Source organism: Ambystoma mexicanum, chromosome 9 (genome assembly GCF_040938575.1).
Source record: "Ambystoma mexicanum isolate Mex_15411 chromosome 9, UKY_AmexF1_1, whole genome shotgun sequence".
Classification (NCBI taxonomy): Eukaryota; Metazoa; Chordata; class Amphibia; order Caudata; family Ambystomatidae; genus Ambystoma; species Ambystoma mexicanum.
In genome coordinates this window covers 1,274,923,641-1,274,995,729 of record NC_090931.1, presented here as the reverse complement: position 1 = coordinate 1,274,995,729, position 72,089 = coordinate 1,274,923,641, and the positions used below count along the sequence as shown (strand labels likewise).

Below are 72,089 nucleotides of genomic sequence, written 5' to 3'. Positions count from 1 at the left end.
GGGTGGGACCAGGCCAGGAAGACTGGGAAAACCCCTTGTTTAACTTTCCCTGTAATCCCACACTTGTTTTGGCTGTTTGCAAAACAGTAGAAGTTAAAAGAACTAACCTTGTTCGGGACTACAAGTCTGATAATCCCATTATTACTGGGATGAGGAAAAGGACTGAAGGGGCATGCTGGCAGTAGTCAGGCAATTAAGCCTAACAGCCCACACCTGAAGGAACCTGGGAGGTATTAAAGGCCCCCTCTGGTGCAGGAAATTAGAATGAGATGGATCTGTGACTGGAGTGTGTGCAGTAGTAGCAGAGGTGGAAAGTAGAAGGCACTGAGCTGGCAAATGAAGCAGAGGTGGGAGAACCAAAGGGACAATGGAATGTGGGTGCAGTAGATTTTACCTGCTTGTTCTGACAGGGTCCTGTTCCCCTAAACTCTGAAGTGCAGAGGCTGTGCAGTGGAAGATGTGCAAAGGGGCTGTCTTTCTCCATGTGATGGGCTCCTTGATCGAGTGGCCGGACCGGAGACAACTTCAGAGAGGAGGGGTATGCGTCCATGTGAAGCCAGAAGCAGTAGAAGTTGTGTCCAAAGTCGTGGAAGTCTAGCAACCCCAAAACAAGGATCACAGAAGCCAGTGAGTCAAACCTGCTATTCTGATTCCTTACGTGAGCACTACTGGCAATAGTATCTAGTCCAATCTTCACTCTAGTAGAAGCACAAGTGAGCTGAATTTGTTTGTTGTATTTCTAACAAGGGAACAATTGGAAGTAGCACGGGTTTGTGATTGGAAATTTTCCTTTTACTCATGTGAAAGCAAATGCTACTGAAAGTCATTGTTAAGCCCTTAAACCCAGAGGAAAAGTGTTTGTGTGTCTCTAATTAAGCAGAACAAACATTTTGGAAACAATTGCTAAACACTTAAAGTTTCCAAAACTATATGAAGACGTGGTCGCGTGTGCTTAATTTCATTTTACAAGTGAAGATCGATCTTTACATCGTTATTGAACCAAATAATAATTGTTCATAAAGGAAGTAAAGTGTTTATATACGGTATCTGCAGTTGGAGAGAGTGCAAGCATTACCCAATCCAAGAGTATTCCCTTATTGAGATTGAAAGCAACCTTTCTCAAAACTAAAAAACTGTCTGTCACTATAAGCCCAATAGAAGTTCAGCCTTGCCTATTGTCGGGGGGAAATTCTGCCGGGGTCGGCCGGGCCGTCCGCAGACCTCCGGGCAGGGAGGCCCCAACTCCTCCCGTATATCCCAGACGAGATAGAGTATGAGACACACACAAGGAGCAAGGTGACTCTGCTGTTTATTTAGACAAAACGGCAGGGATGGGTCAAGGAGCGTACGCGTTCGTCCTGACACACACACAATCGTGGGGCTCGCAGGCCCTTTTTACTGCATTATGACGCGCTACTTGCGTCACTTCAGAAAGTTAACAAAAAACCTATCGCCACTCTTAATTGGTTGCTCGAGTGGTAGGGTTAGTATAGTACACATATAGAGAATGATATTAGTGGACAAGGTGTAGTCAGGTGGTATATCTGGGTTGTCCCTACAATTAGATACATAAGAATTGTTACATGAAGACTCCTGAGGATTGGCTAGTATTACTGACGTCTGAGATAAGAGCCCCATGTTCTGATTGGTGCATCCGTGAGCTTCCCAACCTGGGACCACCGTTGTTCCCAGCTCTCGGTGTACCTGTGTTTGCAACAATGTTTCAATATGGGTACGTGCAGACAATGTGAGGATTTATTCATAGGTGGAAGGCTGACCGCTCCCACTGTAGCAGATGTCCATTGAGCCTTTCAAGTGTATCGGCCTGTGTCTCGTAGTGAGGGACCCAGACGCCTTTTCTCTCCTGGGTTTTGGCATCTCGTCAGGTTCGGCTTGGTCACGTGGGGAGGGGCCGTGAAAGAGGCAGAATTCTGCACAATTAATATTGTTTTTTCTACTGCGCGTCTGGTTTAATTTGTCGGCGTGCCTTTATCGTTGAGGCGCGGAGTGCGAGGTTGCAACATCGTGCCTTTGATGATTTGTTCTTGGATGTGGGTTTGCAACATTGCGACCTTGGCTGGTTGCTCCACCGGGTTCTTTCTGCAGGATCAGCAACCTGACTCTTGCTTTGTTAATGTCCACGGGAGCTCTTGTTTGAGGCCTACTCGGGCCTAGTGCTTAAGTAGTCTGTTTGGTGCATAGGTGCTTTTGGGTTATAATGGCATATATTTCCATGACCAGTATCGTGTTTCCATTATACCTCTCATGGTGGTAACGGGTTTCAAGAGAAGCGTGAGCAAGCGTTATAGATGAGTTCATGATGCGTCTTGCGTTTCTGCGTTCTGAAAGCCTATGTAAAAATAATAAAGATGCACGTCCGTGAATATGCCTGTCGCCTACGTCAGAGCACTGAGTATGTTCTTCGTGTAGATTGGTGTGGAAATGTTAAGTGTGTATATTTGTACAGATGTGCTTCCCGTTGTCTAGGTCGTCATGGCATCTCTAACGACGTGTGGTTTTTAGTCTAGCTGATCCGAGCCGCAGGTGTCGGCATGGCCAGTGCGGGCTGCTGGGCAGGCAGGTGGACACATCCGTATGTTCCTGTACCAGGGTACCTGGTCGTCTGGTAAATGGACAAACTCTTCTCGCGGCGGGTGTCTGGGCCGTGACCCTCTAGGCCAAGCGCGAGAGGTGAAGGACGGGAGCCTGGTCTTCCATTCTCCCACTTCAGTCCCCCCTCTGGTCGACTTGTCGACCACAAACATATCCTTCTCGTTATCTCCTCTTACCCTCCATATCTTAGTTATCCCTCCGAGATGTCCATAATGGTTTACATGATCTTCAAATGACCAATACATATATTCACATGTTCCTCCAGGAGTACAGTATACCCATCTTCCTATGTAGCTCCTGGGGTTCCTTGGGTTCTCGATCTTCACTGATGGTGGGTCTAGATGATTGGTGATGATTTGGGTGCGCAACTTCTCCCTTTCTTGTATTATCACACCTGTATGCTGGCCGTCATCTGCTGGCATTAAGGGGTGCATTCCCACCATTTCCAGCAACTCGTCAGTCGTGCGTGCCTTCCGGGCCTTCCAAAATCTAATTATGATCAGAGTAGCTCCAGCCAAAATAGTACACCCCACTATTATTTTCAGTCCATCTGACAGCCAAGATGGCATCCATGACCATAATAGTGAAAACCAGCTCTTATCCTTGTCTACACCGTTACTTTCATCCATCATTTTGGAGTGCATCTGGGCCAATTGTGAAACTGCTTCTGTCAGTGTACCATTGTCAGCATCGTTGGCAGGTATGAACGTGCAGCAAGATTGTCCTATCTTTGCACAAACTCCTCCTTCCATTGCTGTGAGAAGGTCCAATACATATCTGTTCTGGAGTGCTACCATCCTTACAGCTCGCAGTTCCTCTTTAATTGCGTTGAACCCATTTACTGTTGAATTGATGGTCATCATTAGTTCCCATCTGGTTATTTGGAGCCATTTTGCGTTTGCGTATGCCTGCAGTCCCGGATGTATTATTGAGGAGAAGAACATTGCTGCTCTGCTGAATAGTCTGTGTTCTGGCGGTATTGATGTTAGTTCCGTTTCCGACCTTCCCCACAGGTAATTTCCTGTCAGTGGCTCTCCTTGTCTTTTTCTCCTATTTAGGACAGTATCATTGCTGTTGGTCCTGTTCTCTTGCTCCTTCTGAAGTGGTGCAGATCTCTTTCTTCTCCTATCCCCTTCATCCATTTTAGGAAATTTCGCCACATCGACATTCTTCTTAGGTACCACTAGTGATGGTACATTGACGTGTACCATTGTGCACACACCATTCCACAGGGGAGGCAGTGTATGATATGCCTTTTCTCCGCAGGCCCAATAATGGTCCATTATTACTGCTGTTCCCGCTCCCCCCTCAGGTAACTCCATCACGCTTGCACAATTGGTGTTATATCCTACGTCCACCTCTCCTTTATGCTGGTAGCATACTTTGGGCGCAGTCAATGGTAGTATAGTTATTGGGTCTTCATCTTCTTCTACCCACGTGAGCATTGGTACATACTTGATCCACGTCGTCCAACATCGATGATTGTGTGTCTCGATAGTTGAGATAGTTTCTTTTGTTACCATGTTGCTGCCAATCACTCCTATCTCCCAGCTGTTGCCCAGATACACCTTTCCTGTTAACGTCAGTAGTGGCCTCTCCCAGCATCCTTGTTTACCCGGAACTTCAGTGGCGTACCAATCACATGGTAGATACTGCAGTGTTACCTTCTTTGTTTCTCCTTTTGCAGGGCCACTTGTTATGTACCTGAATGCTTCAGCATGTAAACTGGTCTTGTGATAACTCAGATAGGTCTTGAGGAAGTTGTTTTCATATGGGTATGAGTCTCGTGTTTTCCATGTCATGTGCACTACTGTTCCTTGAAATCTTCCTTTCGTTTGGAACAGGGCCAAATATATTATGCACTGTGCTGTTTTTTCATCTATTTCTGTGGCAACAAATGTTCGTGAAGCGCTCATGGCGTATGGTATTAATGAGCAAACGTAACAGCTATCCTCGGTTGTCTGCTTACCAATGCGGGTCATGTGCTGGTACCATATGTTGTTTGCGACGTGTGCTGAATCTTGTACATAATTATCAATACCTTTATTGTCTGAGTATGTGCTGCGTTTAACTCTATTTTGCTTGGGTGCAAAATTACTATTACCACCTGACGTAACACCTGTTGCAGCAGGGAACGGGGGTATATTAGGTTTGGGTGCAGCAATAAAATCGATAGCATAGCTGTACTGCCAGACAGAGGCAGCCAAGAACCCGGTGATCATAAAAATCCCTATTAATTTTTATTACATATGCTAATCTCACCGGCATTTTGCTCTTACCTTGCTGCAGTCCTGGCAGCGTATTCTTGCGACGTTAAAGTTGCCCGCCTAAAAATTCTCAAAAGTGCTCGTTATTAAATGTTAGTTTTGTTTCCTTTAAGCTCTCCCTATCAAGTAGTCATTCAGTGCCCAGGCGAAGAGCTGCTCCCACGCTACTCTAAGTGATCGGTCTCTTAGGACCGGCAAGTATGGGCGGAGGTGGGGCATGTAATATTCTATGGCCAGGAGGAAGGCTGTGTAGTAGACACGTACCCTTCTTCTTTTTAGGTATGTTGGCCTTTTTATTTCGTATACAAATTGGTGTGACAATTCTTCTGGGTAGTTATCGTCTGGCAGCACCATCTACGCCTGTACACTGAACTTGTTAATTAGCTTTTTCTTAACAATACAATATTACGCAGTTCCTGTATGTGCGAGAGAAAAAAGGAGAACATTCACGTGTTTACATGTGTATTGGTGCAAGCAATGTCCTTCAGTTTTAGTTACAACTGTACTTAGCAGTCAATGGGGGGGGGTTTGCGCTCAGATGGCGGAAGTATTTTTACTCTTTGAGCGTGTGACCCTGGGGTGGGCAGTATGGGGATCACCCCCTTCTTCGTCAGTTATCGTCTCCGAGGGAACAATTGGGTCGTTGTCTGTGGTGGAACTTTCTTCCGCTGTCGGGGATGTTGTTGCTGTTCTTCCAATGGACCTGTCGTTGGCGCTGGGGCGGGTCTGCAGTTTGTAGATCTTTACGTCATGTAGGTGGTTCCAGGCACGCTTATCCTTTAGTTTTACTGCTCTTGTTGATACGTCCTCTACCAGATGGGGGCCAGTGAACCTCTTCTCGTTCCACTTTCTATTGAAATTGCGAAGTAGCACGTGGTCACCTTTGGCAAGTTTGCACAAGTTCTCCTTTCCCAATTCTGTACTTGCGCCTTTTTCTTGATTGCTGGTAGACCCGCCCCGTGTGCGCTCGAGCTGTTGAGACACAAACACGACACTAGTAATCAAAGAAGACACATATTGATACATTTCATCACCTAACACACTCGCTGAACTTTCGTGGTCGGTGAATGCCCTTGACGTTGGGGTTAGGGGAAGGCGCATTTGACGTCCAGTAACCACTTCGTGAGGGGTGAGGTGGTGGTCGGACCCTGGCCTATTTCTAAGTTCAAATAAAGCTAACGGAAGGCAATACAACCAACTTTTCTTTGTTGTTTGTTGTATTTTTGCAATTGCCTCCTTCAATAAGCCATTCAGGCGTTCACATACGCCATTAGCCTGTGGGTGGTATGCACATGCAAATTTGTGTTTAATGTTCAGCAGGGATGTGATATGTTGGAACATTTCGTTTGCGAAATGTGGGCCGTTGTCTGATCTTAACACCTCGCACACTCCCCACCTGGGGAAGACCTCCCTTACTATGAATTTGGCTGCTCTAAACGCATCAGGGTGTGAACAGGGCCCTGCTTCAATCCACCTAGAAAATGGGCATACTACTACAATCATATACCTATTACCTTGACATATGTTGATCATATCAACATAGTCAATGTGAAGGTGCCGAAAAGGTCCTTCTGGCCGGGGTATGGTACCTCTTATCACTTTTAGAGTATGACCGGCCGTAAACTGTTGACATGTGAGGCAATTGCTGATAAAATTTGACACATGAGAGTTTAACTCAGGACAAAACCAATCTTCTCTAATTCGTGCTGCGATTATTTCCTTGCCTGTATGGGCAGGGTGATGTAATTGGCTCAGGGCGGTATTTAACAGTGCCAACGGTATTACAACTTTCCCCGTGCCACCCTGGCGCCATAGTGCGTCGGTTGGGGACATTGTAAATCCTCTTTTTACCCATACTTCTTTTTCGGCCATTGGTGCAGCCGCTTGTAGTTCCATAATCTGTGTGGCTGGGAGATGGGTGTACCCTTCTTTTATTAATATCTCCCTAGCTATTCACCTCCCTCTCCCTCTCTGTGAGTCTGTGGGGTTCCATATCTCACCAAAGTATGCAGAATATTTCGCATGTGCGTCTGCTGCTGCATTCCCTTTTGATACGTAGTCTTCTCCATTGGTGTGTGCGGTGCACTTGACTAGGGCTAGTTCTTGGGGGTCGTTTATTACTTCAATTAGTTCAGCCAACAATAGGGCATGTTGTACTGGAGTGCCATCAGCTCTCCTAAACCCTCTTCTTCTCCATTTTGATAACCCTGAGTGGACAGTGGATGTAACATATGCACTGTCGGAATATATGGTTACTCTTTTTTTAAAACTTTCCTTTAATGCCAATATTAGTGCAACCAGTTCCGCGGCTTGAGCAGAGTAGTGCTGTGGTAATTGTACACACTTCATAGCCACACACACCGGCGCCTCCATCATTTTTACTACTGCTGCCCCAGTCCTTCGTATCCCATCTCCTTGATCAATAGTTGATGACCCATCAATAAACAAAAGCTCACCTCCCTCTAGTGCGTTTTCTTCAACTTTTCTAGTACATGAGTACATTTTAGTTATTTGGGTGCAGTCGTGGGCGTAATCTCCCTCTTCAATTACTTCTGCTAGGAACCTTGCAGGGTTAACCGTGCTACATCTAACAATTGCTAGTTCAGCCTTAGACAAAATAATCTCATAACCTGATGCCCTCTGTGTCGTTAGTGTGGACTTAGGTTTGTTCAATATCGCAAATAGTGCATGTTCCACAAACAGTGTAGTTGGACACCCCATAGTTATTGCTGATGCTTTTTCTACTGCAAAGGCAGCTGCAGCGAGACCTTGTTCACAAGGGAAGTGGCCTAACATCACAGGGTCTAAGTGTCCGCTGTAAAATGCTACTGGTTTATATCCCATGCTCGTTTTTTGTGCCAATACTGCCTTCATCACTGCTGAGTCGCAATGTGAAAATATAAAAAAGCGTCGCTCATAGTCTGGGGATGCCAGTACTGGAGCAGTTGATATCGCGTCTTTCAATTCGTCAAATGCCTCCCTCATTTCCATAGTCCATCCCAACTTTTTCTCCCCTTTATTTGCTTCCTTCAAACCCTCAAGCAGGGGTCCTATGTATGAGCTGTAATCAAATACCCATGCTCTACAGTAGTTGCACAGCCCCAGAAATTGCTGCAGTTCTCTCACAGTCTGTGGCACGGGAGTGCTTGAGATGGCCTGTGCTCTTTGTGGTGCAATCCTTCTTCCATGTTGGGATATCAGTTGGCCAATGTAAAGTACCTGTTCCTGACAGTATTGTATCTTTTCCATGTCTACCTTGTACCCCTTTTCAGCCAATATTGTCAACATCTTTAAGGAGTCCTCTCTACATTTACTTTCGTTTGTACTGCAAATTATTATGTCATCCACATACTGTAACACTGTGCTTTCCACCTCAACGTTACCCAAATCCATCTGTATTACTCTATTGAAAATTGAGGGTGATTCACAATACCCCTGTGGTAATCTGGTATGTTTCCACTTTGTATTTCGGTAAGTGAAGCTTGTCAAATCTTGTGAGTCTGGGTGTAATGGTATTGAGAAAAAAGCATTTTTAAGGTCAATCACTGTAAATCGTGATGCTTCTGCTGGAATGCCACACAATATTGTGGCCGGGTTTGCTGTTACTGGATACTCTGCTTCTACTATGTTGTTTAAGGGTCTGAGGTCCTGTATGAAGCGCCAAGACCCCCCTTTAGCCTTGCGCACCGGGTACACAGCTGTGTTACATGGTGATTCTGAGGGGACCAATATGCCATTGTTTATAAGGGCCGTTATGGTTTCATATATGCCTTCATCTGCCTCTTTTGACAATGGGTACTGTTTCACTCTTGGTAGTATGGCACCTTTTTTCAATTTTATCCTTACACCCCCTATGCTTTTTATGCATCCCACGTCATAAGGGCTAATAGTCCATAATTATTTGGGCACCTTTGACATATCCTCCTTAAAAAATGGGACTGGGGTGCCTGCGGGTGCCTCAAGTGCCATTGCAATTTTCTGTGCTACTTGTTTGTGAGCCACTCTTAGCCATATTTCTACACTCATCATGAACACCATTTCATCTTCTTCCTTTTCTTCTGAGAACAGCTCTTCATCTGACACCTGGGTCAGCCTACATCCTTCTGCTAGTGCTATCACCGCCCTCCATGCTCTCCCTTCTTTATCTTGGGCGTGCACAGCAACATAATCAGCTGTTGCAATAATGCTCTCAATGTCCATTACAAACACCTTCCCTTCCAGTTCATTAACTGGTGTTTCTGGTCGGAACAGATAGGCTGCTGGCCTCCTCCATATTTTCCCTTCTATCCCTGGCATCCATGCAAATGCCATGTCTGTGCCATACTGGAATAGCTCGCCATCTACTGGCTCCGCCCTAATCGCTGTCTGTCCACAGTATGCTTGCAAAATCTGTCGTGCTGCGAGCATGTTAATCCCTGGAGTAGAGCAAATTATGCCATCCTCTGTAAAGGAGATCGTCATATTCAACCTGTTCATTATGTCTCTCCCCAGTATATTTACTGGTGAGGCACTATAATACAAAAGTGGGACTGACAGATCATAATCTCCAATAGATAATGGAACGTTATCAGTAAATGGAACCAACCCCTTAGCCCCAGAAAATCCTTGGGTGTTCATGGCTTCGCCTGACATTTTAAATTTACCTTCCCTTATGCAAGACCGGGTTGCCCCGGTGTCAACAAGAAATGATAATTTTTTGTCACCTATCGTTACCTCTATGCGTGGTTCCTCCGCACTATTAGGTGTTACTGACAGGATGGGACACACCAAGGCCGTCTGTGGGCTGGCCTATTGGGGGTACAATGATTGGCCATTCCCTGTGTAAGGGTTGTGTCCCAACACCGTCACCCTACCCAATTGCGTTTGTTGAGTTTGGGGTGGTGGTTGTATTAACGCTACTTGTTGTTGTGGCGGTGGCAGTTGCTGTGTTATTTGTTGTTGTGGCAGTGAATAGGTTTGTGGCTGTTGTGTTGTTTGTTGTTGTGGGTCACTCCCTTTTTGTGACATCTGCTGTTGTTGTATGCCCTGCTGTTCTTGTGAGGTCCTAGGTTGTGCTTGTTCATTCCATGCTGGTGTTCCTGGCCTGACCCTACATGTACGTGACATGTGTCCTAATAGTCCGCAGCTCCAACACACGGGTGGTTCCCTGCTTTGCCATGGGAAGCTCCCTGTGTTGTCCTGGTATACGGGTTGCCCTGTGGGGTAGTAATTTCTAAGTCCCCCAGCCTGTTGTTGGGTATTATATCCGTATCCTCTCCCCCTCATAAACCCTCCTCTGCCTCTGTTATAACTATAATACCCAGTTCCTTGCATGGGGTACCCTCCTCCCATGTTTGGTGCGTGTAATTGCAGAGGCGGCACTTGCTGTATTACACCTTGTGGAGGCGCTATTTGGGCGGGATCTTGTGCAGCCACTACTTGCGTTGGGCTTTGGGCCATTGGTGTGGGCGTAGTTATTAGTGCCCCTTCCATTGTGTATTTAGTAAGTTTTTTCTGTACTAGTTTGGCCTCTTCTGTTTTCCTATCCTCTTCCTTTTGTTTCATTTTTCCTTGCCATGTCCTGCAGTGATGTACTATAGTCAGTTGTATTTCTGGCCATGGTTTTGCTTCCATCCCCACTACTTTCTTTAGTTGTTTCTGAACCCCTTCTGGGAGCCCTTGTACTAGTATATGATAAAATATGGCTGGTGTTCTGTCCCATTGTTCTCTAGTTTCCATGCGCCACTTCTCTTGAATATCCTGGATATAATCAACAGGGTCCTCATTTTCACCCATCTTACGGGAAGTAATGGCTCCTATGTCTGATGTGTCTGGGTACTGCACTCTCAGTGCCTGCCATAGCGCATGTCTACAGTTTGCAAATGGTGCCCCATCATGCGATGTGTTCGTTATTGTTACCCCATGGAATCCCGCTCTTTTCCAAATGTCATCCGCTCTATCCCCTAATATTGATATTAACAGGCCCTTCACATCTCCTACTGCTAGTTTCTGTCCTGCGGTGTGTTTTTCCATTTCATATATCCACTTACCCGCACCTCCACTTAGTGATGGGAGCCTACATTTTATATTTTCTTTATCCGTATGTTTCCAAGGTACATACTGTGGTCTAACCCCTCCTCTCTCCAACAGTGGCATTAAATTCTGTCTTGTGTCACCCTTTACGCTCCATAATATTGAGTCTTCACACCCCCTCCTCTTCCCCCGTTTCCTTTACTACTTCAAATTCTTCCTTACTACCTCTGCTCCTACCTCCCTCTTCTTCCTTTCCCCTTTTTTCGTCATTTCCTGTGTTCAATATGGGTATGTCTATTTGTCTGTCTTGCCTGCGACTAGGGAGGTCCCTAAGCCGACATGCATAAGGTGTAAGTTCGTTCATGAAGGGCGCGAGCTTTATTCTGTGCAGTGAGCGTGCGGTGGTTGAACATGTATGGTGTGACGTGGGAGGGCGTGATGGAGATGTTGGTGGCGTGGTTTCATGGGTTTGTGTTTCCCCTATTCTTTTCACTCCCTCCTTACTTCTCTCCAGCTCCTCCCATCTTCTACTCATCCAGGGCGAATCTATGTTTGTTCTAGTGAGGTATAGCTTATCTAAGCTTTCCCTTTCACTCTTTCTTCCATCCTTCTCCACTCCTTCTTCCTCCTCACTGCAAAAGTCATTCATAAATGGCACCCCCCACTCTGCCTTTTTTCCTTTTATTGTTACTGTTTTTAAGTCTATTAAGTCTCTTTCTCCCCTTTCGTTGTTACCAACTGTTCCCCCTAGTACTGATGTTGTTGCTACCTCTCTACTTTTATATACATCTCCCCATCTTTCACTCTCCCTACTCCTCCCTTCTCTTCCCCCTTCACTTCTCTCCTCCATTTCCCTACTATTTTCCTCCCTTTTTCTTTTCAATTCATCCATTACTTCGTTGCTCATCTGTTCCAATATTCTTTCATCCTCTTTCTTCCTTTCCCATTTCACCCTTTCTCTTTCTACTATACTCTTTATTACCTTCCCCTCTTCATATTTCTTAGCTGTCTCTGATAGTACCCTCCTCCTCCATATTTCCATTTCCTTTTCCTTTTCTTCTTCTTCCTTCTTCTTCTCCCTCAGCACTACTCTTGATACCCTATCTGCTGCTGCTTTTACCCTTTCAGCTTCTCTCTTTTGCTCCTCATTTCGTTCCCTTAATTTTTCCAATTCGTTCTTACCTTCTTTCCTTTTCCTCACTCTCTCAAGTTGTTTGATCAATTCATTCTGCTCATCCCTTAGTTTTGCTAATTTTTCCTCCAAAATCTCTTCCTTCTGCCATAGTAGCTCCTCTCCCCTCATTTCACTCTCTCTGGCACTATCCTCGTCTGTTCTCCTTACCGCCTCCCTTTCTTCTCCAGTTAGTGAGCCTCGTAATTTCAATAATATCTGTGCAGCTACCCACTCATCGTTTCCTATCTCTACAGTCTGCTCTTCTCCAATCCTTTCTTCCCCCATTGGTATCTTCCTATGAGCCACATATGGTGGAGGGCTGTATGCCGGGTTCGAGTATCCTTCAGCCGCCCTGAACTGTCCTTCTATTTCTCCTAATTCTCTTAAAGGGTACAACCCTCCTCCCTCTGTTTTCACTCCCGGTGTTATGGGTGTCTCATTGTTCCGTTCCTTTTTTATGTCGTTTGATTTATCAATCTTTTCTCCTCCCTGTCCTCCGTTCCCCGTATTCTTTGTGCTTTCGCACCCCTTTTCCCCATCCGTTCCTTCTTTCTTAATCTCCTTTTCTTCCGGTGTTTCCCCCATAGTGAACATTCCATTTGGTCCTGGTCGGGACCCCTGGAACATCCTCCATAAGTTAAACACCTCCACATGGTTTGCCAACTTCTTCCCCTTGTATGTATTGTGCAGATGGTTTAGTAGTGAATGTTGGGCATATGGATCGAAACTACCATTAGGCGGCCATGGTGTTAACATTTTGTTGTCCGTCCCCTGGGTCCACTCTATGCTGTACTTAATTAATTTCTCCCTATGTGGTGGCAGTGTGGTGCATATGTGTTGTAATGGGGTAGTGAGGGTGTTCCCCCACCCTCCTGACCCTCTCCCGTATGACATAGTGGCCCTCCCCTTGTTACCCTTCTCTTTACCAGCAGTTTACAATATACAACCTCGTATTGCTTACCTTGCCCCGCAAGTGTGGGGACTTACGACAATCCCTTGACAGATTATGCAATAATAATAAATATGATGTTATATTATATTCCTTCCCCTACGGCCCCCTGCGGCCGAAGCGCACGCAGCCCCCTGCGGCTGCGTACCCCTTACGACGATCTTATACAGTCGTCCTGTTTCTCCGTTCTCCTCCCCCTTTTACACTTGCCGTGGCCGGCGTTCTCTGTGCGCAGCCACGCCCCTTTCCCCTTCTCCTCTTTCAATCCACTCGTTTATCGTTTATCTCCGTATCCGCTCCTTTATCATTTTTCTCTTCCCCACCACTCTCAACCCAAAGTTTCTTGTGCTCGCGATATCTTATTAAATCCCTACTGGTGACGTCACCGATTTCTTCGAGCTACTGGTATATTCTTGTTATGTTCTTTAAGTTCAAAATACACTTGCAATCTACCCCGCTAACCCTACAGCTGTCTTCCTGTCTCTCCTGGAACAAGGTAATCTCATCAATAATATAACCGGACTGCGCACGCTGCGTCGCCTCGCGTGTGATACGCCCCTCAACAGGAGGGCTTAACCAGCCAATTATCTTCCGTTTTGGGCAACTATGTAACTAGCTACCGCCCACAGGGAAACGTCATCTACCTATCGAGTTTCTTGCTCGAACAATAGGAAACCTCATCTACTCATTGATCAATAAATGTCAAGTCGTAGGAAACCACACACACCCACCCTCACACGTAGTCGCAATTTAGGCCATCAGTGTCTTACGAGCGGCTGCACGTGATGTTTTCGTGCCCCGCCCCCCTCTTTCGCGTAACGTTAGCCGACTGTTCTCGCACTCGTTTCGCTACCATTCATTCCATTGGCAACACTCAGTTAAACCTTCGCCGCACATCTGTACAATACCTCCCTCCTCCCTTATTTACTTCCTCCCCCTCCCTCACAATTTCGCATTGCTTGTTGTGCGTGTCATGCTCACCAAGTTCTCTCGATGCAGGGCCGCTCGACTGCGTGCACCCCTCCAAGCGGCTCGCCACCTCCCCTCGTCTGGACCACGTCTGGACACTCGCCGACCGCGGGCGGGATACTTCTCAACCGGCTCCCGAGGGCCAATATCCAGATTGCGCTGTCCGGTCTTCTCGCAGCTCCGCGATGGTCCTGTAGTCCTCAGAAGGGGGCAACGGCAGAGGGGGCCGCGCCGCCGGGCCTCCTCGCAACGGGAGTGCCTGGAAAAACTAAAAATAAAAGTTGATCTTAAACAGATCTCAGCAGTGCCTCCAACTTGTCGGGGGGAAATTCTGCCGGGGTCGGCCGGGCCGTCCGCAGACCTCCGGGCAGGGAGGCCCCAACTCCTCCCGTATATCCCAGACGAGATAGAGTATGAGACACACACAAGGAGCAAGGTGACTCTGCTGTTTATTTAGACAAAACGGCAGGGATGGGTCAAGGAGCGTACGCGTTCGTCCTGACACACACACAATCGTGGGGCTCGCAGGCCCTTTTTACTGCATTATGACGCGCTACTTGCGTCACTTCAGAAAGTTAACAAAAAACCTATCGCCACTCTTAATTGGTTGCTCGAGTGGTAGGGTTAGTATAGTACACATATAGAGAATGATATTAGTGGACAAGGTGTAGTCAGGTGGTATATCTGGGTTGTCCCTACAATTAGATACATAAGAATTGTTACATGAAGACTCCTGAGGATTGGCTAGTATTACTGACGTCTGAGATAAGAGCCCCATGTTCTGATTGGTGCATCCGTGAGCTTCCCAGCCTGGGACCACCGTTGTTCCCAGCTCTCGGTGTACCTGTGTTTGCAACAATGTTTCAATATGGGTACGTGCAGACAATGTGAGGATTTATTCATAGGTGGAAGGCTGACCGCTCCCACTGTAGCAGATGTCCATTGAGCCTTTCAAGTGTATCGGCCTGTGTCTCGTAGTGAGGGACCCAGACGCCTTTTCTCTCCTGGGTTTTGGCATCTCGTCAGGTTCGGCTTGGTCACGTGGGGAGGGACCGTGAAAGAGGCAGAATTCTGCACAATTAATATTGTTTTTTCTACTGCGCGTCTGGTTTAATTTGTCGGCGTGCCTTTATCGTTGAGGCGCGGAGTGCGAGGTTGCAACATCGTGCCTTTGATGATTTGTTCTTGGATGTGGGTTTGCAACATTGCGACCTTGGCTGGTTGCTCCACCGGGTTCTTTCTGCAGGATCAGCAACCTGACTCTTGCTTTGTTAATGTCCACGGGAGCTCTTGTTTGAGGCCTACTCGGGCCTGGTGCTTAAGTAGTCTGTTTGGTGCATAGGTGCTTTTGGGTTATAATGGCATATATTTCCATGACCAGTATCGTGTTTCCATTATACCTCTCATGGTGGTAACGGGTTTCAAGAGAAGCGTGAGCAAGCGTTATAGATGAGTTCATGATGCGTCTTGCGTTTCTGCGTTCTGAAAGCCTATGTAAAAATAATAAAGATGCACGTCCGTGAATATGCCTGTCGCCTACGTCAGAGCACTGAGTATGTTCTTCGTGTAGATTGGTGTGGAAATGTTAAGTGTGTATATTTGTACAGATGTGCTTCCCGTTGTCTAGGTCGTCATGGCATCTCTAACGACGTGTGGTTTTTAGTCTAGCTGATCCGAGCCGCAGGTGTCGGCATGGCCAGTGCGGGCTGCTGGGCAGGCAGGTGGACACATCCGTATGTTCCTGTACCAGGGTACCTGGTCGTCTGGTAAATGGACAAACTCTTCTCGCGGCGGGTGTCTGGGCCGTGACCCTCTAGGCCAAGCGCGAGAGGTGAAGGACGGGAGCCTGGTCTTCCATTCTCCCACTTCACTATGATACAGGTGTGCAAGCATTATCCGAGGCAAAGAGAGTGGAACCAAGGCTTCTGGATAATCCAATGGCTAACAGTTGACAAAGTGGTAAAGGCCAAGCTGGGGAAGGAAAACCCTGTTGCTTATGAATGATATTGGAAGTGACTCAATCTATATTGGGCTGGTGTAAAAAGAATAAGCTGGGTTCAAAAGGCAACCTTGGGTTGTTATTATGCTGTGCAGACACACAAGAGAGACAAAGAGGCTGCCTCTTTTAATGAGAGATATTCAGAGGAAGTGTGTCTTGCCTATTTGAAGGTGTTGCAGTACCTTAAGTGAATCTTGTGAAAAAGCTGTCTTTCAAAATACTAGGTACTGAAGCTTTGGTGGTATATCTGGTTGTCAGTAGATGCAAGACATTAGTAGTTCAAATGAAGTGGAATTCTATGAGACCAAGGAGAATGTCCTCATGGTAAACAGTGGTAGAAATGGAGAAGTTGAAGTAGAAGCAACAGAACTGTGAAGTCATCCTGACAAATATACCTACTGTGAATTCTAACCTGAATGGACAAATCATTATTGTTAACCAAAACATTTGTTCCATTAACATTCTAAAAGTTGCTTTATTTTTGACTATATCAAGTCTTCTTGGATAACTGGTAGCACGCAAAAGGGCTTTGTGCTTGAGAATATCATTGATGCCATTCTGAAGAAGTGGAAAGTCTTTTTTGCATCGGAAGAACTTTTGTTGTTGTTGGAACTGTGGTTAACAGATCTTTACATAATACTGACTTTTCAAGAACTGAACTGAGACTTTGTTACTTTTGTGGATTTCCTTATAGTCTTTTGATAAACATTGAAGTTGAATACACCTTGAATCATGGGTAGCAGAGTTCACCCAGGTTGCTAAAATGTTATCAAGACATTGAGAATGAAATTGTGGATGCTCCTCTTGAAATGCCATATATTTTCTTTTCTATTTGATCTTTAGTGTGAGGGACAGAACTCCTGTTTTAGAGTGTTTCCCTTTAGTGTTGTTAGGTAGAGAAAGCCACAGCAGAGTAGGGAAAGTGAGGCATTTTGACATACGTTCTACCTTAGTAAAGTAGCATGTTTTGAACAATCATCAAACAGTTGTCTACCTCGCATTGCTGACCCGCCACAGCTGCTTCATGACCTGGAATGTAGATGAGCACATAAGACATGCAGATAACCTGAGAGGGTCGACTAAAATATGGACACCCAAGGTATCTTACGTGGTGAAGTGCCAGAATAAAGGTGTGGTCAAGGACTCGACCAAAGGGGGGAATGTCGAGAGGCAGATGAATATGTCATTAATGTCAATTGCCCTTGCCTGCCCCAATATCATAAAGGAGAGAAATGTTATGCACTAAGGCGACCATACCAGCCTTTTCCTTAATCAATAAAGGAAGAGATGGACCTGATGTAACAGAAGAGGGCAAGAGAAAGCAAACCTGCTGTTCGATTGGCATACATGCATGGAATAGACATGAAGCAAATATGCCTCACCATGAAGAAACACCGACATTAGGTCAAAAGTGCATTTAGATACGAAGAATATCGCTTGCACCATAAAGACACAAAGAAAAGAACACAAGCAATGTATAAGCTGAAATGCAACACAAACAAACTATGTAGATAGTTTATTAATGTAGGAACACAATAGTAAAAGGCCGGCAACTTTGTATAAATCAAAGTCGTAACATGCATTGAAATGAATAGAGGCCTCGAAACTTTATGAAAACTGCTGAATCCAGTGAAGGACTGATTCGTGCAGGGTGCATGCAGTCGCTGCGTGGCCCCTCTTCAAGGTTATGGAAGAATTAAAGGAGGGCTTGAACGGTCCAGAAGAGAACAGGAGGGAAGGATTCCCAAGGCACAAGACATATTTCTCTTAGAGTAATTGAAGAACTACTAGCCTTTGAATACAAGGTGCTGACTAATTATAAGTTAATTATAAATTAAAACCCCATAAGGGATGGATCGGCCAGGTCCCTACTGGTTGTAAAGGTAATAAAACTCACGTTTGTACTCGTAAAAATCTAAATAAATATAGGACAGAATAATTCAGAACATGGTTTCCTCACATGTGAACCATAATTCAAGAACAGTGTCTATTCATTTGGGCCAGACACGACTCAGAACCTGCATCTCACTCTCCACATGTTCTCAGAATCAAGGTGCCTATAACCAATGGAAGGACTAACCCCTCTATTTCTATATGTACATGATTCCCTTAGCCAATCCCTGTACCTGTAGGTTTTTGTAACCAAGATTGTAATGAGACGTCAATAGTGACATATTTTCTGTGTTTAAACCATTGTCATGCTTGAGAAGAATGAGAGTTCACAACTATTTTGTTTGCATGCTGTCCCTGCTTTATGTGGATTGTTAATAAAGCAGTGCATTGTTATTTACTTTGACTACTTCCGTTATTGTGTAATATTTGACTCTGATGAAATTTACATTGATTTAATCTTCTGTAAGACCATTAAACACTTGAATCTGAGAATTATATTTTTTTTTAAACCCAAATCAATGTGGAAATAATAAGTGTAACTTTGCTCAGCATAAACTATACAAAAGCGCAATTTACTGCAGCTTTACTTCAAACAAACACGTGGTCCTCCATCTCTCAACTGATTTAAATATAAAATGTTCCTTGCTTGTGAATAGACATAATTTGATTTCATCTTCTACAAGCCAGAGGTTGTTGGATCCACAGGGCCCTCGGGGGTAGTTGGATTAAGAACTTGATTTTTCCTTATTAGAGATAACATTTTCCGTTTGGGCAGCATTGCAAGCCCAAATCCCAGGCCAAGCCCAGGTCCAAATACAGTGAGGGAAGGGGAAGAGGAAAGAGTTAGAGAATCCACAGGTTAATTCCTGGGAAATAGGTGCTGTCATGGTAGATGTGGGTGGAACGCAGGGAAAAAGCCCAAAGCCTGATACCCAAAAATAGAGATAAGCGTGCTGCGCAGTGTAAAAAATACCTCAAAGCTGGAAAGTTTTTAATATTTCTGTTGTATCCAATATAATAGAACTGTTACAAAACAGTGATGGATCCCACATTAAGCGTTACCTTCCTTATTGGTCCGTTTTAATCCCGAGCTGAGGGCAAAGCACATTAACCGACGTGGGCACAGCCTTCATTCTTCAATGCTGGCATGTAAGGGTGGCAGCTGGATGCACTCCCCACGGCACGCAAACATCCTGCGGGATGCTAACACCTCCACTCTTGACCCCCGCTGGCGGGTGGGCTGGTGGGATTTGAGCAGGCAGCAGGTGGGCGGAGCCAGCAACAGCAAAGGAGGAGTCCATGAAGTGCTGCGGGACGCTAACACCCACACCTTGACCCCAGCAGGCTTCACCCTGGCAGAGGGAGGGGGGGGGGGAGAGCAGGATTTTCGTAGGCAGCAGATGGGAGGAGCAAGCAACCAGGTGCCAGCAACAGCAAAGGAAGAGTCCAGTGCCGCAGGATGCTAACACTCACACCCTTGACCTCCACGGGCTTCATTCTGGTGGGGGAAGGCAGGATTTGACAGGCAGTAGGTGGGAGGATCAAGCAACCAGGAGTCAGCAACAGCAAAGGAGGAGTTCAGGAAGTCCTGCAGGATGCTAACACTCACACCCTTGACCCCTGCTGACTTCACCCTGCTGTGGGGCTGGCGGGATTTGAGCAGGTGGGAGGAGCAAGAAACAAGGAGCCAGTAACAGCAAAGAAGTCCAGGAAGTGCTGTGGGATGCTAACACCCACACCCTTGACCCCAGCGGGCTTCACACTGGCAGGGGGCCAGCAGGTTCTCCTGTGCAGGCAGCAGTTGGGAGGAGCGAGCAACCAGGAGTCCAGCCTTGACCCCAAGGGCTTCATTCTGGTGGGGGGAAGGCAGGATTTGAGCAGGCAGCAGGTGGGAGTTGCTAGCAACCAGGAGCCAGAAACATCAAAGGAGGAGTTCAGGACATTCTGCGGGACGCTAACACCCATACCCTTGACCCCTGCATCGTCGATTTGAGCAGGGAGCAGGTGGGAGGATCGAGCAACCAGGAGCCAGCAAAGGCGTAATCCAGGAAGTGCTGTGGGACTCTAACATCCGCACCCCTTCACCCCTGCGGGCTTCACCCTGGCGGATGGGCTAGCAAGATTTGAGCAGGCAGCAGGCAGGTGGAGGGAGCAACCAGGAGCCAGCAACAGAAAAGGAGGAGTCCAGGAAATGCTGCAGGATGCTGACTCTCACAGCCTTGACCCCAAGGGCTTCATTCTGGTGGGGGGGAGGCAGGATTTGAGCAGGCAGTAGGTGGGAGGATCAAGCAACCAGGAGTCAGCAACAGCAAAGGAGGAGTTCTGGAAGTGCTGTGGGACGCTAACACCCGCACCCTTGACCCCCACAGGCTTCACCCTGGTGGGGAGCTGCAGGATTCAAGCAGTGAGCAGGTGGGATTGCCAGCAACCAGGAGCCAGCAACTTCAAAGGAGAAGCTCGGGACATTCCGCGGGATGCTAACACCCAGACCCTTAACCCCTGCGGCCTTCACCCTGCTGCGGGGCAGCAGGGTTTGCGTAGGCAGCAGGTGGGAGGAGCAACCAGGTGGCAGCAATAGCAAAGGAAGAGTCCAGGAAGTGCTGCAGAAAGCTAACCCTCACACCCTTTACCCCCCACGGGCTTCACCCTGGTGGGGGGAAGGCAGGATTTGAGCAGGCAGCAAGAGGGAGGGTCAAGCAACCAGGAGCCAGCAACAGCAAAGGAGGAGTTCAGGAAGTGCTGTGGGATGCTAACAACCACACCCTTGACCCCTGCTGGCGTCACCCTGCTGGGGGGCCAGTGGGATTTGAGCAGGTGGGAGGAGCAAGCAACCAGGAGCCAGCAACAGCAAAGGAGAAGTCCAGGAAGTGCTGTGGGATGCTAACACCCACACCCTTGACCCCAGTCGGCTTCACCCTGACGGGGGGCCAGCGGGATCTGCGCAGGCAGCAGTTGGAAGGAGCGACCAACCAGCAGCCAGCCACAACAAAGGAGGAGTCCAGGAAATGCTGCAAGATGCTGACACTCACAGCCTTGACCCCAAGGGCTTCACTCTGGTGGGGGCAAGGCGGGATTTGAGCAGGCAGCAGGTGGGAGGATCAGGCAACCAGGAGTCAGCAACAGCAAAGGAGAGGAGTTCTGGAAGTGCTGCAGAATGTTAACACCTGCACCTTTGACCCCCGCGGGCTTCACCCTGGTGGGGGTGGGAGGGCAGGATTTCAGCAAGCAGCAGGTGGAAGTTGCCAGCAACCAGGAGCCAGCAACATCAAAGAAGGAGTTCAGGACATTATGCGGGATGCTAACACCCAGACCCTTGACCCCTGCGTCCTTCACCCTGCCGGGGGGGTAGTGGGATTTGAGCAGGGAGCAGGTGGGAGGAGCGAGCAGCCAGGAGCCAGAAAAGGTAGAATCCAGGAAGTGCTGTGGGACTCTAACACCCGCACCCTTCACCCCTGCGGGCTTCACCCTGTCGGATGGACCAGCAAGATGTGTGCAGGCAGCAGGCAGGAGGAGTGAGCAACCAGGAGCCAGCAACAGAAAAGTAGTAGTCAGGAAGTGCTACAGGATGCTAACACCCGCACCCTTGACCCCTGCGAGGTTCACCCTGGCAGGGTTGGCGGTAGGACTTGAGCAGGCATCAGATGGGAGAAGCGAGCAACTAGGAGCCAGCAACAGCAAAGGAGGAGTCCAGGAAGTGCTGCGGGATGCTAACACCCACACGCTTGACACCTGTGGGCGTCATTGTCTTCTCTTCTTGGTGACTCCACTTAAATTGAGGTTTATCCAGAAAGAACAGAAGTAGAAAGAGGTTCTTTCAAGAGAGAGCTCCATTGTTTTTCAGGAGGGAATAATGTTTGCACACTGTGCTCTTTGCGTTTCAACACCCAAAATATTTCCCTCTTAGAAAAGCATAGCACTTGGCAGGCGAATGGTTAAATAAATGGCCCATGACACATAAAAAAGTGTTTTTTCAGTTCTTTTACCACACTATTTGTAAACATTGAAGATCACAGGGGTAACATTAAGGGACTGATTCATAGAATTCAACGCAGAAAAGACGCAAGCGCTGTGCGCCGAGAAGGAGCGTGCGGCAGTCGTGGTCCAAAGAAACAATTGCGCAGCACACGTATTCATGGATTTCCTGAGGCATCACTAGCCGTGGCGTAAAGAACATCAGGCAGCACCAGTAACGCCCCAACAGACCCTGACACGCAGTAAAAAGCAAGCAAAATGACAAACATGGTGCAAGCCCCCACGCCATCCCTGAACCAGCTCACAGCGCCCCCCAGCCAAATCACATGAAAACTGTGGACCGGGTAAGCGCTGAGTTTCCATGCGATTTGGCTGGGGTGCTGATGAGGTACGTGCTGACTTCCCATGCGATTTCCTGGGGTCTCAGACGGGGTACGTGCTGAGTTTCCACACGATTTGGCTGGGGTGCGGATGGGGTACCTGCTGATTTCCCACACGATTTTATGGGGTGCAGACGGGTTACACGCAGACTTTCCCACAGCAAACACAAGAGAAAAACAGAATTGACTTTTCAGCTGTCAGACTGGCTTTCAAAACTGTCTTTAGAATGGACTGGGCAAAAACACAAAATATGGTCAAAAATACTGAAATTGTTATAACTTCTTATGGGAGCCACTTTGAATAGTTGCCAACAATCACAAGCAATGATTTAATTAGCAGAAAACATTTGAAATATTAAAGTCGGAAACAGTTCAAAGTTATTTTACACGTGTAAACCTTTCAGATTTTTAAAATCGTGCCAAACTTCTAATTGCGTGATATTCACGATACCAGGAGAATCGGGTTCTATGGATATCTATGGATGTTGGGTACAAGTAGGAGTTGAAATTTCATTTCTATCACAAAAACTGAGGGAGTTATGGAGGTTTTAGTAAAGGTTGTTTTTGTAAAATAGGCACAAGAATAGCAAACAGGAGTGCACTTTTAAAAATGACAAATGAAATGGGTTTGCTTACACTAGAGGATGACTATGAAGAAGCGAATACCACAAAGGGATCTTACAGTCACTGGATCAGGGTGACCCACCTGATAAGGAAACTCGACTTCTTCAGATGAGAAAAGGGTCAGTGCAAAGATAGTTCTAACAATACAGGTTCTGAAGCAAAGATAGGATGGGTTGGATAGGGATAAGACTATGCAAAGTACATATGATATGGGCCACAGTTCTTCCTATTCATACTCACAGGATAAGTTTTTAAATGAGACCATCAGTTCTGGTCATGGATTCAGTCTGGTCTAGGAAGGACAGCACATCAGGCAAGGGACTGGATCCTCTAGGCCGGTCGACGGATTGGCACACGATCTGCTCTCCAGGTCTGTGGGTATTTGGATCAGCTGGATAGCATGTTCCTCAGACAAGCCTAGTGGTGGCAAGCCAGAGAATTTCTGTATACTGGTTAAAAAGGCCTTCTCACGCCACACAGCGCTTAAGTGAGCGGAGAGAATACATTTGAGGATGTGGGGCCTTGCTGGAAATCAATAGTCTCTATTGCTGGCAAGAGATTTGGCATCTGGATCTGGAAGAATATTTAAAGCTGGATGTAGAAAGCTGGATCAGAGTGCTTCGCCGGAATCAGGAAAGTGGCTGGATCTTTGAGTCACTATGTGTTGTCAGCTGTCTCTATTTATGCTATAGAATGACATCACAAAAGGAGTGTGTGTGCCGGCTTAGCTAAGTTTTCCACTGTGAGCTGGGATTGGACCAAACTTCATCTCCGCCTTGCAATTTGAGTGATTGGATCAAGGCTGGGTGATGTCACATTTTATGATTTGCTTTACAATCGTCAGAGACCTCCCTTTAGCCACTGGTCTCCAAATCTGATTTTATATTAAATGTACATTTCTACATTGGTCACCTTTATACAAATCACACACAAAGATGCCATATTTTACATAGCAGCTACTCCTCAAAATCATGTAGCTGTGGGATCTTGTTTCAACTTTCTACAGAATTTTGCCCTTTTCGCTATGAACACAATTTCCCATTTTTCTGCAAATTTCCACAAATGTGCATGCTTAACATGGGGATATGCATGTAAATTTTCACAATTCTAACCGTAATACATTTTACATAAAACCATATATCTTGCCATTCCTGTCCAGAACGTTTCACATAGTTCTGCCGCCTCTTCACACGTGCAGCCAGAAATTAAATTTACAACTCTGTCATTTTTATATTTTTCACCACTTTGAATAACAAGTTATGAGTCTTTTGAGAATGGGTTCTTTGTTCATGTTTAGCAACAGATGGTCGCTTGGCTCTGCCTCTTTTTGTCTCCCTGCAGTCCAGGACATCCCCCTCCTTGCTTGTTCCTTCCAGAGGCCATTTACGACCGCATTCACACTTCCAGTTTCCTGGGCTGCAACTTTGACATTGTTCCTTTGCTTTCTGTAGTCAATATTCTGTTTTAACCTGCAATTAACATCTCCCAGTGAGTTTCTGCTGAGAGGAAGGCCCTCCTTCTGGGAGAAAAACCTGCTTTCCCAGATCTGGCAGCTTCAGCAAAGCTAACTCTTTTTATTTATTTTTTTTTAATTTTATTCAGACAACCCTGAATTTGATCAAGCTTTCAAATCCCCTTCGGTTTCTTAACATCCTGGTTCCTCCCCAGTCGAGTCCAACTGGTGGCTTACCGCTAGCCTATGTGGGCCCTATTCACCCTCTTCAGTTTGTGGGTCTCCCTTCGACTGGGGAATCAATGAGATCGATGCCTGGTTGATCTGCTGGAATGCTAGTTCTATGAATTTAACCATGGCCACCGTCCATCTGGTAGTTTCTCCTGAAATTAATCTGTTCCACAGATCGTCTTCTTGTAGCAACCAAGGGTTTGTTATCAGCGGTAGGAGATATGTGCTTCTATTTTGTTTGGTTTTGGGACAGTCTATCACAAGGTGTTTCAGAGTTTCCATCACTTCTACCATTTTACATAGACGACAACCATTGTCACTCTTCATACCCCGGATGGTTTTAATTTCCTGTGTTAGGAGAAGGTTGAGTCTGGCTTTCATGAAGAGGTTTCTCTTTCTTTTTTCTGGAAATTTGACACAGTAGTTCTGAGGTCTTTTCAGCTTGTTGAAGGTTGGAGGGAGATGAGTTAAGAGTTTGTCCCCTGCTGCTTTCTCTATCGTGCGGATCCAGTCCATCTCTTCCATTTTTTGTTGAATTCTGTCGGGATCTTCCTTTAACTCCTTTTCTGTGCAGGCTATTTCGGTTAGCATCTCTTTTCTGCTTTCAACCCATTTTTTTAGGGCTTCACATTTTCTGATTTTGATTTCTTCCTTGATGATGTTATATGCGGGTCATGTGTCTGCTATGATGATTTTCCTGTACAGTCTCGTGGCACTTTGGTCCACCATGGAAGCTAGTGACACTAAGCCAAATTTCCGTCTGATGGCCGGCATGGAGATTGACTTTGGCAAGCCTAAGACTGCTTTCCAGACAAGACCTTCCAATTTGTTCCAGATTGGACATGGGATGTTCAGTGAAGCTTCCATTCCATACACCAGTGTTGGATCAACTTTGGTCTTGTAAAAGTTTATCGCAGGGATTAATGAGAACTTCCTGAACTTGTTGTCCACAGCTCTTGTTTGCGAAGTCAACCGTTTGGCTTTCTCCCACAGCATATCTTGCGTTGACTTGTCCGTTCCTGAGCTGTCAATTTGCACTCCAAGGTATTTGATGTTTTTTACTATTTCTATTTTGGTATTATCTAGAAACCAGTTCCGGTGTTTAGTTCGTTTACTTGGTGCTTTCTCGATTGCCAGAATTGTCTTTTTCCTTGTGTTTATCTCAAGATGGTTCTCGCCAATGTATTTTGCCAGGTTATCTAGATTTCGTTGCAGCCCAATTTTAGTCTGGTCTATTAAAATTAACGTCATCAGCGTACAGAAGTCTTGGGATGATGGCTTTACCAATTTTCAGTGGGAAGGCCCTAATTTTTACTTCAGAGTGCTGGTAATCTCCTAAGAATGCAATAAAAAGTGCCGGAACCAGCAGGCATCCTTGTTTGACACCTCTATTCACCATGATCTCTTCTGATAGTGTGCCTTGATGGTTTAACTTGACTCTTATCTTCATTTGCGAGTGGAGGGCTATTATTGGATCGAGCACCTTAGATGGACAATTCCAGCCGTGTAATTTCGACCACAGCGTCTTTCGATCGATCTTGTCGAAGGCTTTCGAGAGATCCACGAACGCCAAATACACCTTGGGCGCTCCTTCCTTCACTTTAGCTTTCAGAATGTTTAGTAGCAAGATGTTAATCGTAGTGCTGCCATTTTTCTGAAAGCCCGTTTGCAGGTTGTCTTTGGATGGACCATTTATTTCCCATGTCCTTAAGTGGGTGAGCAGGTGTGTTGCATATATTTTGCCTATGATATCCAATAGCGCTATCGGCCTGTAGCTCTGAGGGTCATCTCTACTTCCCTTCTTATACACCGCGACACTGACTGCTTTCTGCCATGTTTCTGGAATCCGTTTTTTTTTTGGTGCATTCCGCAAAGATCTTCCTGATCACTTCTGACCACTCTTTGGGAAACTGTTTGAGATCAACATTCGTCAAACCATCGGGACCCGGAGCTCTAGATGTTTTTAGCTTCCTGATTGTGTTTTATATGTCCTCAGGGTTTGATACATCGACCCACACTGCATTGAGATCACACTCCGTCCCTGGTGTGGTTGTGTTTGGGCCGTCAAATTCTGTCGTTATGTAGTTTATCCACTTTGCTTCTGACACTGGGTTAGTCTGCGTCGCATTAGAAGTACCATATATGCTTTTTATCAGCGCCCAAAATTCACTAGATTTTTTTGTCAATATTATTTTCATCATCTCTTCTGTTTCGTTTTGGTATAGGGCTGCTTTCTGTTGTTTCTGCCAGCTGTTGTACCTTTTCACTTCTAACTGCCATTTTCCCCAATCTTCTTTGGCGTTCATTTTCTTAGCTATTCTCCTCAATCTCCTCCCCACTTTTCTTTGTTCTACCACTGCTTTGTCATACATGTGCTTGAAGTGATCAGGATCCGTGATTTTCCCTGTCTTTGGTTTTTGATATGCCAGTAATAAAGGAAGATAGTTTGGTCTTTCGTTGGCCTTGTTAGACAAATTACTAGCGACTCTCTGATCCCAAGATTTTTTAATTTTCTGAATGTCCGCTCTGTTAAACGGAGCCGTGTTTGTTGGGTATTTAATTCAGTGACCATGTGATAGATTGGTTTTTCAGGTCTATTTCCCCGCCAAGTGCAGGACAGTAGATTGTGGATGCTATGCACAGTTCTTTGAACTCTAAAGCGCTCAATATTCGGTATTAGACAGCGAGGCTATGTTTTGGATATTTATGGATCTAATAACTTCTTTCCAAGCTTTACCTCGGTCCTTGGTTGCTTCAGTTCCACCAGGCTGGTGGTCGTCACTCGACTTCGCCTCAGATGCCTCATTGTATTTCGCATTTAAGTCGCCAAAGATGATGATTTCAAAATTGTTAAAGTCTTCATATAACTGATCAATCGTTGCACCCATGTTAGAGCAGAACGTTTTTGTTGACATGCGTTGTGGGTTCCAATAGCAGTTTATTATTGCTAGAAGGTTAGATTGGAGGCCTCGCTTCTTCGCACCACGTTGTGACCAAGTTGTCAAAATAACAAGCATTTCATATGCTTCTTTCCACTTTCTGGGTTCCGTTAGGCCAGGCCCATTTTAATTGCCATTAAGAGGCCTGATGATGGTCTGCCAAAGAGTCCCTTAACTGCTGGCAATATTTCCACTGTAAACCCATCAATCATGGGTTTATCCATCAACCATGTCTCTTGCAAAAAGACTATATCATACAGTCCTAGATCCACGTCTACGACTGTCGATAGATGAGTGTGGCAGCTCGTGTTCCAAGATCCTAAATTGTGACTTTCTTTTTCGGGCCACTCTGCTCCACTTGTTGCGATGTTGGTCTTGTCAAGGGCCGGCCCTGGTCGTTGCTATTTGAGCTGTTCTTATTCCAAGTTGATGTTAGCCACTTCCACGGGCCTTCGATTGGGGAGACTCCCTCATTTTCGATGAGTTCCTCTCCTCTGACTTATTCTTTGACTCTTGTGCTTTGTAGCCTGACTCAATTAATGTCCGCTGTTCACTATCTTACTCTCTTCGACTTCTACCAGAGCCTTGTCTGTGGTCCGGATATACCCTGTTTGCGTCAGTCTGTTGCATATCTCTTCTTCTTTCCATTTTTTTGTCACTTTGTCATTTTCCATTTCTTTGAGTGTGATGGATTACCCGCCAGCGGTCATGGCTTATTGGCTCATGGTTTTGGCTTATACCAGCAATTGTGATGATATAAGGCCTCTGTTATTAATTGGTAGTGCTTTGCATGTTTTGTCGATTCTTTTTTTTCGGTCTCCTGCTAATTCCTTCCCCTCTTTTTTATTTCCATCAGGCGAAAGCCCATTTGCTCAATTTCTTTGAATGCAAACTGGTCGATGTATTTGATTCTGGCTGATTTGAAATGGAGATATGCTTTAGCTTTTTTTCGCTGTGATACGGTTCCACTAATTTGAAATCTTCTGTTCTGATTTTTCTTAAAGTTTTAATTTTCTTTGTTAATTGTAATACTGTTGGTTGATTTAATATTACAAACTCTTCTGTTGTTTCCACTTGCTCTAACTTAAATACGTGTGTCTCTTCTTTTGTTTTGGTTTGTCTTTCATCTTCCTCTCTTGACGATTGATATTGCCTTGGGCTCCATCTAGTTCTTTTTGTTTTCTCCTCATATCGCTCCTCACTTGGATATCGTTGGATTTTATATTGGGGATCCTTTATCTTCTTCCGTGGCGAGCGACTTTGGTCTTTTTCCTGCTTTTCCTCTTCTTTCTTTTCCTTGCCGGTGATATTCATACCTTTTTTTATCATTGTTACTTCTGTTAATCTTTATATCATCCTCCATTATCTCACTCGCATTTTATTCCAAGTGTTTTGCGATAAGTTCATTAAGTCAGAATTTGTCATAAAGTCCTCCGCTGATCTTGGGATCTTGGCAATCTTGTTGTGTGACTCTCCGGTTGGCGTTTACTCGCGTTGTCTTGCTGTTCCTTTGTGTGCGGCCCAGTTGTATTGTGTACTATGACAGACGGTTCCGGGACCCCCATTTTTCCTTAATCGGGCTTATTGTTTGCCTCTACCCGCTGTGCTGTTTTACAAAGTTCTCTTTTTTTGTTTGGGAGTTGATTATCATCACTTATCTCTTCTACGGGTGATGCCACGGATTTTTCCTTATCCATCAGCTGTATCTGCAAGTCTAGAGTTTTGGGTATCCAGATGGTCTTTGCAAGTGTTAGTTTTCTGTTTGCTTGTTCCATGGTCTCGATCTTTTTTTCTAAGGATTCAATTTTATTTTCCCAATTCTTTTGCTGACTGCTTGTTCTATCTTCCACCGCCGTTATATAACCTTCCACGTGTGATACTTTTGTTATCATATTCGTAAGAATCGCAGTGTTGTCTTGAATCTCCTCTTTTATGGTTTCATAAAGTTTACAAAACGGCGCTAGTACAATGGTCATCGCAGACATGATTGCTAGCATGTCTGGCTTCTTGTTTGGTGATTCTTTTTGCAATGCTGCTGCAATGTCACTTAGCCGTCGGTTCTTTGGGGATAATTGTATTTTTTCCGTTCTTCGAGAGACGCTTGGAGATTCCATTACTGAGCACTCCGTAGATGACCTTTGATCCCGATCTATTAATAGAAGACCCCTTGATGGCCTTTTGTTCATTCAATGATTATTCCGATTGCTTGATTCCTCATCAGTTTTTTTCGATGATGTCGTTTTTAACTGAGCTGTGAAGAGGGAGAGGGGGGCACCACTTGTGAATTCAGACTTTCAATTATCGGATACATTAGTTGAATTGATTCCAATACTTAGAATGCTTTTGCCTGGAGCTGCCAGTCCGAAATGGTCCTATAGCACAAGGACCTGTCCAAACATATGATATCCAAAAAACAAAGTAACTCTACTTTGTTAGGAAAGGCGCTTCACAGTTTGCCCCATTTGGTTGCTGCTAATTTATCTGCTGTGAATTTTGCATAAGAGTCTTGACCATAAATCAGTGATAAATTCAAAACAGGGTGATTTGTTACAGGAAATGTTTAATGCACATTCCTGAAATGTCCGTTAATATAACTTGTCTTTACGAATCACACACTGGGTTTACATCTCAGTTTGCCCATAATACGTTAGTGCCAATGCATTTTGGATAGAACCTTCATCAGGGCGGTATTCAGGCAAAATCAATGTCACATGACTGATATTTCATTCATATCTAGTAGATGTTCAACACATTTAACACATTAAGCCATTATATTTCGGTTAAACCAATACAAACACACATACTATTTCGTGAGCGAACCACATCCGTTTGCATAGGTAGAGAAAAATAAAACTAAATGGATGTATCAATTAGTTAGTTGGTGGTGTAAAATATACTATGTGTATCAGCAAAAGCTGAATGAGCATGTCCTACCTGAGTCATGCCAGTTTCTTGATAATGTACGTCTGTACACAGATATATCTATAATATAAATAAAGACTTGTCACCCTTTTGCTGGTGTTTAGAAGGAAAACATGTAGTCCCATGGACACGGATGGTACTCACCGAGCAGCTTATGCTCGCAGGACGTGTAAGCCGAATGAGCCCCTGGATTACACGCTCGCGGCAGGTTCGCTTTCTTTTTATGTGTTACCATGGAGATGGGGCGAGGCGTCATGGTCCAGCTGGAGCATGTACGCCTCGCGCCCCAACCCCGGGAGCGAGCCCTGGGGCGGGGATGTCTCCATGGAAACGGATGCTTAGGAAGCGCATGTACGTGTAAAGAAGGTGCGCGTACGTATATATGCAGTTTACTAGAGGAACGAATGCAGATGCTTGTACAGAGAATGAAACACACTCCGTATATGTCTAAGGAAACGGTGGGGAGGGCCAGGGGCCGCTCCTAATGCTCTTACAGTGAGGGATGCCAAATGTGTCATACCTTATATAAATCACGGTGTCACAACAAGGTATGCTTGTGGTCCGATAAGAGCCACAGGCTATACTGCAGAGAGTGGAGGTAGTAAGTGAAAATAAAAGTACTAGTGGTGCCTGGCATGTATAATTGATAAATGCGTACAACAGAAAATGCAAGAAAGCCAAAAACAGCCCTCGAGAGTGAGCACTGATTTGTCCACGGAATGTGGATGGAAAGTAAAAATGTTACCAAAACTCTGGGTGCAACTCGCTTATATCTGACAATGCAATCGAACAAGTCTTATAAAAAGCACAAGTAATTAATTTCTTCGTTGAGCCCCCTTGGAGTTAGGGAGCTCAGGCGGTCGATCCAGAAGGATTCTCTTTGGTCCATTCTTTTTTGGAAATTCTCTTGGGTGTCTCTCTTAAATGCCACTTCCAAAATCACAAATTGGATTTGAGCCAAGTTATGTTTTCTCTCATCCCAATGTCTTGCCACAGCTGAATTTGGATTGTGGTTCCTTATACATGACCTATGTTCATTCCATCTTGTTTTTGCTACCCTAAGAGTCTGACCCACATAGTACAGTGTGCATGGACATTTGATAGCATAAATCACGTTGTTTGAGTCACATGTAGCAAAACTTTTTAGTCTGATTGTCTCCCCCGTGTGGGGGTGCTTCACTGTTTCGCCTTTCATAACATAACTGCAGTTGCTGCAATTCAAACAAGGGAATGTCCCAATCCTTTCTGAAATTCTCTTCTTGAGTACTGGTTTGGTTTGGACTAGCCTGTCTTTAAGGTTCTGACTTCGCTAATAGGCGGATGTGGGAACTTCTTTGAACAGATGTTCTACTCGTTGATCACACAATAATGTGTGTCATGGGTTTTGACCCATGTTGAATCAATAGACTGGGTAGATGTGGGGATGAGCTGTCGCCGCCCATTATTCTATCCCAGAACAAACTAAGTCAATAGACTGGGTGGATGTGGGGATGAGCTATCGCCGCCCACATTCACGCCAGAATAGGAGAACTGCACAGTTGGCACGAGACCACTCCAAAGATACAACCTTCTTGTGGGGGGGGTTCCACATCACCACTCTACTGTGAGGATGCCATCAAAACAATGTTAAGCAAGGGTCCTATACTATCAAGCAAAAGACCACTCTATTGAAATGCAGTAGATCAAGACAACTCAAGAAAATGCATGCAGTACCCGCTTTGGACTCAAGGCGGCGCTAGCGGTCTAAACTCTGACAGGAGAACTGCTACTTCAGAAGCTAATCAGCCTTCTGTGACAATTGGGACTTCAAAGCTTGTTAGGTAATGGAAGATCTAACCACCTGCTGTTCCCAGAGAAAATCTGATTTGATTAACAGGCCAAAAGGCTGGGAAACCTTCTCACCTCAGAAAGCCCAGAATATCACATGGTCATGCTAACCAAATGCAAAGTGGACCCCTGGTCTGTTGACCTCAGCTTTCTGGAGCCCACACAAAAGACCTTTTCCCTTGAATAGGATATGGTGATTTTGACTGTTTCCTGTCAACAAAGATCTGCCAGCCAGGAGAGACATGTGATCACTGTCATCCCCAAACTTTGGGGGCGGACTCAAACACTGCAGTACTTTGAATTGAAAGCAAATATATATTTTACAGAAATACTGATAACTCTTCGTAAGCAGATGACAGAAATGTGAAATTTGGGGATCCTTAAAATGAAAACTTTGCCCACAATTCAAGCCCAAACTCCAATTTGTGTGATGTTCTGGGGCAAAACCCCGCTATTTATTGATACTACAGACTCTGTGTTTAAGCTAGAGACATGGGAATTTACTGGAGTATGTATGGATAGGCTGTGTATATGTGTATCATTTTTAATGAAAAACCAATGTTGCATAACCCACTAAAATCGAAAATGAGTTGCCATTTCTTTACCCAAGCTCCTAGAAACACCAGAGTCGGAACAGTGCCTACCTCATGTGATATATGATGTGTGTAGGTGATGTAAAAACAACTGTGTAGTTGGGAAAGATGTATTTGAATCAAATATAGATTTGTGGGCAAACTGACCAGGGGAGGGCCCTCTGGCCATAAAATCTACCTCATCACTCTGACTCACAACTCCGTTCCCCCAATCAAGGGAGAAAGGAAAGCTTGGCCAATGATAAATTGAGAGAGGGGCTGGCTTAGTGATGCTGCGCACACACCCACTTTCTAAACACATAAAAGCAGATAGTGCAGGACAAGTGGAGATCCCTTTTTCACTTTCCGCGGGACGCTCTGCTGGGAGACTTCAGACTTCAATCCATCAATCTTCAGAGACCAAGACTTTACTTCAGAATTTGTAAAGGACAGGCCTAACCCACAAGCTGAGTTCTCTTCAGCAGGCCTCAAAATCATTTGCAGACTATTCACAGCCGGGCTGAGCTGTTGATTCTTGCCTGAAACCCTGCGCCAGAAAGATCCAGAAGCAGTGCTGTACCCAGAGAAAGCAGAGACACCCAGAAAGCAGACCAGAGATCCAGAGAACCACAGGCCGCTCTATCCGGGGAGCTGACCCAGACGCTGTGAGCAGAACCGGCTGTGCCTGACAGACCCAGCAGAGCAGAGCTGACCCAGGCGCTGCGCGCAGAGACTGTCCGTGGCGAGGGAACCGCAGCCAATCCTGACCCGATCCGTGGCGAGGTCCAGTCCTTTCAAAGCTAGGAGTGAGTACTTAGATCAGATTGTGACAGAAATAAGCTCTTAGTTAAAATTATTTAATCCAACTATTTTAATCTGATTAGAACTGTCTCCTAGAAATCGTGTCACATGTCATTTTCAAAGCTGTCACCTGTCAATTTGAGTTACTTTAAATCCGAAAAACGACCTTTACAAAATCGTTCATATCTCTGGAACCGTTTGTCCTAGGAACTTGGTTTAACTTTCCTCTGAAAGCTTAGAATCTCAGGAACCTAGAACCGACTTGCTACTCCTTATACTTTTGCCGTAATCCTGATTCACGCACTCGCAAATTCTGCTGCGATTTGCGTTTTGGCCTGATTTCTTTACCTGTAAAAAGATAGCAGCTTTTTGCTTTCCTTTGCTAAAAATGTCTTTGCCTCTTAATAACCATCCCTGAATCATTGCTAAAGTGAACCTGAGCTCATCCCAAGTATCTCTCACTCCCCCTGAACCTCCTAAAGGGAATTAAAAGTATTTTCAGCATATTTCTCACTTCATTGCCACCACATTCAAAGCACTTGGACCTGTGTTTTAAAACTCATACCTGTTTTCTCTAAGCTTGCTGGGGTGGGAATTGAATTTCGTGTTGTATTTTATTGCATTCCTGAGAACTGTGTGTGTTACTTCCATCTCCTTGCATTGCATATAGTGGGGGGTGAATTGCCACCAGGGGAAAAGTGAACATATGATATCTTGTGAAACCATATTAGTTAGTTTCTGTACTGCATTTTCATTAAACATTGCATCCATTTGAAACCATAAAAGTATTTTCGCTGCCTTATCCATCCTACACCAACTCCTCATTGATTATAAAGAAGTGTGCTAGTGTCAGATTACCCATTGTTGATTAACATTATATTTGTAAGGGCGATATTGATTATTAATTTATTATAAAAGCGTGGTATCTATATTTTGTTTTATTTCTCAAATAAACCTTTTAAACTTGCAAAACAGAACTACTTCTTGGCTCAGTGGGGTCAGGGGGATTCTAAGAGAGGGGTGTTATATAGGGGTAGTCATCCAGAACTCATGAACTGGACATGAAGATATATCAATAAGGGTTTCCATTCAGTATCTCAGACTAGGCATTGACTTAGCTGTAGTGTTGAATTGAATCCTCTTACAAATTGGGGGCTCGTAGCCCGGGATTCCGGATTAGAACTATCACTTGTGCAGATTAATACAGTGTGCTAACTGACAAGATACACACATCCGGTCGGATCAACACGCTGTGTTACGCTGTAAAGCACACCTCAAAAGGACGCTCTAAGGGAAAGGTCTGTTTTGCAAAAATAAAATACTAATTTCTGTAAGTCAGGACGGAAATCAATTTCTAGAATGACGACCTTGGTAGACATGAAAATAGCGAGGGAGCACCTCTTACATAAGCTATTGGTGAGAGGTGAGTGGACTCATCAGGACCAAACGGTCTGGTTACAGGCAATCGCGCAACAGGTCACTGAAACAGGGTCAGATACATGGAGAGATCAGGGTCCCCTCCATGTGGCCCTGAGTGAACTATATATGGCCCCTAAAGCCAAAGAGGAACATAACAAGATTGCCAGGATAGCGGCATACTTGTACCTGTATATGGGAGTCATACAGAATAAATGTGCTGAAGGCCATGATCTGGCAAATAGGCAACAGATGGTGTTAGAGAAGGCCCAATCTGACCTGTTCTCTTCTGAGCAGAGGCTGCAGAGGAGCCAGGAGTCAGAAAATGAGAGCAGACAGTATCTCATTAGAATCAAAGAGGACATGTGTATCCTGCAACAGGAAAAGTCTGACCAGGATACCAGATTTCTGGCCTTGCAGAAGGAGTACCAAGAAGGTTTGGACTCCCTCCTGCAGAGCCAGAAAAAGCTGGAGCAACAACTAGACTTTAACAGGGCATGCACAGAGCAGGTAGCCACCCTGCAAAGTCATCTAGATAGAGTGAAGGCAGAGAGCAACAAACTGATTCTGAAAGACCTGGATACCCAGGCAGAGTTTGATGAAGAGCGCCAGAAAGCTGGTGCCTTTCAAAGGCAGAGGGATGACCTGGCGTCACAAATTCAGGCTCTTGGTCAGGAAAGGGACACCTTAGGCCAGGAAGTCTGCCATTTAAAAAGAAAAATGGAAGAAAATCACCTGGCCCTCCAGGGACTGGGCGACCTCCAAAAAGAAAACCAGAACTTGTTAGAGCACACCAGGAGGGTGGAGGAAGCTCTGACAAGAAAGGAGAAGGCCAGTAGGGAAGGGACTCAGGAGGTAACCCTCCTGCAGCAAAGACTGGCCCAGTACTCCAGGACCAACCAGGAGGCACAGAGAGAAAATGAGGCTCTCTGTCAGCACAATGATAGGCTCCAGAAACAGGTTGCCATGCAGCAGAGACTGATAGAGTCTAGTAAGGCCTTAACTGAGGAACAGAAGCCGCAGGCTCTTGCATTGCAACAGGGAGCAGGGGCTAATAGAGACGAGGTTCGCTGGGAAAGGGAAGTACCGGAACATAACCTCGGGAGCCCTAGTACCGGAGGCCTTCATCTCTCTCAGTCCCTGGACTCTGCCACCCGCATGTCCCCTGGCGCACATGAGCACCAGGCCACAGGGATGGCAGATTACTATCCAGCCAAAAGCATGGGGCTCATAGGCCAGTACCTCCCAGGAATGTATGGGCGGGTATCCGGGTATGGGCACCCAAGCACAGTGCAATTTAGTGGGGAACCCCAGGAGAGTAGGCCCATTAAGGGCATCCTGAAAACCTCTGCCCAGTTAGGTCAGTGGGGGGGATACCCAGCAAATCCTGGTAGCAAGGAGGGATCTGAAGACTCCTCTGAGTGTCACAGGACACAGTAGACCAGGTCCCCACATTCTGCCAGCCATTCCCAGGCTCGCAGAATCCAGGAAAACCTAGAAGATCAGACGGGCACCTCTGGGAGCAGCGCTTCTGAGTCGGAGGATGAATGGACCAGGGTTACCCGAACCAAAAAGGCCAATAAGGCAAAAAGGGCCTTGCTTAAGGACCCATTGAAACAAATATAGGCAATAAGGAGTGTCATCAGACCTTATCATAAGAACGCCAAGTATTCTGTTTGGGAACACTTGGAGCTCTATGAGCAAATAATGGAGACTTTCCATTTGAAGGACAGCCAAAGCTGTATTCAATATGTAAAGTGGACCTTCTCACCAGAATACTCCAGTTTCTTTGCGGGGCTGGAGGATCAAAACCATTCAAGGTGGTCCACATACAGGGCGGCCATCTTGAAACATTTTTCTGTGCACAGAAATCCTCAAGAGGCTCGCAAGGCAGCCTACAATTTGCAATGTGGGGAGGATCAGGCCCCACAAGAGTTTGTGCAAGAATTAAAGCGTGCTTTTGCGCAGACCACCAGAAGGGTGCGCACGGATAGCAGAGAATTTATCAATACGTTTTTCCATGCCTTACCCAAATACATAATGACCCAGCTCGTGAGAGATTTTCATGAGAAAAGATCTTTAGACTGGGTTATTGAACAGGCTACCCGGATCTATGAGGTGCAGAAGCCTATCAAAAATAAAAATAACACGCGAAAAACCCCAAAACCAACAGCACCCCTGCTGCTGCCAAGGTGGCAGAGGTAAAGGTTGCCCCCGTTTTAGATTTGGAGATGGGGGGGCCTCAAAACCTGCCTGTACCAAATAATTCACAGCCCAGAAGGCCCTCGGGCCAGTCACAGACAGGGAGTCGAGGAGGTAGTCCCACAAATGGGGTCCCCCGCTCCCCTGACTATGTAAGTCCCCGCTACAAGGGAAATCAACCAATCCTGGGTTATGTGTGGACTCCTCCAGCCCAAGGGGGGGATCCAGCCAAGCACCTGACCCGGGGAACTTCCCTCCTAACTTCCCCCAGGAGGGCACAAATTCACCGAATCCTGGGCAGAACTTTTTTCCCAGGTATCCACCCAATTTCCAACCCCAAAACCATCCATCCTTCTTTCCCCAATTCCCTGAGCCCAGACAACCTAATCCGGGAGAGGGGAGGCCAAGGGTGGAAGGGTACCCAAATCTTCCCAATCCGGGGTACTACCAGAGAAGGGATAGCTACCCTTCCCGGGATCAGCCCAGGGGAGAAAATAGAGCCCCCTATCAGCCTGAGCGGGTTTCACAACTTGAGCGCCTGGTCCAAGATATGGCACGAGATCTGGGTCACATACTGAGGGCTCAACAGAACCCTCAGATGAGCATGCCACCACAGAATGCCCCAAACTCTGGACTGGGTGCTCCAGAACAATGACGGGGGCAGCACCCCGATAACCCACCGGTTCCCAGGGAGGAGGCACAAGGGGAAGGGGGCTGTACAACCTTGGAGGAAGCTTCCTTCCCAACTTGTAAACAGCCCCTGGAAAACCAGGAACCGGAAACAAAATCTCCTGCCCCTGAAAGCCTGCCTCCCAAGGAGCAGAGGGGGGGTAGGAGAAACAAAGGACCCAAACAGACCCACTTTGTGGAGGAGGTACAGGTCTTCCAATTTGAGGGAGAGGGATCCTCAGAAGTTCCTGGGAAAAGGATCTTCTCCTTCAGAGATGGGGGAACTCCTCCCAAAGAAAAATGGGTCCCAGGAGATGTCAATTCAGACTAGGGAGATGTGGAGACTGAGCTACCGCCGCCCATCATCTCATCCCAGAACTGACAATACCGAAATCCCCTGGTTCAAACCCATCCTGGTGACTGCCTCCAAAAAGGGGGGGTGGCCCAGAACCGGAACCAGGGGAGCCCACAATGGCTCTAATCTCCAGTTGCCAACTTTTTCTTTCAGATTCCCAAGGCTCTCCACAGAATTCTGCCCAAATCTCTTCACTAGCAATGTCCAAAACCAGAAAGTTAGCCCACCAGTTGTCCAAAAATGTACATTATCTGTGCCCCCTTGAGGAGAAGGAGGGAAGATACTATGCCCCGGTACAAGTACAGGGGCAGGGTACAATTTTGGCACTAGTGGACACTGAATCCCAAGCTACCCTTCTGTCCAAAATGGCCTTTGAGGAACTAAATGCAGGAAGGGGGAGAATTACCGAATTCCTCTCACCTCTCTTCCTGGACAACTGCAGAACTTTGACGGGAAGGAAATTCCCGTTGAGGGGACTGCAGACTTGGACATTAAAATTGGTCGACACAAGGTGAAACACCCGGTCATAGTAGTGACTCCAGAGGTCACCCCTTGTTTACTAGGGAATGACCTCCTGAGAAGGTTGTCACCCCTAATAGATTGCGTAAACAAGGTCCTCTGGACCCAGACTAGCCGACCAATAAAATTAAAACAGAGTGTCAACCATGTTAGTTTAAACGGCACCTGCCACATGGTTGAACAAAAATCTGACCAAGTAGAATTTCACCTACAGAACAACCAAATTCCAGACGTGACAGTAATAGCAGTAGGACAACAGACTGGTGATGGGGGTTCCTCTCTATTTCTGAAAATCAACCTTCCTTCCAGTTTAAGGTGGTATTCCACACTGGAAGGAAACACCCTGAAATTCTTTACTAATCCACAATCAGAAACTCCCACTCCTATAGTCCAGAAAGATTTGAAATCAGCTCAGAGCCTGGCTGATATTCAGCAAATTGGAGAGCAGTTGTTCATCCCTGTTCAGTTAAATGATGGGAACGGCTCTGTTCTCGCTCGAGTGTGTGTGAACAACGGTAAGAGCTTCATCGGCGAAGCCATGTTCCGGCAACTCCCACCAGATCCAGCCATTCCCACATTCGAACTGATAGACAAATGGGAAATGGACCTGGAAGCACCTAATTCCAAACATCTCCTGCCAAACAGGTGTATGCTCAAAATCTCCATTGGCAACAAGAGCATAGTCCATAATTGTTGGGTCGTGCGAGACGTCACTGCTGCCTTTTACTTAGGCAGTGACATTCTCAATCGCTTCGCCATTAGTTTGGACCTAATAAACTTCAAAGCTTGGTCCCGATTAGCAGATAATCCCATGGGCTTTGATGATTCAGAAAAAGCATTTAGGTAAGCTCAATTGCTACCTTATGCAGTTGAAATTCATATTAAAGAGGAAGTCACCATCCCAGAAAGGACCCGACAATTCTCCCTGGAAGTGAATGTTAAAAGAGGACAAAAATTGAAAAACCCTGATGCTTATATTCATCTAAATGCCTCTCTCCAACAGCAAGGGTTAGGGGTAAACCCAACACCATTAGTCAACATAGAACATGACACCATTCCAATAGAGGTGGATAACAGCAACTTACAGAGTATTACTCTAGCCGCAGGCACCATTATTGGAATGGCGATTGATGACCGACATTTCTCCATTGATTTAGGAAATTAACTGTTAGGACCAATCCCCAAGGACTGTTTTGACAGTGACAGTGAGGACAATACAACACCAGACAGGATTTTCACCCGGCATGGGGGGGAACTTCCTGGTGTACACTTCTTGCCCTTATGGTAAGGAAGATGTGACTTGTGACTTCAGGAGGGATGAGGTGATTTTCCAGGTCCATGAGGGCTGCCTTTCCCACCTGAAGCCTCCAGTCCAAATCAGCACTCTGACCAGGGACTTCTCCACCCAGCTGGAGGAGGCCGCTGAGATAGCCAAACCAGAAGTCTTTCCAGGCTTCAGGCAGATAGTGGAAGAGAGAGTCAACCTAGCTGATGCCTGTGTGACTCTGGAACAGAAGCAAAAGTTGAAACAAGTTTTCTTGGATTTCCAAGATCTCTTTGCGGTAGACTCATATGACTGTGGTCTCACCGACATCCACACCACAACAATTCCCACGGACCCTGGAATGACTCCAGTGTTTGTGAAGAAATATTATTTGCCTCTCGCATCCATGGAGTCCCTTACTGAAATAATTAAGAACCTTGAGTCCCGGGGAATAATCCGTCCAGTCCACAGCACTTTCAATAATCCGGTGCTAGGAATATTGAAGCCAAACGGCCAGTGGAGACTCTGCGCCGACCTTAGGGAGCTCAACAAACGGGTCCATACTTCCCGATGGCCTCTGCCCTACATTGACCAAGGGCTGGCCCAGATTCAGGGGTCACAGGTATTCACAGCAATAGACCTGACCAATGGATACTGGACCGTGCCTGTCAGTAGGGAGGACCAATACAAATTGGCTTTTACCTTTGGGGGCCAGCAGTACACCTGGACCCGGACTCCCTTCGGATACCTCAACTCCGGCAATGAACTCAACATTTTCCTACATAAGGCCATGCCCGACCTGGGTGCGAGATGTAACCTGGCTTATGTAGATGATGTCCTCATCAAAAGTTCATCTGTGGAGGAACACATAGCGGAGAACCGTTATGTTCTGACACAGTTGAGGGCCGCCGGAGCAAAACTTTCCTTACAGAAAGCACAGTGGTGTAGAACCCGTGTTAATTTCTTGGGGCATGAGATTACCCCTCAGGGTCTCTGTCCCCAGGAAAAGAAAGTGGAAGCACTTCAGAAACTGAAAGACCCCACAACTCTACGGGAACTAAGGAGCCTCCTTGGACTGACTAATTACAGCAGAAAGTTCATTGAAGGCTACGCAGAGATCACTAGAACCCTGATTCATCTCTTGAAGGGGGGGGTCAAGTGGGAATGGGGTCCAGAACAATCCGAGGTGGTAAGACAACTCAAAAGAAGCCTCTCACAAGCGCCTTGCCTAGCTTACCCTGTCAGAAACAAGGAGTTCTTCCTGAAGACGGGGTTCTCTAATACGTGCTTGACGGCAGTATTATACCAAAAGCATGACAAGGTCAATAAAGTAATCTCCTATGCCAGCAAAACTTTATCCTCTGTGGAGGAAAAATTCAACGATTGTGAGAAGGCACTCCTGGCAACGGTGTGGGCATTGAAGAATTACCGCCCGTTTATCCAGGGGGAACACATCATAGTGGAGACTCCACACCAGCCTCTGCAATATCGCCAAAGTGACAGAATCCGGGCCAGAAATGTGAGTAATTCCCAAATTACTTCCTGGATTCTGTCAATGCAAGGCTTTCCTGTGGAGGTCAGATATGGCCAAAACAAGAAGAGTCCCCTCGCGCAAGGTCTGGCTGACTTGCATGATTGTGCCAGAGAAAACTGTCTCGAGGACGAAAGTCTAAAAACCAAGGACAACATGGAGGCATACCTTAATTCCCCACACAAAGTCTTTGAAGAAGACAAGTGTGAGGGAATGCCTACTGTCTGTGTGGATGGATGCTCGTACCATGTTGACAACAACGGGGAGAAAGAACTGGTGGCCGACGTAGGGAATGCATGGGTGAAGGAGTTTCCAGAACCCTCCACTGGATACAAAATTGGTCCCCGAAGTAGTCAGGTGGCGGAATTGATGGCTGTGCATCAGGCCATCCTCACTGCTGTCCAGCATCAACTCCACAAACTGGTCATAATCACAGATTCGGATTATGTACGGAACGGGTTCGTGGAGCACCTGGTCAACTGGAAAACCAGAGGCATGTTATGCGCTAATAACAAACCCCTGAAACATGGGAAGTTAATCCAAAATATTGATGATCTGGTTACTTCGAATGGGATGACCATCTACTGGAAAAATATCAAGGGTCATTCCAAAGAAGAGGGACCAGACAAAACTGGAAATGACTTAGCTGATCAGCTGGCCAAAACCGGGGCCATCCAAGGGGATCTAATAGTAATAGAGTTCCTGTTGGGGGAAATCCCGGTCACTGCGATCACTAGGTCCCAGACAAATGCTCACAATGATCTTTCAACTGCCCAATGGAGCAAAGAGACCCCTGATGCTGATTTGATTACAGCTCAGAAGGGGGATCCAATCATTGGGAAGTTTTACCAACACCTTGAGGACCCTGAGAACTTTCCCCTGACGGACACAGATTACATTGGGAAAGAGGACCTAAGAGTGTTGATGAAATGTCCAAAAATGTTCCGAATCCAAGACGGTTTGTTGGTAAGAAAATCCCAAGCTGGCCATGATCAGTGGGTGGTTCCTACCTCATTCCGAAGCCTGATGTTAAGTCACGCCCATGATGCGGCCACCGCCGGTCATAGGGGGTTTCACACAACACTGGAAATCTTAAGAGAGGTTGCATACTGGCCACACATGGGGCAGGACCTCGACCAATACTTGAAGGGGTGTCTTGTGTGTGCACAATTTCAGCCATCATCCCTCACACATCGTGCGCCTCTCCAAAAGAGGGGGATGACACTGCCATGGTCAGATTTGCAAATCGACTTTGTAGGCCCTGTAATTCGCTCGTCTAGAGAAAACAAGTACATGTTGACCGTTACATGCTTGTTCACCAAGTGGGTGGAATGTCTCCCAGCCCCAAACTGCAAGGCAGAAACAGCAGCTGCCCTGATGATTAACCACATCTTTTCCCGTTTTGGTCTACCTCAAAGGATTGAGTCAGACAGAGGTAGCCACTTCACCAGTGAAGTAATGACAAAGATGTGGGAGATACTGGGAGTCAAAAGAAAGCTACATATTGCTTACAGGCCAGCTTCTTCTGGAGCAGTAGAAAGATATAACCGAACCATTGTGAGCATGTTAAAAAAGTTTGTGGCAGATTCTGGGCCAAGTTGGGATATCCGATTACCTCTGGTCCTAATGGCCATCTGATCTACCCCTTGATCTGCAGCCAAAATGTCACCATTTACATTGATGACTGGACGCAAGATGGTGCTTCCCCAGCATTTGCTCTACAGAACCGTAGAGCAAACGTTGATAAATGCCTCCACAACTCATGAGTATGTGGAGAATTTAAGGAAACACCTTCAGCATGCTTTTGCCTATGCTCAGCGGAATCTAGAAAGATCAGCCGAGAGCATGAAGACCCACTATGATTTAAAAACTACCCGAAAGGAATATAAGGTGGGTGATCGGGTCTATCTATACAATTTCCAAAGGAACCAGGTCAAACAGCGAAAATTTTTGCCTACATGGAAGGGACCGTTTGCAATTATAGACAAAATCTCCCCTGTGGCCTACAAGATCTGCATCCCCAAAGGCGGTTTGGCAGAGGGGGAAGACAAGTGGGTACATATAAATCAGCTAAAGTGTTGCCATCCCATGCATACTCTGAAACAACTGGAGGAATCCACTGGAATCCCAGAGGGGGCCACTCCAGAGTAATTCAGTTCCAACCCTAAAATATCCCACATATAGTCTCTAAAATATTATACTCTTGTAAGCCACTGTCTTTGAATGATAACTTGTATCTCAAAAGTAAAATGTTAGGTATATTAAAGTATAAAATGTATATGTTCGCCACACCATTAATAGTGGTGAAGAAATGTCTACGAATAGGTATTGCCGCTTTGCTTTATCATCCTAGGAGAGATGAAACCATGGAGACTGACCAAGGAGGATGATCCGGGGACCGGGAGCAGAGACCCGAGGGCACCGGGGTACCGCCCAATATTCCCATCAGGACCGGCGAGGAGAACCGATCGATCCAACTGGGTGGAGGAAAAGATGCTGAACTGTGCCACCTACAGGATTGGAAGAAGATAATGGCGACATACCAGCGCAAGGGCTCAAAAGCTCCTTTGCACCCGACTTCCCCTCGACTTGAATCAAAGCGCAGTCGGGCGTGGGGATTTGTCATGTGTTTTGACACATGTTGAATCAATAGACTGGGTAGATGTGGGGATGAGCTGTCGCCGCCCATTATTCTATCCCAGAACAAACTAAATCAATAGACTGGGTGGATGTGGGGATGAGCTATCGCCGCCCACATTCACGCCAGAATAGGAGAACTGCACAGTTGGCACAAGACCACTCCAAAGATACAACCTTCTTGTGGGGGGGGTTCCACATCACCACTCTACTGTGAGGATGCCATCAAAACAATGTTAAGCAAGGGTCCTATACTATCAAGCAAAAGACCACTCTATTGAAATGCAGTAGTTCAAGACAACTCAAAAAAATGCATGCAGTACCCGCTTTGGACTCAAGGCGGCGCTAGCGGTCTAAACTCTGACAGGAGAACTGCTACTTCAGAAGCTAATCAGCCTTCTGTGACAATTGGGACTTCAAAGCTTGTTAGGTAATGGAAGATCTAACCACCTGCTGTTCCCAGAGACAATCTGATTTGATTAACAGGCCAAAAGACTGGGAAACCGTCTCACCTCAGAAAGCCCAGGATATCACATGGTCATGCTAACCAAATGTAAAGTGGCCCCCTGGTCTGTTGACCTCAGCTTTCTGGAGCCCACACAAAAGACCTTTTCCCTTGAATAGGATATGGTGATTTTGACTGTTTCCTGTCAACAAAGATCTGCCAGCCAGGAGAGACATGTGATCACTGTCATCCCCAAACTTTGGGGGCGGACTCAAACACTGCAGTACTTTCAATTGAAAGCAAATATATATTTTACAGAAATACTGATAACTCTTGGTAACCAGATGACAGAAATATGAAATTTGGGGATCCTTAAAATGAAAACTTTGCCCACAATTCAAGCCCAAACTCCAATTTGTGTGATGTTCTGGGGCACAACCCCGCTATTTGTTGACACCACAGACTCTGTGTTTAAGCTAGAGACATGGGAATTTACTGGAGTATGTATGGACAGGCCGTGTATATGTGTATCATTTTTTATGAAAAACCAATGTTGCATAACCCACTAAAATCGAAAATAAGTTGCCATTTCTTTACCCAAGCTCCTAGAAACGCCAGAGTCGGAACAGTGCCTACCTCATGTGATATGTGATGTGTGTAGGTGATGTAAAAACAACTGTGTAGTTGGGAAAGATGTATTTGAATCAAATATAAATTTGTGGGCAAACTGACCAGGGGAGGGCCCTCAGGCCATAAAATCTACCTCATCACTCTGACTCACAACTCAGTTCCCCCAATCAAGGGAGAAAGGAAAGCTTGGCCAATGATAAATTGAGAGAGGGGCTGGCTTAGTGATGCTGCGCACACACCCACTTTCTAAATACATAAAAGCAGACAGTACAGGACAAGTGGAGATCCCTTTTTCACTTTCCGCGAGACGCTCTGCCGGGAGACTTCAGACTTCAATCCATCAATCTTCAGAGACCAAGACTTTACTTCAGAATTTGTAAAGAACAGGCCTAACCCACAAGCTGAGTTCTCTTCAGCAGGCCTCAAAATCATTTGCAGACTATTCACAGCCGGGCTGAGCTGTTGATTCTTGCCTGAAACCCTGCACCAGAAAGATCCAGAAGCAGTGCTGTACCCAGAGAAAGCAGAGACACCCAGAAAGCAGACCAGAGATCCAGAGAACCACAGGCCGCTGTATCCGGGGAGCTGACCCAGATGCTGTGAGCAGAACCGGTGCCTGACAGACCCAGCAGAGCGGAGCTGACCCAGGTGCTGCGCGCAGAGACTGTCCGTGTCGAGGGAACCGCAGCCAATCCTGACCCGATCCGTGGCGAGGTCCAGTCCTTTCAAAGCTAGGAGTGAGTACTTAGATCAGATTGTGACAGAAATAAACTCTTAGTTAAAATAATTCATATAATAACTCAATAATCCAACTATTTTAATCTGATTAGAACTGTCTCCTAGAAATCATGTCACCTGTCATTTTGAGGTACTTTAAATCCGAAAAACGACCTTTACAAAATCGTTCATATCTCTGGAACTCCTTATACTTTTGCCGTAATCGCGATTCACACACTCGCGAATTTTGCCGCGATTTGCGATTTGGCCTGATTTCTTTACCAGTAAAAAGATAGTAGCTTTTTGCTTTCCTTTGCTAAAAATGTGTTTGCCTCTTAATAACCATCCCTGAATCATTGCTAAAGTGAGCCTGAGCTCATCCCAAGTATCTCTCACTCCCAGTGAACCTCCTAAAGGGAATTAAAAGCATTTTCAGCATATTTCTCACTTCATTGCCACCACATTCAAAGCACTTGGGCCTGTGTTTTAAAACTCATACCTGTTTTCTTTAAGCTTGCTGGGGTGGGAATTGAATTTCATATTGTATTTGATTGCATTCCTGAGAACTGTGTGTGTTACTTCCATCTCCTTGCATTGCATATAGGGGGGCGGTGAATTGCCACCAGGGGAAAAGTGAACATATGATACCTTGTGAAACCATATTAGTTAGTTTCTGTACTGCATTTCCATTCAACATTGCATCCATTTGAAACCATAAAAGTATTTTCGCTGCCTTATCCATCCTACACCAACTCCTCATTGATTATAAAGAAGTGTGCTAGTGTCAGATTACCCATTGTTGATTAACATTATATTTATAAGGGCGATATTGATTATTAATTTATTATAAAAGCGTGGTATCTATATTTTGTTTTATTTCTCAAATAAACCTTTTAAACTTGCAAAACAGAACTACTTCTTGGCTCAGTGGGGTTAGGGGGATTCTAAGAGAGGGGTGTTATATAGGGGTAGTCATCCAGAACTCATGAACTGGACATAAAGATATATCAATAAGGGTTTCCATTCAGTATCCCAGACTAGGCATTGACTTAGCTGTAGTGTTGAATTGAATCCTCTTACAAGTGTTCCAATGCTTTTTAATAATGTACTTGATGCGATTACTCTGTCGCGAGTATTTGGACACGAAGACGAGAGGAGGAACTACATCTTGTTTAGTCTTTACTTTCAGTAGGTCTTCTCTACCCAGAGCAGAGAAGACCCACATTCGGCTATCAGCGAATATGAAAGGCGAAACAGTGAAGCACCCCCACACGGGGGAGACAATCAGACTAAAACGTTTTGCTACATGTGAGTCAAACAACGTGATTTATGCTATCAAATGTCCATGCGGACTGTACTATGTGGGTCAGACCCTTAGGGTAGCAAAAACAAGATGGAATGAACATAGGTCATGTATAAGGAACCACAATCCAAATTCAGCTGTGGCAAGACATTTTGGATGAGAGAAAACATAACTTGGCTCAAATCCAATTTTTGATTTTGGAAGTGATATTTAAGAAAGACACCTACGAGAATTTCCAAAAAAGAATGGACTAAAGAGAATCTGTCATGATCTCTGCTTCCAAAAGATCAGGACTTGCCCGACTCCCTTGGAAGCAGACCCATAACCCCGGTTCCGAGTGCCAGCCAGTCCCAATTGGGACCTTTTGGACCCTGTCCTGGCGCCAGTGGCACCAGGCTCATAAAGATGCCCAGTCCCAGCGCTGGAAGCGCCGGGCTCATAATGCTTGGGTGGACTTACCTGCAGCAGACCTGCCACTTGAACCCCTGATCTTCTTCTGTTTGGGACTACTTTTCCTGTTGGGTGGGGCAGGAGCCACTTCCTAGGTTCAGAACACTGGAACTCTTCTGGAAAGCAGGAACTCTTTTCTTAGGCATGGCTGTGGAAGGAGACACCTAAGCACTACAGGAGGCTATTTAAACCACACCCGATGGATGAATCTTGCTTTGCGTTATTCTGCATTCTCTGCAGCAGAACGCTCATCGTGTCTTCTGCTTCTGATCCTGGGCCTAAGGGAACAAAGGCTTAGCATCCTGGAATCCAGTCTTCAGCAGCACCTGTAAAGACAAAGAAAGAACAGGTTAGCACTACGGTCTTCAGTGGCAGCGCATCTCTTACCTGGTCCATCGGCTGTCACCAACGCCTCGCGCTGCATTCCGGCATCTGAAAGACAAAGGCTTACCTACTCTTCGCATGCTCCGGAGGTCTTCGCACTGCATTCCGGCATCTGAAAGACAAAAGCTTACCAGCTCTTCGCACGCTCCGGAGGCCTTCGGCGCTGCATCCCGCATCTGAAAGACAAAAGAAGGTGCGTTTAAAGACATTGGGCAACTTTATTACTCACGTGCCATTACTCCTTCCCACGCCAAATCCAGTGGGTATTCCAGCACCCTTCAGCTTCTCTAAAGCTCCGAACTTGTACCTGCAAGATAAAAGGGACAGTTAGTGCGCATCGTGAAGCAGGCTACAAGCGCTTACTTACGTGCTTCCAGGCGCTTCTATTCCTCACGCGGGTTCGATCCTCAACTCTCATCAGCCCGCCATCCGCCATCGCCGGAACCCTGCAAAACAAGAGATATCATTACAAAAGACTTTTAAGACATTTGAAGTGCCCAGAACTTACCGTTCGTGCAGTTAACGACGGACAGCAGTCCTCTGAGGTCAAGAGGCCTGCACCCTTATCCAGTGAAGAAACTGGTTACGGCACCCTGCCCCGAGGCAGATGGAGAGCTCGGCGTTCACTTACCTAAGGTGAGGGTGTTAACCTTTGGGGTTCTACAGGAGAAGAGAAAGGGAAGAGGAGAGAGGCACCCAATAGCCCCAGTTCATTAATCCCATATTTTCTATCTGCAGACATCTTACTCTTCGAGTCAGACATACAGTGCACAGAGGTCCAGCCCATAGAGCCAACCGTGTGTTACACATCACCTTTGAAGATACGGCATTCACCCAGTCAAGACCGGCGCCTCTGCGGGAATCAGGTGAGCGTTACAGAACGCAAAGCCTATCGCAAAACTCCCACCCAGGCGCAATGGAAACCTCGGATACCGACCAGCTAGCCCAGTTACTTGGGGAACTAAGAGCAGAAGTGCATGCAGCCCGTCAGGAAACGAATGCTCTAAGAAGGGAACTGATTATTTCCAAGGAGCGAACAGACGATCTCGCTAGACAATTGCTACAGTCACAAGCCGGACAAACTCCGTTACCCGCATCAGGGGCAAATCTTCCTTCAACATCCTCTACGAACCCAGTGCAGATCAACCTACCTGGGAATGTACCTCTGGCTCCGCCCGAACGATTTTCTGGTGACCCAAAGAGGTTTGCAGTATTTATTAATCAGTGCCGGTTGCACTTCTTATGCCGGCCAGCAGCCTTTCCAACTGATCAAGCTAAGGTAGCTTTCGTGCTTTCGTACCTTAGTGGCAATGCGGCAGACTGGTCGATCCCTCTAGTTAATCAAGATGATCCGGTTCTCCATGATTTTCGAGCTTTTCAGCTCAGTATGGAAAAACTGTTTGCAAGACATTCACAGGTGCAGGCCTTGGACAATGAGCTCCTTTCATTGCGACAGGGTAATCAAGACCTTTTGGCTTATATTGCGTCTTTCAACAGACTGATAGTGGAAACTCGATGGCCTGAGGACAAAAGGATTACGCTGTTTTATAGAGGTCTACGTGGAGAGCTCAAAGATGTGTTAGCCCAAGTAGTGAATCCCCCGCAAGACTGTTCGGACTATATTGACTTAGTCGTTCAAATTGACCACAGACTGCAGAACAGGAAGGCCGATCGTTCCAAGTTTGATGCTCGAGTATTTTCCAAACCACCAACTCCTACTAAAGGAGTAGACTCCGGGGAACCCATGCAAATAGGGGGCCTGAAAGGACCACTAACACAAAAGGAGCGGGAAAGGAGAAAACAGCTGCAATTATGCCTCTATTGCAGAAACTCTGGGCACTTTCTTCGAGACTGTCCGGTGAAACCAGCCAAGAAGGCAGTAGGAGCTGCAGTTACCAGGGTGACAAACTCTGAGCAGGGAAACGACCTCGCCCGACAAGAATAGAGGTCCTCTTGCAGAGCGTGAAAACCAGTTCCGTGACCTCGCATTTCGTGATACCTATGGTCCTCATTAGCCCTGAACATCCGGATCGATTACATGCGATTGAAGCTTACGTCGACAGCGGTGCCATCGGCAATTATGTGGATCATGAAATGGTTTTGAGGATGAATCTGAATCTTTGTCCAAAGGCTGTAAAGGACGTCATTACTACGGTGGATGGTACGGAGATAGCCTCCGGACCAGTAACGCATACCACCCAAGAAGTGACGCTAGTAAATCAAGATGGACACCATGAGAAGATCGTGCTCGATGTGATCAAGGCCCCCCAGTTCCAGATTATTCTAGGAATTCCTTGGTTAGAGAAGCACAATCCTCAGATCGATTGGCGAGCAAGAACGGTTCAGTTTCCAGAATGTGTCTCCACTTGTCACCCTCGACCTGGTGTTGCACTGGCAGCAATTTCCTCGGAGGCTCCTCAGTTACCTCCTGAATCCCTAGAATTCCAAGATGTTTTCCGGAAGGATCAGGCTAACTCTCTACCTCCTCATAGGTCTTATGACTGCCAGATAGACCTGATACCTGGATCTACTCCTCCTTGTGGTAGAATTTATGCCCTCACCGAGCCTGAGAATCTTCATCTCCGACAATACCTGGATCAATACCTAGCAAATGGGTTTATTCGTCCTTCCAAGTCCCCTGCTTCCTCAGCTTTGTTCTTCGTTCCAAAAAAAGAAGGGGACCTTAGAACTTGTATAGATTATCGCGTCCTGAACCAGATCACCGTTAAGAATAGATATCCGTTACCTTTGATCCCTGAACTCCTGGACCAAGTCAGAAAAGCATGCATATATACAAAGCTGGATCTTAGAGGAGCCTACCACTTGGTACGAGTAAAAGAGGGCGATGAATGGAAGACGGCCTTCAGCACCAAGTATGGGCTATTTGAATATCAGGTCATGCCCTTCGGACTTTGCAATGCACCGCCCGCCTTTCAATATTTTATGAACGATGTCCTCATAGAGCTCATAGATGTGTGTGTTGTGGTTTACATTGACGACATCCTCGTTTATTCTTCATCGGAAACTGAACATCGGAAACACGTGAAAATGGTCCTCGAGAGATTGCGTCAATACAAACTTTTCGCTAAGTTGGAAAAATGTGTTTTCAACGTGACTGAAGTTGAATTCTTGGGATTCATATTATCACCTAGCGGAGTGCGTATGGATTCAAAGAAGGTCGATGCAATTCTCAAATGGCCATCGCCATCCTCCGTAAAAGGTGTTCAAAGCATGTTAGGCTTCGCTAACTTTTACCGCAGGTTTATCCCCGAATTCTCTCGAATAGTCCAGCCCATCACCGCCTTGTTAAAGAAAAACAAACGTTTTGAATGGTCTACCGAGGCGGAACAAGCTTTCCAGAATTTGAAGACTAGATTTATCTCTGCACCGATCTTAAAACATCCTCGCCCAGAACTCCCCTACATCGTTGAAACTGATGCTTCGAGCCTTGCCATGGGGGCAGTTCTATCACAAAAGGACCCAGTAACCAATCAGTTGCATCCCGTGGCATTTTGGTCCCGCAAATTCTCGCCTCCTGAAATCAATTACACTATTACTGATAAGGAACTTCTAGCTATCAAGTCCGCCTTTAAGGCTTGGCGGCATTATCTTCTGGGGGCCCGACACACCGTTACTGTGATTACAGATCACCGAAACCTGCAATATTTGAAAACCGCAAAAGCTCAATCCTCTAGGCAACTCCGTTGGGCACTATTCTTTGCCGAGTTTGACTTCATAATTACCTATCGACCTGGTACAAAAAACGGTAAAGCTGATGCCCTTTCTCGGATGGGAGTGGAAGAACATTTGATCAATCCTAAACCTGTACCTATTATTCCCGAACAAAGAATTCTAGGTGTAATCGCCACACAATCCATAGAGGAAGTTAAGGATAAAGCCAGGCTACTGGTAACTCCAGCAGACATACAGAATTGGCATCTGCAGGGAAAGGACTTTACAGTGAAGGACAACCTATTATATTTCCAAGAACGGTTATACCTGCCCAGCACAGATTTACAGAAAAAGGTAATCTCTTGTTATCACGATTCTTTAATGGAAGGACATCCCGGTATGACCAAGACCTCGGAAAAGATCAAGCGCTACTTCTGGTGGCCGTCTTGGAAAAAAGATATCAGAGACTTTATAATGTCCTGTGGAGTATGCGCCCAAAACAAGAGTCAAAAGGAAAAACCAGCCGGCCTCTTACGCCCTATTGACATCCCGCCTCGCCCTTGGCATACGCTTTCTATGGACTTCATCACCGATCTACCTCCATGCTCCGGATACAATACGATCCTAGTAATCGTGGACCTATTCTCCAAGATGGCGCATTTCATTCCACTCAAAGGCTTACCAACAGCAGCAACTCTGGCCCGAGAATTTCTCGAAAACATCGTCCGACTGCACGGTTTTCCTTCAGTTCTAATTTCGGATCGAGGTAGTCAATTTATTTCTCATTTTTGGCGAAGTTGCTGTCGGTCGGCTCAAATTGATGTGAGACTTTCGACCAGCCACCACCCTCAAACCGACAGACAAACCGAGAGGACCAATCAAACTCTGGAACAGTATTTGCGCTGCATGCTACAACAAACTGAAAAAACTTGGAAAGATATCCTTTGGATAGCCGAATATGCCTACAATAACTCTGTCCACTCGGGAACTGGGAAGACCCCGTTTTTTCTTTTATACGGTAGTCACCCTCGAACCTCGGAGTTGGATCCACTCCAAGATCTTGGAACACCAGCAGTAGACCACCTGCATTCTACAATCACCCAAGCCTTTAAGGAAGCCGTTTCTCACCTTCAAAGGGCTAAAGAACAATACAAGAAAGGAGCAGACCAACATCGGAAGGAAGCCCCCCAATATCAAGTAGGAGATCAAGTCTGGTTATCCACCAAATATCTACCTCTAAAAGGACCACGCACATTCAACCCAAGATACCTTGGTCCCTATTCCATCACTACCATAGTAAATCCAGTAGCGGTCAAGTTGGACTTGCCCCCTCACATGAAGATACATCCGGTCTTCCACGTCTCTCTATTAGAACCCGTGCAACCTCAAACCCGACTAACTACATCTCCAAAACCTATTCTAGTTGATGGAGAACTCGAGTTTGAAGTCAAAAGCATCCTGGATTCCAAGATCTCCAAATCTAAACTATTTTACCTGATTGACTGGAAAGGCTACGGTCCCCAAGAAAGATCCTGGGAACCTGCAGAATATGTCCACGCGCCTCGTCTAATCAAAAGATTTCATCGAACATTTCCTAACAAGCCCAAACCCCCGGAGAAGCCTGGTTTGGGAGGGGCCTTGAGGGGGGTGCTGTCATGATCTCTGCTTCCAAAAGATCAGGACTTGCCCGACTCCCTTGGAAGCAGACCCATAACCACGGTTCCGAGTGCCAGCCAGTCCCAATTGGGACCTTTTGGACCCTGTCCTGGCGCCAGTGGCACCAGGCTCATAAAGATGCCCAGTCCCAGTGCTGGAAGCGCCGGGCTCATAATGCTTGGGTGGACTTACCTGCAGCAGACCATGCTGCTTACTTACCTGCCAGTTGAACCCCTGATCCTCTTCTGTTTGGGACTACTTTTCCTGTTGGGTGGGGCAGGAGCCACTCCCTAGGTTCAGAACACTGGAACTCTTCTGGAAAGCAGGAACTCTTTTCTTAGGCGTGGCTGTGGAAGGAGACACCTAAGCACTACAGGAGGCTATTTAAACCACACCCGATGGATGAATCTTGCTTTGCGTTATTCTGCATTCTCTGCAGCAGAACGCTCATCGTGTCTTCTGCTTCTGATCCTGGGCCTAAGGGAACAAAGGCTTACCATCCTGGAATCCAGTCTTCAGCAGCACCTGTAAAGACAAAGAAAGAACAGGTTAGCACTACGGTCTTCAGTTGCAGCGCATCTCTTACCTGGTCCATCGGCTGTCACCAACGCCTCGCGCTGCATTCCGGCATCTGAAAGACAAAGGCTTACCTACTCTTCGCATGCTCCGGAGGTCTTCGCACTGCATTCCGGCATCTGAAAGACAAAAGCTTACCAGCTCTTCACACGCTCCGGAGGCCTTCGGCGCTGCATCCCGCATCTGAAAGACAAAAGAAGGTGCGTTTAAAGACATTGGGCAACTTTATTACTCACGTGCCATTACTCCTTCCCACGCCGAATCCAGTGGGTATTCCAGCACCCTTCCGCTTCTCTAAAGCTCCGAACTTGTACCTGCAAGATAAAAGGGACAGCTAGTGCGCATCGTGAAGCAGGCTACAAGCACTTACTTACGTGCTTCCAGGCGCTTCTATTCCTCACGCGGGTTCGATCCTCAACTCTCATCAGCCCGCCATCCGCCATCGCCGGAACCCTGCAAAACAAGAGATATCATTACAAAAGACTTTTAAGACATTTGAAGTGCCCAGAACTTACCGTTCGTGCAGTTAACGACGGACAGCAGTCCTCTGAGGTCAAGAGGCCTGCACCCTTATCCAGTGAAGAAACTGGTTACGTCACCCTGCCCCGAGGCAGATGGAGAGCTCGGCGTTCACTTACCTAAGGTGAGGGTGTTAACCTTTGGGGTTCTACAGGAGAAGAGAAAGGGAAGAGGAGAGAGGCACCCAATAACCCCAGTTCATTAATCCCATATTTTCTATCTGCAGACATCTTACTCTTCGAGTCAGACATACAGTGCACAGAGGTCCAGCCCAAAGAGCCAACCGTGTGTTACACATCACCTTTGAAGATACAGCATTCACCCAGTCAGGACCGGCGCCTCTGCGGGAATCAGGTGAGCGTTACAGAATCCTTCTGGATCGACCGCCTGAGCTCCCTAACTCCAAGGGGGCTCAACGAAGAAATTAATTACTTGTGCTTTTTATAAGACTTGTTCGATTGCATTGTCAGATATAAGCGAGTTGCACCCAGAGTTCTGGTAACATTTTTACTTTCCATCCACATTCTGTGGACAAATCAGTGCTCACTCTCGAGGGCTGTTTTTGGCTTTCTTGCATTTTCTGTTGTACGCATTTATCAATTATACATGCCAGGCACCACTAGTACTTTTATTTTCACTTACTACCTCCACTCTCTGCAGTATAGTCTGTGGTTCTTTTCAGACCACAAGCATACCTTGTTGTGACACCGTGATTTATATAAGGTATGACACATTTGGCATCCCTCACTGTAAGAGCATTAGGAGCGGCCCCTGGCCCTCCCCACCGTTTCCTTAGACATATACGGAGTGTGTTTCATTCTCTGTACAAGCATCTTCATTCGTTCCTCTAGTAAACTGCATATATACGCACGCGCACCTTCTTTACACGTACATGCGCTTCCTAAGCATCCGTTTCCATGGAGACATCCCCGCCCCAGGGCTCGCTCCCGGGGGTGAGGCGCAAGGCGTACGTGCTCCAGCTGGACCACGACGCCTCGCCCTGTCTCCATGGTAACACATAAAAAGAAAGCGAACCTGCCGCGAGCGCGTAATCCAGTGGCTCATTCGGCTTACACGTCCTGCGAGCACAAGCTGCTCGGTAAGTACTGTCCGTGTCCATGGGACTACATGTTTTCCTTCTAAACACCAGCAAAAGGGTGACAAGTCTTTATTTATATTATAGATGTATCTGTGTACAGACGTACATTATCAAGAAACTGGCATGACTCAGGTAGGACATGCTCATTCAGCTTTTGCTGATACACATAGTATATATTACATCACCAACTAACTAATTGATACATCCATTTTGTTTTATTTTTCTCTACCTATGCAAACGGATGTGGTTCGCTCACAAAATGGTATGTGTTTTTGTATTGGTTTAACTGAAATATAATGGCTTAATGTGTTAAATGTGTTGAACATTTATTAGATATGAATGAAATATCAGTCATGTGACATGGATTTTGCCTAAATACCGCCCTGATGAAGAATCTATCCGAAATGCATTGGCACTAGCGTATTATGGGCAAACTGAGATGTAAACCCAGTGTGTGATTTGTAAAGACAAGTTATATTAACGGATATTTCAGGAATGTGCATTAAACATTTCCTGTAACAAATCATCCTGTTTTGAATTTGTCACTGACTTATGGTCAAGACTTTTATGCAAAATTCACAGCAGATAAATTAGCAGCAACCAAATGGGGCAAATTGTGAAGCGCCTTTCCTAACAAAGTAGAGTTTTTAACTGAGCTTTCACCAAATGGGGCTTGGTCCAGGCCAAACGATGCTCTCTTTCGACCTGTATTTGGTCCCGCCCTAGGGCCTCTGATGTTATTTGCTCCACCTGCGCTGTTTCCAGCATTTGCCCATCCGCTCCTTCTACAGTTTCACCTGGGTTGGACTGCGTCCCTTTTTTAGGTGTTGGATCTGCTTGTTGTATGCTTTGAATCAGGGATTTCTCTTTGTTTCTGTTTGGTTGAAAGGCAGCTTTCCTGCCCCCTTTGTATCTTCTTGGGTTATACCTCCTTCATTCTTCTTGTTATTAGCATTTTCTTGAGGTCTAGCCTCTTCAGTAGTAGGTTTTAGTTTTTCTATACAGAGCGTGTCCGTTTTCCTCTGTTTTGGACCTGGCGGTGTTTCTTGTGCCACTTCTAGCATTTCTGCGTCTGATACTTCCGTCTCGAATTCAACTTTCTTTTGTATTGATGTGTAAAGAATGCCTTTAAGAGGCATGATAGGAGTGGATTTGGCAGGCCTTTTGTTGTAAGGCCCCGCCTTTTGATCACCTTTAAACCCTCACTTGTTTTTGCTTTTGCTTTTTTTTCTTTATGCTCTAGCAAAGCAAGTTTATTTATTGCTCTCATTTTTGAAGAGTTTTTTTCCTTCAGATTGTGATGATTTGACCTCCGTTTTTGTTTTTTTTTTCTTTTTTTCTTTTCCTTAGCTGCCATTTTTAGTTGTTCCCCATCCGTCTCCTTATTGGAGTCTTTGCGGTCCCCTTCCCTTTTACTTTCTGTATCAGTATCTTCAACTTCAGATTCGTCTTCCTTTTCACTTTCCGTTTCCGTCTCACTTGCGGAAATCTCTATAATGTTCTTACTATTCTTTTTAGTCTTTTTCTCGTTTGTTGCAGGCTTTACACAACCTAGCAGATTTTCGTGTTGGTCCCTGATGTTTGTGTGGATCATTGCCGTGATTTTAATTTTCTTTTGGGTATTTTCCAGATGTTTCAATGTATTGTCCGGTACCTCTCGGGTTGGGGCGTCTCCCAGGTTTCTCCCAGGTTTTCTCCCAGATTTTCTGCCCCCTGGCGCCCCTCTACGCTTTGGACCTCGGCATCCTGGGCTTTCTCTGAATCCACGGTGTTCTGGGCGGCCATTTCTCTGCTTGGCTGCAGGGGCGAGGTTTTAGCACACTCCAGCCCCTCCAGCCGCTCTTGGCCCTTGTCCGCTTTAGTTCCACTTCCTCTCTCTTTTCTGCCGCTGGGACTCCGCTTGGCATCCGGTGGGAGCCGTCCTCTGACAGCTCCCGCACAGGCTCCACTCACCTTACCGGCGGACAGCGGAACACACCCGCAACGGGTATAGAGGAAGACGGTGACCTCAGCTCCTCCCCGGAGCCTGCCCCGCGGGCTAGATCGGGGTTTCGCTCGCGGGCCTCCAGGCTCCTCGGGTCATTCTTCTCCTTCACCTGTCCCTCTTGGGCTCCGCGACCCCCTGAGACTACAGCTGGAGACGCAGTTGTTTGTGGAATGACTGGACATTGTTGAAGACGGCTCAGGTAGGGTTGGACTTTCAACTGCTCTTTCCTCTACGGGCACATGGTTTTGGGCATCAAACAAATCAGACGAAACTCCAATCCGATCAGGTGTGTGATCAGATCTTATCGGGTCCATATACTTATTCAAGTCCTTAGATGTGGGAGCAGTCCCCATGCCCACTTTGCCTCTTTATTTTCTTCCTTGCACCATTGGACGAGGAGACTTTAGTGATTGTTTTGACGGTCTCATGTCTGGATCCATGCGGCTGTGGCTCCGCATCTGCAGTGGACTGCTGCAAACTGGCTCACTACTTCGGCTCACCAGCTCCGCTCACCGCTCCATGGTGTGTTGGGGTAGATATAGGCACCACCTCCACACAACGATATGGAATGACTGAACTGCTGCAGACTGGCTCACTACCTCAGCTCACCAGCTCCGCTCACCGCTCCGCGGTGTGTTGGGGTAGATATAAGCACCACCTCCACACAAAGATGTGGAATGACTGAGCTGCTGCAGACTGGCTCACTACCTCGGCTCACCAGCTCCGCTCACTGCTCTGCGGAGTGTTGGGGTAGATATAGGCACCTCCTCCACACAACGAAGTGGAATGACTGAACTACTGCAGACGGGCTCACTACCTCGGCTCACCAGCTAACTAACTGTTAAACCTAGCAAAAACCACATTTGTTGCATCACATACAAATACATTTCTTTCTTGGCCTTAAAATCTGTGGAATCAAAAATACAACTAAAATCTGTATTCCGTTTTGGCAACAATCCTGTTTATGTTTGCTAATTCGGCAGACTTTTTAGTTTTAGGTCATTTTAAAGCTTCCTCAGTACTCCTCTGACAGTTGTCATTCAGGCAGCCCCGGGTACTGCATCCAGATTTAGGCATAGAGGCTGTCAGTATTCAGACTTTGTATGTTTCACAATGTTTCATTTGATATATGTATTTTAGCACCAGGCAAGAACGTGAATGTTGAAAAGTGTTGTGTTATAGGCATTTTGGAGTTTTTGGCAACAAAGCAAATGTCATTTGTAGGCACATTTTTGGGTTTCATTTGTAAAGTGCTGCTTCTCTCTCTGCACTCTGTTTGCTGGCCATGGGACCCACTGGCACATTTCTGCAGGGTGTGCTCTATTCCACTGTACATGCACCATGGGTGGCTGGTTGTGCATCCCTCTTTTTGTGTGCTGAAACACGCGATTTTTGTAGGTTTTTGGCACGCACAAGGGGTTTGCCGCCATTGTTGTTTCTTTCCCCATAACTGGCAGGGTGATGCTGCATAGCATAGCGAAGTGGGTCAATACATCCCACAGAGCCTGCTGCTGCCAAACAGCCCGGTCCCTGTTCCTTAAGGACAGCCTCCGGGATGATGACAACTCCCAGAGCTTTCATGCACGTGCCCTGCTTCTTGGTGCCTGCTCTCCCTCCATTGCCACAGCTCCTGTCTATGGCTGAACCTGTGTGGTGACCACCTCCGATGATCCAGCATCGACTCCCGACTCTGGCAGGGATGTGATCTCCACCAGACAGGCCACATGGTTGGGACAGGTACACAGGGGGCCCTGGTGGTATCTGGGCCAGAAGGCGGCAGGGAGGACGACAGGCAGACAGAGGAGGAAGACGAGGAGGGGGTTGCAGAAGTGGACAACCCACGCACCCAATTCAAGACTAGGTAATGTGCTAGCCAGTTCACAAGATGCAAGACTTCATCATGATGATCTGCAAGCCGCCGTTTGGAAGCCTGCACACCATCATGAATGGTGCCTGTATGCCTCATGATACTGGCTAGCAACAGTTCCACCCTGTCCTGAATGGCGCCATCCTCAGGTATTGGTGTTTATGTTTGTGTGGAAACATCCGCCACCTGTGGATGGGTCCCGCCTGGGGCATGCGCGCAGGTGCATATTGGTGCAGTCGCAGTCCCTGGGGCAGGAATAGGCACAGGCACCTCCACAGTGACCTGCATTGCCTTCTGCTCCGGAGTCTGGACTGCACTAGTCACGCCCAACTCATCACCCCCGCTGGGCCACATGGACTGGGCTGATACAGTCTCCTCCTCCCCTGCCAACCTGGATGCATCCCCACTGTCTTTGGATTGCCCCTTTGTGACCTCACCTGTCCCTCCCTCTGCTGAGGAGTCCACAATCAACTTTGCCCTCTTGGACCTCCCCTCAGAAGCTGCAGCCATTGTCTCCACCGCAGCACCAGTCTCCTCACTCCCCAAAGGTGAAATAACCTGGGAGCACCACTGGGCCTTGCGTCTGTGCCTGGTGGAGGCATCCCCGCTGCCTTGCTACACAGCACCTTCTCCGCCCTCTTCTTCCAATGTTGCTGTGGATAGGGAGAAATAGAAAAAAATACATCAGGGTACTGTACATTTGTGTGTTTGGCACAAAACATATGCACATGAATTGCACTGGCAAAGGCCACAAACATCATCACCCGCCACAGCACACTGGTATGTGCAATTAACACACAAGCACATACATGACTGTCCTTCACAACAGTAAATCACATCCTTGGACAAGGCACTGTCAGCACCTACAAATTGTGCATGCCCCTCACATGCATAATGGGACATACACATGCCATTCACACATATCACCTGACTGTCCTGAGGTAGGGCATGGAGCCATCACATCAGAGTCCACTCAATGTCAATTTGCCAGCAAGAGTCAAGCACACATTCAAATGCTCGAGTAACATCCATCCAGGAGTGTTGGCCAGTCAAACACTCACTTCTCAGACACATGCACATGTACACCATGCATGTCCATGATGTTGCCAACAGCACCCATGTGTCACACCTCTCACACGGCCACATCCATACACATGTATGCAACCATGTGCACGTCGTTACATGCTGCAGAGCATCACACATTGCAACTGAAACACCATTGATATCACACATGCTTGAATGGGCACACATGCGGCACTGAATGGGACATGCACACAAACATATGTACAAGAGGCATGCCTGACATAAATTCAAGGTGCACACTCCAAACACACATCAACATGCACATGCACTGTGGAGGACAACAACACATGGACACTTACCACTCGACTCCAGATGGAGCTTCAAATCCATGACCTGGGCATGCAGAGCTGGGTAGAACTTCTCCACATACTGAAGGGGGGTTATATGTACTCCTGCACTCTATATGGCAGAGTAGAAGCACAGAGCACCGCAGCCAAGATTCTCTATTCGGTACCTATGGGTGCGCAATCAAGGCTTAAACTCTTAGGAGGTGATGCAGGCTGTTTCTTAAGTACAGTGTAGTTCCCAAGCCCCACCAAAGGAAAGTCCACACACTAGGTTAGTGATAAATATTTATAAATAAGGTTCAAGTTATATCCACACACAATAATACGCTTTGTGCTCAGGCAATACTATAATGCTAAATGTACATTTTCTATGTAGTACCACAATTACTCTTTGACTCCATTAAAATGCACCAACTGTTGACAGTTTCAAATGGCATACAAATCAAAAGTAAAAGGTATCAACCCTAGTCCTGTGAGGAAATCAAGTTGGTTAATTAATTGGCAGAATACTTGTCTTGTTACCTAGACACAGTTCTGTGTGATGATCCCCCCACCTAGGCAACCTGCAAATAAAGTATATTGATAAACCCAGTCCATATATTGTTTAGCAGAGTCGTATTTCCTTCTACAAATGTTCTACTACCCCAATGTACCTGGTTTGGCAGAGTTCGTCGACAGGTCGTTGATGGATCCTTCTAGAGTAACTTCCTTTGAGTCAGGAGCCACGGATCATTGAAATTCCTCAAGGAAAAGGTGAACAATGGCGTCAAGGCAGCAACTTCGGTCCTTCCGGTGCTCGTCAACGATCGGTCGTGGACATCCTGCGAAGATGAGGTGTGCGGTGCACCTCGACGACAATAGTTTGTTGCTGCAAAGAGTCAAGGAATAACATAGGCCTAGCAAGGGCGTTGGGTCGTCAGCATTGGCGATCGGGACTCGACCACAGCTGGCTTTCGGATCTTCATCGGCCTCTTTGAGGATTTCGGGTGGCAGGGAACCCATGGCAGATTCTCATCAGTTCGGCAGCGACCATGACTTTCTCCTGCGGGACAAAGCTGTCGACGGTGATGAGCAAGGGAGACCTTGTTCCAATGGAGTGCTGCAGCACTGGTCGATGATGATGGTAGTTGACGGCGATGGACTTCAATGTCTGGGTGCTTCACTTCAGATTCCTCGGCAGTCCCTGTCTCCGGTCGACAGCCTTTCGAGAACTCACTTCCAGGGAGCCTTGGTGAAGGTTAGCTGGTGCACGTTGTTCCCTCGTAACTCGGGAAGAGGTCTCCTAGCCAGGTCCTCTCTTGGATCAGTTCTTGGAGACACAACAGCTTTTGGATTTCATCGAAGGAAAGCAGCATTAAGCAGCAGCAAAGCCTTCGTAAGCATAACGTTTGACTTCAGCTTCTGAACGATTTCCATCCGTGAGAGGTGATATACTGTTTGGTCTCTCATTCACTCTGCTGGGTCACAGTCAGGCAACCAATCATTCAGAAGGGCATTCATGCAGGCAAGCAGCCAATCAGGCTCACAGTGCATTCAGGCCATTCTTCTCCATCCATACACTCACAACAAGGAATGTAGATTGGGAAAAGCACTCAGCCATTCAGCACTCCACACTGCATTCATACCAGTTTCGGGCAGGGCTGTCTCAGACTTTGTGTCACATACCAGAAACCAGACACCCATAAAATGAAATGCATATTGGTCACACACTCCATTCACCCGGGTCCCACCCTAAGGGTGTACCCACAAATACAGTCATTGGGAAGGCTCCAGCCAGTCTGGCCTGGACTTCCCTACAATACCATATATGTAACTTCCACTCGACAGCCAGTCAGGGGAAGGGACAGAGTTAGGGCTTCCCTGGACTTTGGGAAAACAAGGTAACAGGCAATAGAAAGCAAGAGGCCACAGGGGCCATCTTGTCTTCTATCAGGAATCAACTGATTTGAATGGCAGGGCCTGGGTATCCCAAAATGGAATATAGTCAGAGCTCCTGTCAAATTCAGCATGGAACTGCCACCAGCCCATACCCTGCTCTGTGGGCCACACACAGGTGCGCAAAAACATACACTAGGGGTACAGGGTTGTACCCCCACCCATGGGTGCCCTAAGGGTATCCCAAGGGTCTGTTCACCATGACCAAAAAGAGGAAGAGCTGCACTGCCAGGAGTACCACATGGACTCCTGTGCAGAAAATAACACAGAACCCACATGATAAAAGGAGTACCGGACAAGGACATGGAGGCCCTTTCCCTCCAATGCATTTCCAGCATCCCAACATATCATAGGAGAGAAAGGAAGAGACAAGAATTATCCTTGAGGTATAAAATAAGTAAACTACAGTCTGGTGGTCAGGGAAGAGATTGTGTTAATCCTGCAAGATCCTGTGGCTTTGCCTTCTTAAAGCAGAACTGCAATCGCTTTAGATAAATGAGACTGAGTGGAAGCCTACGTTTCTCAAACAAAAATATAATGAGAAGTGGCAAAAACCAGATCGAGTTTTGGCCTGGAGGTTGAGTGAGCAGCGGATTCTAGAAGGGTTGGTACAGTGCACACATCAGGTGGGGGCGGTTACGTATAAAGATTCAGAAATTGTAGAATTGTTTAAGAAATTTTATGAGACATTGTACCGATCAGAGTGTGAAGTTATTGGGTTTTGAATCAACTTCGGAAATTGGGTGGCTTTGCTCTATGGATATCTGAGGGTCTGCATTACGGTAAATGGTGTCCTCTCCGAAGGGTTCTCACTTTCCAGGGATACGAGACAAGAGTGTATTGTGTCTCTATTGCTATATATGCTAGTGATTGAGTCATTGGCGATAGCCATTAGAGAAAACCAGAATATTCAGTGTATTGTTTGGGGGGAGGCAGAGTTTCAACTCTCTCTTTTTGCAAAAGGTATCTTGGTCTTTTTACCGATTCAAGGGACTCTCTTGTTGAGTTTATGGGAGATATTTGGGAGGTATGGCTACCTTGCATACTTAAAGATTAATCACACCATGTCTGTTTTGATATCTTTGGGGACTGAGAAAGGTGAGGGTGAGATGTCTAGTGATATTATTGGTATTTTGGTGGAATACTCTTCCTTTTGTTATTTTGGAATTGTCATTATAGGGGGCCTTACACACGTGTTTGCTTTGAATTATGCTCCCCTAATGCAAACTGTTCAGGCAGAACTTTGGCATTGGTCTAAGTTATCGTTATCATGGTTTGGCCGGATGATGTCGGTTAAGATGAATGTCCTGCCTCGTTTTTTTTCTCCGTGACTTCCACACCTCTTTCTGGGGCTTTTATTAAGGAGTTACATTTTATGGTTTATAATTTTGTGTGGCAGGGTAAGAGAGCTCAAATTGGTAGGGCCACATTGACGCTCGACAAGGATTATGGTTGTGGATTCCCAGATTTCTATAATTACTACAAGGCAGCCCAGTTAAGGATATTGCTGGAACATGGGAGAGATACCTGTGGAATTATTCCACTTTCCTTGAGGATTGGGTGGTTCATCCTAGGAAAGTAAGAGATTTCATGTGGTCCCTGTAAGGTTAGTACCAGCGGGAGAGTGCAATCACAAAGTGTTGGGGGTCTTATGGGCTCTGTGGAAGGAGCCAGCTTCTAACAGGGTGCTTTGTACTTGGCCTTCCCCCCTTAACTCATTGTGGGGTCCCCCCTAGATATTGGCAAATTAGGCTACCGACATGCACAGGATTGTCCGATATTGGTTTGGAAAGAACATGCCACCTGTTCGAGGGAGGTAGATTTAAGGTTTTTGATCTGGTTAAATCCATGTTGGGGTCCCAGGCTTTCTTGATTTGTGAATATTTACAGTTGAAGGGACACCTTACATATCTGAAATGATAATCTTATGGCGCATGCGATGGACCACAACTTTAAAGTCCTCCGGGGTGGCATGGGGACCTGTGTACACTTTCTAAGATGTTTGCGAGCACATCACCAAAGTGCTATAGGGGATGTGCTCACAGAGTTATCTTATTTCATATAAGGCCGATTTGTCCTGTTATACAGATATTTTGAGCTGAACTTTTGAGGTGGATCAAAGATCACACGGGTCTCCCACTAAAGCTTGAAGTGTTGACCATTTTGTTCGGTGTCCCTTTCAGGGATTTTGAGGGTTATTGGAGGTCATTACGACCTTGGAGGTGCCATTTGCGGCATGGCTACCCCCATTCCGGGTACTGGGTCCGGGTTCCTGGAATGGGGAAATACCAGGCCATTCTGACCTTGGAAGGCCCGGTATATCCCCATTCCAGGAACCCATCCCCATTCCCATTCGAGCCCCCATAGGGCTAAATGGGAATGAGGAACATGCTAACAACGGGCCCGTTGATAACGGGCCCGTTGTTAGCTTGCTGGACCGCTCGCGGGACCCCTAAGGACACTTGGTAAAACCAGGCGTCCTTAGCGGGTCCCGCGAGCAGAACTCGTAATGAGGCAGTAGGGGGTTAACGGGGTTGGCAGCTCTACCGGCCCTGTTAACCCCCTACCGCCAAGATCGTAATGACCTCCATTGACTTCCAAAGATGTAGGAAGCTCTTTTGAGAGGGGACAGGCTAACGGTTGCCCAGAATTGGAACCTGGAGGTGGCACCTGACAAAGCAGAGTTATATTGAATGTTTGGAATGTGTATCTAGTGGAGAAGCTTACATATATGCCACATGATGTTGGTCCTACGTTTGAGGAAGAATAGGGTGCACTTACAGAGCATTGGGACAACAGGGGCAAGTTTTTCTGTTAAAGGAGTGGGGGTTTCAAATTTATAGAGACTTGGGAACATTGGGACTTACTGTTTGATAAGCCTCGAATTGAGAGTATGTCATGCTATGAAAGGACTTAATGCTGTGATTGTTTGAGGTGGCTATGCTTTAATTTTCATTTCTTTTTTCTTTTCTCTCCATTTTAGTTTTTTATTTTATTTTCTTTTTAGTATTTAGAGATGCAAGGGCTATAATAAGGTTCTTAAAAGATCATTTTATTTCATGTTGTTTATTTTTCATTTTTGTGTTAGAGTTTGTATGTTTGTTTGCACTGATTTGTTTGGGTCTCCATTGTTAAAACAAAAAAAAAGAAATACAAATAAATGAAATGTGCCTTTATTTATGAGCCAGATAGGGTGAACAGCAAGTGGCCCGCCTAGGTGCAAAGTGCATAAACCAGGCTAGGCCTTCTTGCGTGGTGCTTGCACCCAAACGTCTCTTTGCACCAATCATCAGTATTTATTTAGTTTGACTGCCATACTGGCAAAGAGGGCACATAGCCACCTTCTACTCTGTGACTTCCCAAGCTCAGTACTATTAAACATTGTGTATCAATGGGGTAGCGCATTAGTCCCCGAGGGTGTGTGCTTGTGTGTGCCCTGTATGTGTGTGAGTGTGTGAATGTATACTGCTTTGGTGTACTACCGGCAGTACATCTGCATTAAAAATAATGAATGCATTAAGAAATATTTCTAAATAAAAAAGGGCTGTTGGAACATTCTGATCTACGAGGACAGCCTATTATATTAGCACTTACATGTGTGGTGGACCTGAAGGCCAACATGGCCAAGACGGCACCATGCTGCTCACTCCATTAACATGACATTCAGACCTCCAGATAAGTGTCATACGAGGTCTTTTGATGCATTCAAATCTTGTAAATTGGTCTTTTTACTTTTCTGTGTGTACCATTCACACACCAGTGTCATGATTCCTGCCCTCATGTCCCCAGCCCTCCAAGATGTCAGGCTGGAGCCAGGCCAAGATCACCTACATGGCCCTCAAGGGCTTCTCCATTCCTCCAAAGACCCACTTGGAGTAAGACCTGGCGCTTGTGGCACCAGACTCACTCACTCCCATAGGATAACATTGGGGATTGGATTTGTATTGCATTGATGGGGACAAGATGGATGCCCCCACATATTTCGGTTCCCTGAACTGCATGTGCAGTCTAGTCTTTTGGGTGTGGTTCAGCCCAGAGACACCTGGGATACCCAGAGACTATTTAAGCCATGCCCAGGTTGAGAAACATGCTTTGTGTTTTCTGCACCTGCAGCGTGACACTCACCGTGTTCAGATCAGTCTCCAGTAGGCCTGCATCTTTCTTCTGCACTCAGCTCCTGCAAGAACAAGAACACCGTTAGGAACAGCCTTACCTTGCGGCGCTTCTGCCCATCATTCATCGCTCCTTATGTTCTGTGGGCATCTTTGGCGGTGTCATTCCCATCCCGGCACGCCGCTTCCTAAGGAAAAGGGAAAAGAACAGAAAAAAGGCATTAGTAAGCATTCAGCAAATCTTCGCTTATTTTTAAAGACTGTACGAGCTTCAAACGCTTACCTGAATCCCAGCCGCTCTGGGGGAACTCTGTCTCCGGAACTTCTCATCCATCTGCAAGAGGGAAAAGAAACTCCAGGTTAGCGTGGAAACATCTAGAGGCACCGCATACCGCGCTTACTCACTGCATTTCTTCTTCATAACCGGCATCCACGCTGAAAATGTCGCAGCACCTAAAAGACACAGAAAAAGAATTCAGTTCAATACAAATACGAAAGGGTCGCTTTGCGCATCACGCTCTCACTCACCTTCAGCGCTACTCATCTCAGCAGCATGTCGCCATCCCCAGACGCCGGCCATCATGTAAGGAAGGAAAGGAACGAAGTTAGAGAACTGTTCAAAAGACTCATTATACTTACCTGTCGGAATCTTGCCAGTGAAGTAACTAGGCAGCAACAAGCCTGCATCAATCAACGCCCCCCTGTGCTGAAAGCAGGACGGAGAGCACAGTTTCCAAGAAAACAAGGCCTAGTCTCCAGTTGAGTAGACTCCAGGGAAGGGTTCGAGGTCGTAAGAGGTCAGAACAGGCTGAGTGACGTCCCCGTGGATACCAGGTGAGCATTACAACCAGATGATAACAGGGTAAAATGAAGGTGACTTGTCAGAAACCAGAACACATCTTTTGATTCTTATCTGCATGCATTCAAGTGCAGGCCCTGAAGGAGCTTCTGTCAGAAACAGGACATAGTGAGATGAGGAATGGTTTCTTTCTGTTCAACTTCTGTGTTTTGTGTCTGTAAATGCTCATGGAGAGGAGCATAATGAATGCATGCTTAGTTTCCTGGCATTTTAGGGTCACAGCAGTAATAACATGGAAAACCTAATTACAGCTGGGAAGTACCCTTTCAAAAAACAAATTATGCTTGTTTTGACGAGGAAAGGAAATTACTGACGGGCCCATTGGTCAGTACTCACCCTCAAAAACTAGTAATGCATGATAGCTGCACCATGTGAGGACAGAGTGCAGGATTCACATACTCCAGCAAGATTCAATAATCAGGACTCAGTAAATTGGCAAAGGGAAGTCTGTTTAATGATACATACTTCAGCAGATGGAAATCTGCAGCATCACGAACACCTGCCTCACCCCGACTTCCCCCGAACTTTAGTCAAACAGCCTTTTTTATGGGCAAACTCCGTCATCATTGACGTCTAATTCTACAAAAAATCATCATGCAATATAATTGGTTGGGAAAGGTAATTTAAGTATAGGTCCTATATCTGCATATGGAAATAACGCAAGTGGATTGGATAACTCTTATCAGGTGGGCGTCTACGCCCTTTCCTCTACAACACACATGATTGACGTCACTACACGTACAACGTCTCATCGGTTACAGTGTCTACAGGACCCTAGATTACATGGCCCCTTGTGATTGGACAAGTTACACCCCTAAACATAAATCTCCATTTTAATTAGCAGCATGCAGGGTAGACACCCAGGTGTCTAGTGTCCCAAGATTCACCCTTCCTCCCTTCCATCAATCAGTGTTTTAGGGCTATGTGTCAATTAGTTGGCTGGGTATGGCCTCAGATCTGTAGTCTCTTATCAGGAAAAGTTATGGCACCCTGGGGTTCTGGATGACATCAGGCGGTGGTACATCTTCGCGACTGTCTGGTCACGTGCTGGTCCACCGTGAATCTGCTTCAGTTTCCAACCTTTTGTACATTTAATTCTGTGTGCGCTTGGCCACCTGCATGGACCTCCCTTATCTTGACCTTCACGGGCGGGCTGGTATGCTCTGAAGCTGGAGCCTCGTGGGCTCATGCTCACCTCCCCTTCTCTGGTTGACCTCGATTTCCCGACGTAAGCCTCTCTTTGTTAAGTTTCGATCCCGCTCCTTTCCTCAGCTTGGACCTGGATATGAAACTTGGCCAGTCAGGCCTTGGCCGCCTGAGTGTACTTCTGCTTTTACAAAATGGAGTCGCACGTGTACATTGTGCTGTGTTGAGGTAGCTATATGGTTGGCGCTTGCTGCTCTATTCTTCTACTAAGCATTGCAGGCAGTATCGATTTCTTAGCATCTTGCATTTCAATCTTATTTACACACGTTCAACAGGGTGGTTGATTTCATCTCTTCTCGTGGCACCATTCCCTATTTTAACAGTGTCTCTCCCCTGTATCCCTTATAATTATCCTTGTAGTTACTAGCACTGACATACGTGCTATCAGTAGCCAATTATGTTTGTTCTCGGGGCTGCTAGGGCCCTTGGTTTATTTCCATTGGCCTTCCATTAAGGCTTTAGGGGTCTCCTCGTGGACCGTATGTAGGCATTCCTCATTACATATCAGTGGCTGGTATGGCTGTCTGATAGGGTACCGTGCTGCCCAGGGTTGTCGCGTTATGGCTGGTTCAACCGGTACTGATCTCCTTACATACAAGGGGCAGAGTCCCAGTGCGGCTCTCTGCTGGTTCATTTGCTCCTCATACATCACGTACCACGGCGAGTACCTTACTGGCAACTCGCAATGGGGGGCGGGGGTGCAGGTCATATTTGGGACCTCCTCTACACTTGTTCAGTCATTCCATGCTTGCACTGCACAAAAGTATTTTTCGAAGTTCCTTTGTGCATTTATCATCAAGATGCATTTATGGGGTGTTGTCATACACATTAATGTAATAACTTGTTTGAAACCAGCCTTCTTTGCTACACAACTGTTTTGGCTATATCCCCTATTAATTTTCCAGTTAATTAATGTTCTGTTTACATATCCCATCCTTCACACTCTTGCTGAGGCAACTTATTGTTACTCTTCCAATTTAATTTACACTTTATTAGAACAGTGTGTAAAATAATCCCACACCAAAACATTATCTGGGGCACGAATGGGCTTTTGGCCAAAGATGAGTGACTGTCACTACACCAATCACAGGGATCGCAGCCTCTTTCAAATCTTCAAGACTAGACTTAAAACATTAAAAACCTGACTCTCCAGCCAGTGCAAGTACTCTCACAAAAAAGCAATCAAATATTTGCATTTGCAAATTAAAGAGGAACTCAGCAAATGTGCCCTTGTAGCAGCAATCCAGATAGGCATTTCAAATGTGTATGTAGTGCTGCATGCAGGCTCTCTCCAACTTTTAAGCACTGTGATTATTATTAGCTCAGTCAATAGTCCGTTTTCTGACCTCTGAAAGATGTAGGGGTAACTCATGTCAGCCAACATCACACCATGAGATTTGATATACTGCCTCATTACGACTTTGGTTGTCATTCAGAGGAAAATCCACCAACTTATCACCAAACTTGCTTACAGTTAGCACCACTTGGTCGTGTGGGTTTACCACGGGATTACAAGTGGTGGTAGGGTGGGGTTAATCCCCATTAATTTCTGAGTCCATAGTACTCCATGGGGGCTTTGGCAGGATTTCTGCTTGCGGTAACTGCACCGGAATTTGGACTGAAAGTGGCGGGTATACATGCAGCATGATGCTGGAGGAAAATCCTCCACCTCTGAGGTTAAATCTATAGTTGGGTGATGCAGTAGAAATTTTGCCAATTCCGTTACCACCAATAAAAAGTACCAGTTAGAGTAAATGAGGACTTTCATTAATCATCAACAGACAATGATGCTATCAAATTTTAAAACACATAATACGAATCATGTTTGCTTTTACTATTTAATTAGCAGGAAGGATTACTTCATCTTGGATTTCTGTGGGTTTATCTTTCCTTCCCCTCTTCTGCACTTCCTGCAGAGCAGAGCATGTTGGGTATGATACAAAAAGGCAAATGTCACTTGTTACTGTGGGGTGCATTTAAGGCCCTAAACAGAAATCTCTTTCATTTGAAAAAGCATTGGAATGGCTGTGCTTTCCCTGTTACATGAGTGGCAAGCAGTTGAACCCTGCAATCCAAAAATGGCCCTGCATTGCTTTTGTTTCACTTGAATGACATGAAGTCATGCACTGCATCAGAAATGGCTGTCTTGTACTTTTCATTCACATGAGGGGCAAGAATTGAATCCTAAACCAGACACAGCGTTTGCTTTCCATTTCACTTGAACATCTGCCCTTTAAAAATTGCAAATGAACAAAGGCTTGGCTTTTTCTTTATTCAGTGTCAGATCAAAGAACCCTGTGGAAGGGGGCCTACCCCTCATTGTCAATGGACCAACAGCAAATGCCAACACACTCAAAAAGGACAAATTAAAGAATCATGTGACATAGAAGATAGGAGCTCAAACATCAGACACAGAAATGGCTTGCACACATGCAAATAAAAATAAAGACATTACTGCACAGAAATGTCAGTGAAAAATGCTGTGGGGAGGGGGTTGACTAAGCAAGGTACATTATGTTCCCACCCACAAGACTTCAATCACCTTGGAAGATGCTCACAATACCGGAAAAAACTGTTTTGGGCTCAGGCATGAAACTTCTTAATTGAAAGCTCTGTTCTCCACTGAAAGTCGCACCTACTAGCGAATCAGCCTGAAAAGACATGTGATATACTGAGGGCATTATAATTCCCTGCTCTCCCAGACTCAAAGGCAGGGATTCGTGGACTTCAGGGAAAGCAAGTGTGGCTAAAATCTTGACTGGGAGGTGTGAGTTGCTCCTGCAACCACTACCAAGGACAAACTGTCAACTTCAAAGGGGGTAATCAAAATCTCTGGTCACCGGCTGTGGGGGATAAAGTGCTCCTCCCACAGAGGGGGAGGCAGATCTTCCAAATTGACATTAAAGGACTGAGTCCATTTATAGGCATTTTTGTAAAAATTAGAATAAGAAACAATTTTGTTTTATGCTATGATTTTATGTAATTTTCAGGTGGTTTTTAAGAGCTCTAATGCAGTTTCCTAGGACTTTGGGGACTGAAATGGCCATTTAAAACTAATTTCTGGCTGCTCTGAAGATGTGGCAAGTATGAGATTTGATGGAAAGATGGAAGG

The 72,089-nt window shown here is 46.2% G+C and overlaps 1 protein-coding gene across 1 annotated transcript; it reads right to left on the bottom strand.

Moving 5' to 3' along the window:
- Positions 1-29,661: 29,661 nt before the first annotated feature.
- LOC138487453 (nucleolar protein 58-like) lies at positions 29,662-57,235 on the bottom strand. Its single transcript, XM_069613985.1, has 3 exons — positions 56,848-57,235; positions 56,570-56,767; positions 29,662-29,726 (listed from the first exon to the last, which is right to left on the bottom strand). Exons 1-3 carry the CDS (start codon positions 57,233-57,235, stop codon positions 29,662-29,664), a joined length of 651 nt encoding a protein of 216 aa, XP_069470086.1.
- Between the last annotated feature and the right edge of the window lie 14,854 nt (positions 57,236-72,089).

Bases quoted from the DNA above. Each gene is read 5' to 3' on its own strand.
- LOC138487453 (XM_069613985.1), bottom strand. From the start codon at position 57,235: ATGATCCACACAAACATCAGGGACCAACACGAAAATCTGCTAGGTTGT. The intron at 56,768-56,847 runs GTGAGGGTTTAA...TGCCTCTTAAAG, and splicing joins AAAAGCAAAAGCAAAAACAA to GCATTCTTTACACATCAATA. The intron at 29,727-56,569 runs GTATAACCCAAG...CCCTCTTCACAG, and splicing joins TAACAAGAAGAATGAAGGAG to CTCAGTTAAAAACGACATCA.